General features: G+C 37.8%; 1 gene segment (V, D, J or C); it reads left to right on the top strand.

Moving 5' to 3' along the window:
- Nucleotides 1–57,986: 57,986 nt before the first annotated feature.
- Nucleotides 57,987–58,694, top strand: LOC111756562 (immunoglobulin kappa variable 4-1-like). The segment is given in 2 exon segments: nt 57,987–58,118; nt 58,339–58,694. Coding segments are annotated over 2 exon segments (390 nt in total).
- Nucleotides 58,695–72,089: the final 13,395 nt, after the last annotated feature.

The following is a 72,089-nucleotide window of genomic DNA, read 5'->3' as shown; positions in this document are numbered from 1 at the left end:
TGTTAAAAGCCAGTTTTTCTGGCATTGCTTTTATTAGAGTCTATCTTCTTTCAGTTGAACATGTTTGGTGTCATTTACAAAGATAATGTGGCTGATAGTGTTTCTAGTTATTCCTGCATCTTTTGTTCTGATCCATTGATCATCAGATCTGTTTTTTTTTTTCCCAACACCATGCTGTTTTCATCATAGTAGCTTTGTAGCATTTCAATCAGGGATTGTGGTGACCCCTGGCTTGCCTTTTTGCCCAGATTTTTTTCTTTTTCATTTTCTTTCTTCTTTCCTTTCTTCCTTCTTGTTTCTTTTCTTTCTTTCTTTCTTTCTTTCTTTCTTTCTTTCTTTCTTTCTTCCTTCCTTTCTTTCTTTCTTTCTTTCTTTCTTTCTTTCTTTCTTTCTTTCTTTCTTTCTGGTACTGTGGATCAAACTCATGATCTATTGTTGGTCAAGTAGGCACTTATACCATGGAGCTAAATCCCCAGCCCTTTGCTCAGAATTTTTTTTTTTTGCTACTTTAGATCTGTTCTGATTCCAGATGAATTTTAGGGTTGTTTTCTCTAATCCTGTGAGATATATTATTGGAATTTTGATTGTTATTACACTGATCTATGTAATAAATATGAAAGTATCACTGTTTTCACTATATTGGTTCTTTCACCCAAGATGATATCTCTCCATATTCTGATATCTTTTTCAGTCTTCTTTCTCAGAGTTTTGTGTTTTCCTTCCTTCTTTAGAGGGACCGCTAGGAATTTCCTTTTTGTGGATGATATTGTGAAAGGTGTTGTTTCTTTGATTTCTTTCTCAGTGAGTGGGTTATTCTTGTATAGGAAGGCCATTGATGTTTGAGTGTTGACTTTGCATTCAGCCAGGCTACTGTGGTTGGTTATTGAACCGAGAAGACTCTGGGCAGTGCTTCAGTACTCTTCCAGGTAGACTATTGTATCATCTTTGAGTAATTACAATTTATCTTCTTTCTTTACTATTGTTAATTACAGTTTATCTTCTTTCTTTTGTATTGTTATTCCTTTTATTTCATTATCTCATCTAATTGTTCTGGCTAAAGTTTCCAGAACTATACAGATTAGGAATTGTGACAGTGGACATCTGTGACTTGTTCTTGATTTCAGAGTGAAAACATTCAATTTTTATCTATTCTGTGTGGTGCTGGCTGCTGGTTTGTCACAGGTGATTTTTATCAGATTGAGACAAAGACTGTCTATTCCAATTTTATACAGTGGATTTTTTATGAATAGTCATTAGACTTCGTCAAATGCTTTTGCTACATCTGTTGAGATACTCATATGGGTTTTGCCCTTGGCTCTATTAATATGGTTTATTACATTTATGGATTTGCGTATGTTGAACCACCCCTGCTTCCCTGGGATGAATCCCACTTGCTCATGTTATATAGTTTTCCTGCTGATTTGCTACAATTCTGTTTGCTACTATCTTACTGAAGATGTTCACATGTGCATTCATTAGGTACATTGAATGTAGCTCATTTTCCTGTTGGGTCTTCTTATGTTTTGGAATCAGGGTAATGCTTGCATCCTGGAATGAATTTGGAATTTTTGTTTCCCTTTCAATTACATGAAAGAATATATAAAGTAGCCATATTAAGTCTTCTCTAAATTTTGTATAGAATTCAGCAGCAAATTAAGAGGGCCTCAGCTTTTCTTTGATGTTAGGTTTCTAATGTCTTGAATTTCATTGATTGATATTGGTTTATTTGGAATTTTTATCTTGCTTCATCTTTAGAATTTAATATGTATCAAGAAATTTTTCCATGTCTTCTATAGTATCCATTCTATTGACAGTTTTTCTTGAAACAGAAAAAAAAAATCTAGTTTTCTGTGGGATCTGTTGTGATTTCACCCTTTTCATTCCTGATTGTCTGGATTTGTCTTTGTTTCCTTTTTGTGCTAAGTTTTATCTTTTCAAGAACCAATTCTTCTGTTCATTGATTCTTTGCATCACTTTGTTAGTCTCTGTTGGGTTAGTTTCTGATCTGAGGTATAACTTACTGCTTCATGTCAGCTTTGGTGTAACCCACTCTTCTTTTTCCAGTACCTTGAGGTTCAACATGGAGTTGTTTATTGATCTTGCTCTGTTTTCCTAACAAAAGTACTTGGTGCTATAAATTTCTCTCATAAAACTGCTTTCATGGTGTCTCATAAATTTTGGCATGTTGTATTGGCATTATCACTGAATTGTAGAAGTGTCTAATTTTTCATTAATCTTATCTGTTACTCATTGTTTTTCAAGAGGATACTATTTAATTTTGATATGTTATGAATTCTTTGGTTTTTTTAGTCATTGATTTCCAATTTCATTGCACTATTTTCTGACAATATGCATGGGGTGATTTCAGTTCCTTTGCATTTACTTAAGCATTTACTTTTATGAATGAGTCTGTTTTGTATTTTAGGGAACATCCTGGATGCAATTGAGAAGAATATGTATTTTGATGTTGTGGGGTGGAACTTTCTGTAGACATCTAGTATGTCTGACTGTTGAGAAATTTGTTTCAGTTGTAATATTTCACTGTTGATTTTTTGTCTAGTTGTTCTGTCTCTTTGTAACAGTGGAGGGTGCGATTCCCCAAGAAATAGTGATCATGCATGTTAGATTTTTCGTGTTTCTTAATGTTTGTTTTATACAATTAGAGGCACTAATATTTATGGAATCCATATATATGATTGCTATTTCTTCCTCTTGGATTATTCCATTTACGAGTATGTAGTGATCTTTTTTGTCTCTCCTAATAGGTCTGACTTAGAATACACTTTGTGAATAGAGTAGCTATCCCCGATTTTTTCTCCCTGGTTCATGTTGTATGGAGTATAGTTTCCTGTCCTTTGTCTCTCAGTTCATGAATTTCTTTGGAGTTACATATGTTTCTTATATGCAACATATTGATGGATTTTGCTTCTTGGTTCATTTTGCCAGTGTGTTTCTTTTGATTGTGGAATGAGAACATTGTCATTGAAGGTTATAACTAGTATGTATAAATTTATCATTCTCATGTTATTTTCCAGATTTATCTCTCTTTTTCTCCCCTATGTTTTATTTTGTGCTGTTCCCAGTAGATTCATTCTGTTGTGGTTCAAGGAATTGTAGTTCTTGTTACCTGTTTCTAGAATGTCTTTCAGAACATTTTGTAGTGCTAGTTAGATGCTCATGAATTTCCTTTACTGTTCTTTTTCAAGGAAGTATCTTATTTCTCCATCAAAATTGAAAGATATTTTTCCAAGGGATATCAGTATGGGCTGATGTGTTTATTTTTAATTTATTTTTTTAGTTTTTTGAGGAAGTTTGAAATACTTCACTCAAAACTGTTCTTGACTCAAGGGCTTGTGTTGAGAAGTCAGGTGTGATTCTGATAGGCTTTCATCTATATAATATTTTATTCTTTTGTCTAGCAGCTCTTAATATTCTGTTTTGAAAGAATTTCTGTAATCTTGATGCTTATATGACTTGTTATATGCTTTTTTTATGCATGGTAATTGGAACTCTATTTTCAGGACTGTGAAAATCTTTCTACTTGGCATGGAATTGTTCTGCCATGATATCTATCATCAGTTTGTTTCACATGTATGCTAGTTCCTGAGGGGTTTTTTTTTAACTGACTCTAATAATTCTTATGTAAGTCTTCTCTGTTTCATGTAGTGGCTGCTAGGTTGAGTTCTTATGATCTGCAACATTTTTAAAGAAATATTTATTTTTATCCTCACTAACTAATCTTGTTTTTATATCTGAGATTTTGGCCTCACATTGGTTTATTCTGCTCTGAATACTTAATTGGAAGTTTTAATGTCCTGGATATCTCCTTGAATCTGTTTTTGAATTTCTGTTCTTTCCAATATTGAGCACTCATGACTTCAGTTAATTTCCTTGCTCCTCTATTTTTTAATCTGTATCTGCTCTAGAGTAACTAAGGATGTTTTTACATTATGGTCACTAGCAGTTATTTAAGAAATTATATCTGAATTGATTTTTGTCTAAATCTTTGTTGATTTGCTTTATTGCTTGGACATCAGGGGTTCTAGGTAGGTGGCTTTTTGTTTGCCCCACATCACTGTCCCATGTTTGTCATTGTGGAAATGGATGAGTGGAGTTGCATCTTGCTGAAGTGTCTTTTCATTTTCTCTGTGTTTTAGTTTAATTCCTAGATTGATGCTTGTAACTGCTTGTGGTGGGTAACTTGACTGCTATTATTTAGAACTGCTAGGAAATGACTACCTGAGAGGTGTATTCCATGTTTAGTCAGCTTTGGGTTTTGAGTGTGTTGCAAGATTATACCTCTTCAATTTATTGGGGTTGAGAAGTTGCTGCCTACTTAGTAGAGGCCCTGGATCTTTGAGAGTGGCCCAGTGTATTATATGACCCTTAGGCCATGTCAATCTTGGTATAGCAGGAAGAACAGCTGGCTAACAGAACTATGTCACCTTGGCTAAGGCGCTGTTTTTATCAATAACTATTACATCAAAAACAGCCTAGAAAATGACAAACTGTGGTATGCACTAATTTGCCACCTTTAATTGTATGAACTAGATTTTTGGTTATATAATAAAATCTAAAATGAACCAGAAATTTACATGAAGAAATAAGTCCTCAGTATACCAACTTTACCTTCAGTAGAGAAAATATAGTAGGAATCAGTGTAGGAAGAATAGATAAACAGAAGAAAAGAAAGGGATTAGATGCAAAGCTGCAGGACAAAGAAGGATCACCCAATGTTTAGGAGGGTGGTGCAAACAATAGGAGGTTGCAAAGCTGCTGTAATGTACAGGATGGCGTGGTTGCTCTAACTGTCTGGGAATCTGGTGGGTCAGAGGTGCCCTTCAATGATGGGAAAAGCACTGGCTATCAAGCTCCATGAAGAAAGCAAATGGTCTTGCAGCACCATGTTCCTTATCAGCCAATTTCTAGCAGGGACAAAGGAATAAGGATACATGTCAAGCATCAAACTGTCAGACATTCAATCTTGTGAGGTGCTGAATGTGATTTAATAGTAATTAAACTATATCATAGGCTGGTAGATAAAATATTTCAGTGTGTTTGATAGAAGCAATCTCAGAAATACTATTCCCATGGACTTGAAGTGCATGAGAAAGAGCTGTAGAGGCAGCACTTGTACACTTCTTTGTAAAAGTTCCTTAAAGTCTCCCACCTACCTGAGGAAAACTCCCAATCAGTATGAAGAAAAAGTAAGAGTCCAGCAGGGCTTGGGCCTGTCTCACCAATTTCCTGGTTATCCTGCCATTCTTGGCCAGCTCTGGGGATTTGGGCCTGCCTGCACCCTACCCTCAATTCTGGAGCCTGGGTGGCCCTGGGTGATTGTCCTGGCACCATCCTGAGCCCCAGGAGGGAGGTCAAGATCATTGCTTCCCCTGGCAAGGGAATGTTAAGGTTTCCTGCTGCATTAAACCAGCTCAGCAGGGCTTGGACCTGCCTGCACCAACTTCCTGGCTTCCTGCAAAGCTTGACCAGCCCTGGGGATTTGGGCCTGCCTGTGCCCACAATTGTGGAGACTGGGCAGCCTGGGGGGAGTGTCCCCCCACTATCCCAAGTCCCAGGAGGGAGTTTAAGATCATTGCTCTTGCCAGCGAGGGAGCTTCACAGCTTTCTGCCACACAGAACAAGCTCAGCAGTGCTTGGGCCTGCTTGGCCCAATCCCAGTGACTCTATCTCAATCCAGAGAACTGGGTGGGTAGAGTCCCAGGAGATTAGAGCATAGAAGAGGATGTCCTTCTCCCCTTGCCCAGGAGAAGCCTTGGAATAACACTTGAAGCATAGATATAGGAAAATGACCAAATGAAGGACTAAAATATAATCTCAAGCCTCCAGCCCATCCCAAGAAACCTTAGGAACTATGTACATAGAAGAAAACATATGCCATATACCTGAAATACTTGAAATAGAAGCAACTGAAATAAAGAAGCAACCCTGGGAAGCTTTAAAGGAATTCAAACTAGAAATAATCTCCCAGGTAAAAAAAGAAATGATAAAACAAATGAAAGAAATGCTGAACATATCTAAGTAAGACACAGTTAAAAAACTGGAGGAACTAAAAAATTGGAGGAATCCCTGCATGAACAATATAAAAACAAACAATACATGAATCAGATGCAAAGAGATATGCAGGAAATCAAAAATTCCATTGAAAGTTTTAAAAACTGCCTCAATGAAAGTGAAGATAGAAATTCTATCCTCAAAGACAAGATTGAAGCTAGTGAACAGGAAAGGAAAGATCTTTTTAGAATAAAACAAGTCAGGAAATAATTCAACAGCTGCAAGATGATGCAACGATAGACAACATAAGATGGATAGGGATAAATGAAAAAGAAGCAAACAACTTAAAGGATGTCAAGAGGATATTTAGAGAAGAAATAGTTGAAAATTTCCCAAACATGAGAATGGAAACTAACATCAGGATCAGTGAAGCATGTAGAACTCCAAATAGCCATAACCAAAATAAAACTACACAGAGACATATAATAATCACCATCCCAGAAATCTAACATAAGAATAGAATATTAAAAGCTGTGAGAGAAAAAAGACAAATCACCTATAAAGCGAAACCTATCAGAATCACAAAAGACGTATCAGCACAATCAATACAGTCAAGAACAGCATAGAGTGAAGTATTTCAGATCCTAAAGGAAAATGATTTCCAACCTAGGCTGATAAAGACTGTCCTTCAAAATTGATGGAGAAAAAAGATACTTCCATGACAAAGAACAGCTGAACAATTTCATGAACAGCAAGCCAACCCTAAAAAGAATACTGAAAGACGATCTAGATACACATAGGAAAAAACCACTAAGCAAGGTAGACAACTAAACAGAATAGAAAGATGAAGATACTAGCAGAAAGATAATTTATCAACAACAAGCCAATATATAAGAGTTATAACCATTAATGTAAATGGTCTCAATTCACCAAATAAAAGAAACAGATAGGCAGAATGGATCAAGAAACAACATCCAATCATATGCTGTCTGTTTCCAAAAGGGAACTCACAGATTGAAAGTCAAAAGATGGAAAACAATATGTCATGCAACAGGAACAAAAAAAAAAAAGTGTGGGTAGCTATTTTGTTTGCAGATAATGTGAACTTCAAACCAACAATGATCCTAAGAGATAAAGAAGATTGCTACATACTGGTTGGGGGAAAACTTAAAGAGGAAGAGATAACTATCTTATAAACATATGCACCAAATTCCAGAGCACCCAGCTATACAAAGCAAGTATTAATAGAAATGAAAAACCAAATTATCAAAAACACAATTATAACAGGGGACCTTAACACACCATTGACACCAAGGGACAGATCAACCAGACAGAAAATCAAAAAGAAAAAAACAGAACTGAATCACAACTATAAACAAATGGACTTGATAGACATATACAGAGTGTTCCATACAACAACATCAGAATATACATTCTCAGCAGCAGATACGACATTCTCTAAAACACACCATTTACTAGCTCACAGAAGATATTTAAATCAAGGCAAAAGAATTGAAATTATCCCATGCATGTTTTCAGATCATAGTGCCATGAAACTAGAAATTAATGATAAAAAAACTGCAAAAATTCCATAAACACATGGAAATAATAATACACGCTTGAGCAATCACTGGGTGAAGAGGAAATTAAAGAAGAAAATAACAATACCTACAAGCAAACAAAAAATACAAACACAACTTACCAGAATCTGTGGGATGCAATGAAAGCAGTCCTCAGAGGAAAATTTATTGCACTGAGAACCCACATCAAGAAAACAGAACAAATACAAATAAACAACCTGTTGCTACATCTCAAACATCTAGATAAAGAAGAATAAGTCAATCCCAAATCCATAAGAAGGGAGGAAATTATAAAACTTGGACCAGAAATTAATATAATAGAGACTAAGTAAACAATCCAAAAAATCAGTGAATCAGAGTTGGTTGTTTGAGAGAGTATATAATATTGATAAGCCCCTAGCCAACCTTATTAAAAAGAGGAAATAAACAGCTCAGATTCATGCAATAAGGAATGAAAAAGGCAAAATCACTACAGACTTTCTGGAAATACAGAAGATCATCAACACCTATTTCAAAAACCTCTACTCTCATAGATTTGATAACGGAAGAAATGGACAGATTCTTAGAAATATATGAAGTACCAAAGCTGGGTCAAGAAGATGTTAAAATGGCTGAATAACCCAATTTCTATTAATGAAACAAAATGTAATTAAGTCCTTATCTACAAAGAAGAGTCTAGGTCCAAAAAATACAAGAAATACAAACAAGACTTAATGCTGACATTCCTCAAACTCTTCAATGAAATGGAAAGGGAAGCCTTTGTTCCTAAGTCATTCTTGGAAGCAAATATTACTCTAGTACCAAAACCCGAGAAAGACCCAACTAAAAAAGTGAACTACAGGCCAATCTCCCTAATGAACACAGATGCAAAAATCCTCAATAAAATATTGGCAAATAGGATGCAGCAAATCATCAAGAAGATTATACAATACGACCAAGTGGGATTCATCCTAGGCAAGCAGTGATGGTTCAACATATGTAATTCAATAAATGTAATCCACCATATCAATTAAGTTAAAAGTAAAAAAAATCACATGATCATCTCTATTGATGCAGAAAAAGCTTTTGACGAGGTCGAACACTCATTCATGATAAGAATGTTAGTGAAAATTAGAATAGATGGTCTTTACCTCAATAAGATAAAGGCCATCTATGACAAACCTATAGCCAACATCATACTAAATGGCCAAAAACTGAAGGCCTTTACCTTAAATCAGGCACAAGACAAGGATGTCCCTTATCACTGCTCCTATTTTATATAGTACTGGAAATACTAGCTAGAGAAATTAGACAAGGACAGAAATAAAAGATATAAAGACAGGAAAAGAGGAAGTTAAATTATCATTATTTGCAGATTACATGATACTCTACATAGAAGATCCCCTAAACTCCATTGAAAGACTCCTAGATATAATAAACAAATTCGGTATTGTAGCTGGATACAAAATCAATACTCAAAAAGTCAGTACTTTTTCTATACACTAACAAAAATGTAAGAGAAAGAAATAAAATAAGCCACATCCTTTACACTAACATCCAAAAAAATGAAACCCTTAGGAATTAGTCTCACAAAAATTAGTAAAAGATCTAAACAAGGAAAATTATAATACCCTGAAAAAAGAAATTGAAGAAGATCTCAGAAAATGGAAAGATATCCCTTGCTTATGGATAGGAAGAATAAATATCATAAAAATGGACATTTTCCTAAAACTGTTATACAGATTCATTGCAATCCAAATAAAAATACCATCAACATACCTCATAGATCTAGAGAAATCAATCCTAAAATTCATCTGGAAGCAGAAAAGACCTAGAATAGCAAAACGAATTCTAAGCAGCAAAGGCAAGTGAGGAGGCATCACAATCCCTGACTTGAAGTCATACTACAAAGCAACTGTAATACAGTCAACATGGTACTGGAATAAAAACAGACCTGAAGATTAATGGAATAGATTAGAAGATACAAGCACAACTACAAACACACTTAACCACCTTATCTTTGATACAGAGGCCAAACATTTTCACTGGAAGAACGACAGTCTCTTTTATAAATGGTACTGGAAAATTTGGCTCTCCATATTCCAAAAACTAAATCTAGACCCATGCCTATCAGCATGTACTTAATTAAAAACTAAATGGATCAAAGATTTGAATATTAAAACAGAAACATTAAATATATTGGAAGATGAATTGGGTAAAAATCTTGGAGACATAGGGGTAGATAGAGAATTCATGAACAGGAATCAAACCACACAGGAAATACTTCCCAAAATCAACAGCTGGGATCACATCTTATTAAAAAGTTTCTGCGTCTCAAAAGAAATAACACCATAGTGAAAAGAAAACCCACAAACTGGGAAAAGATCTTAGTGAACTGTCCCTCAGACAAAGGACTTCTGGCTAAAACATATAAAGAATTAAAAAAAAATATGACGCCAAAAAATCAAATATCCAATTCAACAATGGGCATCTGAGATGAATACACACTTCTCAGATGAAGAAATACAAATGGCAAATAAATATATGAAAAAATGTTCATCATTATTACTCATTATAGAAATGCAAATTAAAACCACAGTGAGATTCCATCTCACTCCAGAAAGAATGACCAGAAGCAAGAAAACTATCAACAACAAATGATGGAGAGCTGTGGGGAAAAAGGAACTCTCCTTCACTGTTGGTGGGAGTGTATACTGGTGCAACCATTGTGGAAGTCAGTCTGGAGATTTCTCACAACGCTGGGATTGGAAGTCCCAATTGTTCCAGATATTCCACTTCTTGGCATATCCCCAGAAAAACTAAAAACATCATACCACATTGAAGTCTGTGCACCCATGTTTATAGCAGCACAATTTGTAAAAGCCTGATCTTGGAAACAACCTAAGTGTCCATTACCCGAGGAATGGGTAAAAAAGTTGTGGTCTTTTTATACAAAGAAGAACTATTCAGTTATAAAGAATGATCACATTAAGATATTTATAAATAAATGATGCAACTTGAGACCATACTCATAAGCGAAATAAATCAAACTCACATGCATAAATACCAAATATTTCCCTAGTGTAAGAAATGGTAAGAATACATAAAAGTATGTGGTAATCATGATTTCCCATTATATTGCTTTGACGCTGTATAGTGTTTTAATTCATTAATTGGAATGGTTTTATTCTGTGTTGTTTGATTTTATTGTCTGTGATAGTATGAACAGCTATTTTGAAGAAAACAAGACATTATATTAGCTAGTGCTGACTTAATATCATCTTGTATTTTTTAAATTTTATTTAAAAGGAAAAAGAGAAAAAAAAAGAACAAAAAACAAAAAACAAAGCGGCTTAAAGTACAAGTAACACGGAACTACAAAAAAAGCCAGTGAGAAACCATCAGTTAATAGATTACACATTATCATCTTAGAGGTAGTTGCTCAAGTCACAGTATCAAAGCATACAAAGTGGACATTCAAACAGTGAGACTGCAAAGAGTTGTGTCTAATGATCCAACCAAAAACATTAATATGGTCAGCTATTTAACACCCCTAAACACACTTACAGTTGTATCTTTAGAACACTTTTTTCCATCTCATTTTTACAACAAAATTTACACATTTTGGGTTTTATTACTCAGTTCTTATTACTTTTTTTGGATGAGAATAAAGTCAAATATGGCAAAACAAAGCTGTCAGTCAAAACCAAGGATAGAAATAGTACATGATGTAAAAACAGAGTACAAGGTTGTCAACAATGGTTACCATAATGCCTCTTGCTTCTTTAAAAAGAATTGTCTATCTCATTAGGTATTATAAAGTTGAACAAAACAGTAGAGAACACGACCAATAAAACTTAAACATTGTAAACATTACAGGACTTCCAAAGGAGATAATAGTCAAACCAGAATGGGCATCTTAGTGAATCTTAGTGCATTCAAAGTAGTTGCCTATACCCTCAAACTTGATACTATCATACCAAATGGAGCAGAGTCTAATCAGTCAAAAAAAGATAGTGGGAGTATCACCCAACTTCAAATCAAGTTAATAGGAAATGAAAAAAAAATATTACTATAATATACCCTGCTATTTTAAAAATTTTCCCCTTAATTAAAAAATCATAAAAAATAACTAAATATTTTTTTTAACAAATAAGGGAGAAATTGAGATAAAAGAGGACATAACAACATGATACAGGTCAAAGCATGACTGTTTCAGCAACCTAGTGCTTCACCACCAAATAATCCGACTTAATTGTAGTTACCATAGTGTCTGTCTTTTTCCTTGAAATATTTGAACATAACTTCATATACTATAGCTTCCAATATTTCCATATCAAGCAGCCCAGAATAAAGCCATTCCAATTAATAAGTGAATATTTTATAAGGCTTCAAGGCCACATAATGGGGAATCATGATTACCACATACTTTTAAATATTTGAATCATTACTTACATTAGGGAAACTATTCGGTATTCACACATGCGAGATTGATTTATTTCACTTATGTGTATGGTCTCAAGCTGTGCCCATTTATTGATAAATATCTCAATGTGATCCTTCTTTATAGCTGAGTAATACTCCATTGTATAGAAATACCACAACTTTTTTATCCATTCATCAGTTGATGGACACCTGGGTTGTTTCCAAGATCTGGTGATTACAAATTGTGCTGCTATAAACATAGGTGCACATATATCACTGTGGTATGATACTTTCAATTCTTCTAGGAATATGCCTAGAAGTGGAATAGCTGGAACAAATGGGACTTCCAGTCCCAGCTTTTTGAGAAATCTCCAGCCTGACCTCCACAAAGGTTGTACCAGTCTACACTCCCACCAACACTGTAGGAGAGTTCCTTTTTCCCCATAGCCCCTCCAGCATTTGTTGTTGTTGGTTTTCTTGATCCTGGCCATTCTTTCAAGAGTGAGATGGAATCTCAGTGTGGTTTAAATTTGTATTTCTCTAATGACCAATGATGATGAACATTTTTTCATATCTTGTTTTTTTTTTATTTAAGAGGAAAAAGAGAAAAACACAAAACAAAACAAAGCAGTGTAAGGTTACACATAATACAGAACTACAAAAAAAAACCACATAACAGTAAGAAATCACCTGTTAATAGATTACATATTATCATCTTGGAAATAGTTGCTCAAATCACAGTATCAAAGAATACAAAGTAGACATTCAAACAGAGAGACTGCAAACAGCTCTGTTCAATGATCCAAAAACATTAATATAGTCAGCTATCTAACAGCCCTATACACACTGGCTGTTATATCCATTAGAGCTCTTTTTTTTTCCCCTTCTCTTTTTTACAACAAAATTTACACATTTTGGATTTTATTACTCCTTAGTTCTTATTACTTTTTTGGGGGGGGGAGAGAATAAAGTCAAATATGGCAAAACAAAGCTGTCAGTCAAAACCAAGGCTAGACATAGCACATGATGTAGAACAGAGTACAAGGTTATCAACAATAGTTATCAACGTTGTCTCTTGTTTCCTTAAAAAGATTTGTCTATCTCCTTAGATATTATAAAGTTGGACAAAACAGTAGAGAACAAGACCAATAAAACTTAGGCATTGTAAACATTACAGGACTTCCAAAGGAGACAATAGTAAAACCAGAATGGGCATCTTTGTGAATCTTATTGCCTTCAAAGTAGTTGCCTATACCCTCAGACTTGATACTATCGCACAGAATGGAACAGAGTCTAATCAGTCAAAACAAGATCGTGGGAGTATTACAGGACTTCAAAACAAGTTAATAGGAAATCGAAAAGAGTTACTATTATATATCCTAATTTTTAAATTTTTTCCCTTAATTAAAATAAACATAAGAAATAACTAAATAATTTTTTTAAAGAATAGTAGTTACCATAGTGTCTGTCTTTTTCCTTGAAATATTTGGATAAAACTTCATATACTATAGCTTCAAATATTTCCATATCAAGAAGCCCAGAATAAAGCCTTTCTAATTAATAGGTGAAAATTTTATAAGGCTTCAAGGCCACATAATGGGGAATCATGATAGCCACATATTTTTATATATTTGAATCATTACTTACATTAGGGAAACTATTCGGTATTCATACATGCGAGATTGATTTATTTCACTTATGAGTATGGTCTCAAGCTGCGGCATTTATTGATAAATATCTCAATGTGATCCTTCTTTATAGCTGAATAATACTCCATTGTATAAAAATACCACAACTTTTTTATCCATTCCTCAGTTGATGGACACTTGGGTTGTTTCCAAGATCTGGCGATCACAAATTGTGCTGCTATAAACATAGGTGCACATAAATCACTGTGGTATGATGCTTTCAGTTCTTCTGGGAATATGCCTAGAAGTGGAATAGCTGGAATAAATGGGATTTCCAATCCCAACTTTTTGAGAAACCTCCAGACAGACCTCCACAAAGGCTGTACCACTCTACACTTCCACCAACAGTGCAGGAGAGTTCCTTTTTCCCCACAGCCCCTCCAGCATTTGTTGTTGTTGGTTTTCTTGATCCTGGCCATTCTTTCAGGAGTGAGATGGTATCTCAGTGTGGATTTAATTTGCATTTCTCTAATGACCAATGATGATGAGCGTTTTTTCATGTATTTATTTTCCATTTGCATTTCTTCATCTGAGAATTGCGTATTCATCTCAGATACCCATTTTTGGATTGGATCTTTGAATTTTGGAGGTCTGAGTTTTTTTTTAATTCTTTATATGTTTTAGACAAGAGTCCCTTGTCTGAGAGAGAGTTCACTAAAATCTTTTCCCAGTTTGTGGGTTTTCTTTTCACTATGCTGGAGATTTCTTTTGACATGCAGAAACTTTTTAATTCCTAAATATTTCATTTTTTGCTTGCTAATGTGAATAGTCCAGTTTCTCTTATTTCCCTCTCTGTGATTTTGTTGTTTGAGTATAGGAATGCTATTCATTTCTGAGTATTGATTTTGTATCCAGCCACATTACTGAATTTATTTATTGTATCTAAGAGTCTTTCAATGGAGCTTAGGGGGTCTTCTATGTAGAGTATCATGTCATCTGCAAACAATGACAACTTAACTTCTTCTTTTCCTATCTTTACCCCTTTTATTTCTCTTTCTTGCCTAATTACTCTGGCTAGTACTTCCAGTATTTTATTAAATAGGAGTGGTGATAAAGGACATCCTTGTCTTGTGCCTGATTTTAAAGTAAAGGCTTTCAATTTTTGGCCATTTAGTATGATGCTGGCTGTTGGTTTGTCATATATGGCCTTTATTATATTGAGGTAAAGACCATCTATTCCAATTTTCTGTAGAGTTTTTATCATGAATGAATGTTGAACCTTATCGAAGGCTTTTTCTGCATCTATAGAAATGATCATGTGATCCTTATTTTTGGCTTTATTGATATGGTGGATTACATTTATTGATTTGTGTATGTTGAACCATCCTTGCATTCCTGGGATGAATCCCACTTGGTCATGGTGTATAATCTTCTTGATGATTTGCTGGATCCTATTTGCCAATATTTTATTGAGGATTTTGCATCTGTGTTCATTAGGGAGATCGGTCTATAGTTCTCTTTTTTAGTTGGGTCTTTATCAGGTTTTGGTACTAGAGTAATATTTGCTTCCAGGAATGACTTAGGAAGGATTGCTTCCCTTTCAATTTCATTGAATATTTTGAGGAGTGTCGGCATTAGGTCTTCTTTGTATTTCTTGTAGAATTCTGCAGTGAATCCATCTGGGCCTGCGCTCTTCTTGGTGGGTAAGGACTTAATTTCATTTTCAATTTCAGTAACAGAGATTGGGTTATTCAACAGTTTTACATCCTCTTGATCTAGCTTTGGCACTTCATATGCTTCTAAGAATCTGTCTATTTCTTCTGTGTTATCAAACTTTTGAGAGTAGAGGTTTTAGAAATAGGTGTTGATGATCTTCTGTATTTCTATTTGGTCTGTAGTGATTTCTCCTTTTTCATTTCTTATTGCATGAATTTGAGCTTTTTCTTCCCTTTTTTAAATAAGGTTGGCTAGGGGCTTATCGATTTTATTTATTCTTTTAAAGAACCAACTGTTTGATTTGTTGATTCTTACGATTGTTTTCTTAGTCTCTATTGCATTGATTTCTGCTCTGAGTTTTATGATTTCCTCTCTTCTTTTGGCTTTGGGCTTGACTTGCTCTTCTTTTTCTAGCTGTTTGAGGTGTAGCATCAAGTTATTTATTTGTATTCGTTCTGTTTTCCTGATGTGGGAACTCAGTGCAATAAATTTTCCTCTCAGGACGGCTTTCATTGCATCCCACAGATTCCGGTAAGTTGTATCTGTATTTTCATTTTCTTTTAGGTATTGTTTGATTTCTTCTTTAATTTCTTCTGTGACCCACTGATTACTCAAGAGTGTGTTATTCAGTTTCCATGTGTTTGTGGGATTTTTGCTGTATCTTTTATCATTAATTTCTAATTTCAGAGCGCTATGATCCGATAACATGCAAGGGATGATTTCAGCTCTTTTGCACTTGTTTAAATATGCTCTGTGAGCTAATATATGGTCTATTTTAGAAAATGATCCATGTACTGCTGAGAAGAATGTGCATTCTGATGTTGTTGGGTGGAACATTCTGTATATGTCTATCAAACCCATTTGTTCACAGGTGTGATTCAGTTCAGTTATTTCTTTGCTCATTTTCTGTCTGGTTGATCTGTCCCTTGGTGTCAGTGGTGTATTAAGGTCTCCTGTTACAATTGTGTTACTGATAATTTGAGTTTTCATTTCTGTTAATAATTGTTTTATATAACTGGGTGCTCTGGAGTTTGGTGCGTATATATTTAAGATAGTTATCTCTTCCTCTTGGAGTTTTCCCCTTACGAGTATGTAGTGACCTTCTTTGTCCTTTATGGTCATTGTTGGTTTAAAATTCACGTTGTCTGCAAACAGAATGGCTACTCCTGCCTTTTTTTGGATTCCTGCTGCATGAAGAATTGTTTTCCATCCTTTGACTTTCAGTCTGTGAGTATCCTTCTGGGTTAGATGGGTTTCCTGTAAACAGCATATGGTTGGATTTTGTTTCTTGATCCATTCTGCTAGTCTGTTTCTTTTGATTGGTGCATTGAGACCATTTACATTAATGGTTATTACTGTTAAATGCTGGTTAATTGTAGGAATGTTATCTCTCTGCTGTTGCATCTTTATCTTTCTGTTCTGTTTAAATTATCGGCTTTGCTTAGTGTTTTTTTCCTTTGTGTATCTAACTGTCTTTCAATATTTTTTGCAGGGTCAGTTTGGTGTTCATGAAGTTCTTCAGCTGTTCTTTGTCATGGAAGTATCGTATTGCACCATCTATTTTGAATGATAGTTTTGTAGGATATATCAGTCTTGGTTGGAAATCATTTTGCTTTAGGATCTGGAATACTTCACTCCATGCTCTTCTTGACTTTATCGTTTGTGCTGAGAAGTCTGCTGTGATTCTGATAGGTTTTCCTTTATAAATGATCTGTCTTTTCTCTCTGACAGCTTTTAATAATCTATTCTTATGTTGGATTTCTTGGATGATGATTATTATATGTCTGGTGTAGTTTTATTTTGGTTATGACTGTTTGGAGTTCTATATGCTTCACTGATCCTGATGTCAGTTTCTGATCTCTTGCTTGGGAAATTTTCAGCTATTACTTCTCTAAATATCCTCTTGACATCCTTTATGTTGTCTCCCTCTCTTTCATTAATCCCTATCATTCTTAGGTTATTCTTCTTTGCATCGTCTTGCAGTTGTTGAATTGTTGTTTCCTGATTCCTTGTTATTTTCAAAAGATCTTTCCTTTCCTGTTCACTAGCTGCAATCATGTCTTCAAGGTCTGAAATTCTATCTTCACTTTCATTAAGGCGGTTTTTACAACTTTCAGTGGAGTTTTTTTATTTCCTGTATATCTCTGTGCATCTGCATTATGTATTCTGTTTGTTTCTTATATTGTTCGTCTAGGGATTCTATCTTTTTGTTTAGTTCCTCCAATTTTTTAATCTGTGTTTTCTTTAGATATATTTAGAATCTCTTTCATTTCTTTTATCATTTCTTCTTTTATCTGGGAGATTATTGCGAGTTTGAATTTCTTTAAAGCTTCCTGGAGTTGCTTGTCAACTTCAGTAGCTATTATGTCCGATATATCAGGTGGATGGGATATATTTTCTTCTATATACATCGCTCCTAGGGTTTCCTGAGATGGGCTGGAGGTTTGAGGTTGTAATTTGGTCTTTCGTTTTGTCATTTTCTATATTTCTGTGTTTCAAGTGTTATTTGAAAGCTTCCTCTGGATCTGTTGAAAATCCCCTTCTATGTTTGGAGCTACTGAGACTCTGGCACCACGCTACCCCAAGCCATTGGGCCTACAGAACCAGTGGCCCTCCTCTGCCTGCTCAGAACTCCGCAGTTCCAGACAAGCTGGGCCTCAGGGACACTGTGCGCCCACCTGCCCCTTGGAAGATCCACAGCTCTTCAATCGCAGCCGGGTTAGGGTGCTCACCACAGGCCGCAGTGCCTCAGGAGCCTGTGATACCTCTCTGCTTGCAGAGATATCCACAGTCCTCCAGACAAAGGAAGGGACTTCTGCAGGCACTCCAGATCCGCCCAGCTCCTCTTCTGCATGCAGATGGCTAGGCGCGGCTGGGCTCGGGGGATAGTGTAGGCCCGCCCATCCATCAGGAGCTCAGCAGACTTCCAAGTGTAGCCGGGAGGGATGGGGAGGCGGCTGTAGTGGCCTCTAACCCACTGCTCCACTTCACTGCACCCAGAAGCCTGGGGGGTCCGGAACAGTCTGAGATTTGGGCCGACTGTGCTGGGCACTCACCACAGGCTGAGGTGCCTCAGGAACCTGCGATCCCTCCCTGCTTGCAGTAATATTCAGTCCTTCTCATTTCTTGTTTTGAAGTTCCCCCCAAGTTTTGTACTTCTGTCTCCATTGGTTTTACCTTGTTGTATCTTATTGGATTTTATTATATGTGATAATATAAACAAATTTTTTATAGAGAAGGAGATAATATAGAAACCATTGTTCATGTCTGTTAGTTGATTCTGAATACCCTCTAATACTTTCATTCTCTTGACTGGTTTTACACTGTCTTTTTTGGGGTGATACTATAGTATATGAAGGTATCTGCAAATATTTCAAGGAATGAGACACTACGGTAGCTACTGTTATGTCAGTTGTCTTGTGGTGAAACTCTATGTTACTTAAATTGTCCTGTTCTGACCTTTGTTATATCCTCTTTTACCTTAATGTTTTATATTTTAAAGAAGAAACATTGACAGTCGGGGCCCTGTAGTATTTTACATTGATGCTCTACAGTAGTTGAAATAACCATTGGATTTTGTGTATTTGGAGGGGCTGAATGGTTTTGGAAACTGAACTCCTAGCCTCATGCCTGCCAGGTAAGCCTCTGAGCTGTAACTCCAGCCTTTGCCCATTTTCTCATTTCAGTTTATATATCTATTTATTTTTACGGGATGTGGTCACTGGGCAGATTGAGAAAAGAATAATCAGCTTGTGATATCAGAGTACAAGACAGGTGATGAACACAATCACCTTGGTGCTGTAATTGCCTGAGGATGTGGGAAGGTGAGAGGATGAGTTCAGATTACAGGACCAACACTGGGAACTGAGCTTGGTGAACTAAGAAAATGACCGTGTACAACCTGTGCTGAAAAACTAATGGTACAGAAGGCACCAGGCTCTTCACAGTGGTGGCACTCTGAGGTACTGCAAAGGAATCTGCACTTGCTAAACCAGATGATGGCATGGTAGAAAAAATATTTCAAGGTAATTGAAAGGGGAAGGTTAAGAGCAATTTTCCTTCAATGGTGACTTGCGTATGACTGACCAACAGCAAGTGGTCATCTCTTTAGAAAAGTGATCCTAGAATTCTTGCCCCTGCCCAGGATGAGCTGTGGGCTTGAAAAGATGCAAAGTTTAGGCCTTTATAACAGCCTGCCCTAAAGTATACTTTTATGTCTGCTCAGCACTTTATTTTTGTGAAAGAAAAACAGATTCTAAAAACATTGTCTTGACACTAGGACCTGCTTTTCTCTCCCTTTCTCTGTGTATTTCTCTCTTTTTTATTTTATTTTTTTTTTTTGATTTTTTAAAAATTTTATTTAAAGAGAGAATAAACAAAACAGCAAAAGGGTAGAAATAATACATAATTTCAAAGAAAATAAACAGTAAGAAATTGCTAGTTGATAATTATATATTGTCCTCTTACAAGTAGCTGTTCAAGTTACAAAAGTGGGACATACAAATTGGACATTCAAACAGCAAGACTGCAAACATTTCTGTTCTATCTTCGAGAACAGTATTGATCTTGGAGGATTTTCTCAAGCAGGAAGAACCTGAGCCAATTGAGATTTATCAATGATTACAAGTATGGATGGAAGTGTGTACCTTAATTCTGAAAGTAGTAGGTGTAGATGTTCTATTTGCCTCTAAAAGGTTTTGAAAGAAAGATGCTTGTGGAGACTAAAATCTCCTATGCCTTTGTGACAGTGAAGAACAGAGGTCATAGTTGCCCATAAAATCGTTTTCAAATTGTTGCTCATTGTTGTGATAAATATCTAGGTATTTGCTTGCTCTGTTTGTATGGTAGCTATATTCCTGCAAATCATCAAATGAGGTTCCCTCAACTTGTCTTAGATCATCCTCAGTATAAGATGAGGCAAAGTCACAATTTTTGTGCTCATCTTTGCCTTGTTACATTGATTAGAAGGATGAGACATGAATGCAGTTTCTTTACGCCAGGATCTTTATTCATCATGGAGTCAGTAAGATCAAGAGCCCTGCATGATGCACCGACTCCCGATGATCATGGAGTGGCACAAACTCCAACATTGCAAGCCCAGAATGGATCTCCTCACCTTTGGCCTTCTGAGATTGGGGTGGTTGTCCAGAATTAACAAACAGGTTGAAAGGACAATGCATGGTCACTATATGGATTATGAAATGATAAAAGGAAATGCAAGATAAAGTACACATCTTATATGCCATTTCTATTTTACTAATCATTTTAGTCTACATTAATTGTGCTTTTGATTTGGCTTTATTCAGTTTCACAAAAGAACATAGGATTCAAGTCTCAAAGGGACATCCTTCCCTCTCTGAGTCAGAGTTCTCCCTACAGCACAGGTCCCTCTTGCTCTGTTGTCTTCCTCATTCTCTGTTTTGGGCAGAGCTCTTAGCAGCAACTTGTTCTTCTGAGTCTTCAAACTCTTCCTCTCACACAGTGCAGTCTGTGCTGTGCTGCTCTCCAGACAGCATTGCAGGAGGGTGGCTGGGTCTCCCAAGGCAGAGAGGTTTGTGTTCTGGGCTGTAGTACTGTGGAAGGAACATGTGTATCTTGCACACAGTAATAAATTTCAGGGTCCTCAGCCTCCACCCTGCTGATTCTGAATGTGAAATGTGTCCCTGACTCACTGCCACTGAACCTGTCTGAGATGCTAGAATATCAGTTGGAAACCTGATAAATCATGCCTTATTGCCTGGCCTGTTTTGTGCACAACCCAATTCAAAGAGGTTTTTCCATCACTATGCAGGAGGCTCTGACTGGACCTGCAGGAGATGGAGAGTGGCTCTCCAGGAGAGAGGGACAGAGACAGTGGGGTCTGGGACATCACAGTGTCTCCCAAGGATTCTAAAATGATGAAGAAGAAGTACAAAGTCACATACAAATATCTTGCTAATTTTTATACTTTTCTCTTGTTGTAATTATCAAGCTAATTTGCTGTTATAATTACCAAGCTAAATTGCTGTTGTAATTTTAAATTACAATGAAAAATTGTCAATTTTGACATAGTTCCCAAGATTTCTTATCACAAGGATCCCTCTAAAATTTATCTAAGCAATCCTCTCTTTCTTTGTGGCAATCATCATGAAAGGCAAGGTCTTGAGTCCTAAAGGAAATTTCTTCACCCACAGATCTAACCTCACACACCCATACTTCAAGCCAGGGCTGCACATCCCACAGATATACACAAGTGGTAATGGGACCCCAAAACTCACCCTCTCATCCCATGTTCCTCCTCATTTCCCTGTGTCCATACCAGTGATGCAGTGTCAGGAGCCGAAGAGGAAGCCTCATTTTGAGAAACTGAACTGAAGCGTCTTGATCGGTCAAGGCCAAGTTAGAGCCAGGTTTTTTCTGAGACTTGTTTGGGAAGGTCCTCCTTGTGGGACAAAATGCAAGTAGCCTTTTGGGTGTAGTGGTGCAGAAAGAGTAAAGAGCATGGTGGGAGGCTTCTCATGTGAGCCCAGTGGTATAAAATGTTCTCTGAAGGTGCAGGAAACAATAGAGCTATAGTCCATGCTGTGTGCAATAATGGATACAAGGATCCCTCAGAAAATCTGCACCTCCTGCAGGGCCCAGTGTTCTGGGCTCTGCCCATCCTAGACAGGACTGCAGTCCCTGGATATTGGATGTGTGCAGAACACTCTCTGGGAGGGGAAGGCTCATGCTTCTTATCCTCCTGGAAGAGAACAAAATGCAGAAAACACATTTTGAGCATTTTCTGTCATTAACATCATGCAGTGGAGTTGAAAGTCCCTTTTCTTGTAACCAAGTTATCTTTTATCATCTTAGATACAAGTATTAGATATAGTCTTTAAGTTCACCTAGAAATTAAATGAGATAAGAGCACTAAAATCAAAAGTTCAGAGTACAGATAAAAATAACTGTCTCAAGTTTGAGATCAGTAACTCTGTTGAAGTCAAGAGGAAAAGGAAAATAGTATGACTTATATAGTGGATTTTAAATTCTTTGTGTATAGAATTTGAAATTGGTAAATATCTGGTAAAAGCCTGATATATATATATATATATATATATATATATATATATATATAGTGATAAACACACACACACACACACACGACTTGTCAAAACCTTCGTTAAAGAACTAATTCTCTTGATTTTATACAAAATGAATGAGGAATAATTTTTGCTACTCTTTTCTGAGTGATCATAAAACATCCTTCCCATATCTACCCTTTATTTTAATAGATACTGGCTGGCACCTATGGCCTATAGTTTAAAGTGTAATTCTCAATATCAGAATTGAATACAAGGTTGTCATATCTGATGGTAAGTTGAAACAAAGGCTGACATGGTCCTGTTGTTTATCAAGCTATCACTACGGAAAGGAGCTCAATTTGAAACTCACTCCAAAGCTGTGATTGTGTAAAGCCATGCTGTACTTCATCTATAAGTCCGTGTTACTGTTAATGACAGCCCAAAGCTGTGGTGTGCTTCTCACACATTTGGGAAAAAGTGTTTGTGGAAAATTAGTAAGGGTTCTATAATGTGTGCTTTTATTGTAAATAAGGACTCTTTGGATGTGTTTATCACCGTGTGTGGGTGTGTGTGTGTGTGTGTGTGTGTGTGTGTGTGTGTGTGTGTGTTTTACACATGCAGGAGGTGTTAAAAATAGGGTATTCACATTGAGCTACATCTCCAGGCCTTTGTACTTCTCAGCTTTTGAGACTGGGTCTCATAACAGTGTTCAGCTGCCCAGTTTCTGCTCCGCCAGTGCATCTTCCTGCCTCAGCCCCAGTGTGCTGGACTGAGAGTCATTCACTATCTGTCTTGGGTGAGTTTTTTTTTTTTTTCCTGAACGTGTGACTATTTCCAAATAGTCTGGGAAGTTGAAAATTTCACTTGTTGGACCTGTCTGGACTCATAAGGCCCTATTCTTCATCTGTCTCACAAGAATCAGTAGTAAATGAAATGAAAGAAAATAAATTTCAGCTCATTGGAACAGTCACAATGCGAAGTTCTAAAGTTAACACAGATGAGGAGGAGACCACAAGTGGTTAGCATCCGACTTGGACACATTGAGTCGGCTTTTGTATTCTTGTCCCTGGAAATTAGCTAGTTTTAAAAACTACATATTGCATGAAGTTTAGCTGCATGATGTTGAACTGTTCCAACATATTAGATGAAACTTACAGCAGGGTATAAGATTTTATTTTAACATTTCATACATAAGAAAATAATTGTAGCAATAGTGTTTTGAGAGCAAAATAAAAGATATTACATTGATTCACAAAAAATAAAACACAAATTGATTGTGAATAATATTTGTGGCAGGATTATAATAATGATTTGAATGATTTATGGTATGTATTAAATAAATTGAGCTGATAAATGTTTTCCTGTAGTTTCCTCCATTTTTAAATAAAATCAGTTTTATAATTTATTTCCTCAATATCCTCTCATAAGCACCCAATCAGAAGTATGGGAAGAGCTCTTTGCTCTCTGATACGTTCTTTGATATTTATTTTATCTGTTTGATTTTTTTATACCAAGCATGTCTGACTTTGTAGTCAATGGCCCTTAAAAAGAATTCCTCTGCATTCTTGAGTACTTTTTTGGCTATGTCTTCCTCTAGATAGGTTATAATTTGGTCACCTATGCCCCAAGCCTATCTGCAAGCAACTTCAAGGTTTGTAGTTGAGTGGCACCAGGTAAAGCATCTCTGATGATGTGGGCGGTGTAATGTAAAGATATAATGGGATGCACCAAGATGAGAGCCTCATCTATGGTTGAGATACCCACAGAATTATGACAATAGGAATAAATTATGTACATTCTGCAAAGTTAAAAAAGACATTTTCCTTAGAGCAAGACACCAATTCATGTAGCATACAGTGTCCACATTGAAGGAAATTGGAGTATGAGCATCTGAGACATCCAGAGCATTTATGCAGGGTGCAGGCAGCAGTGAGTCTCAGCTGAGTTTGTGGTGAGTGAATACAGTGCAGCTGGGAATACCATTGGGGGCTGGACTTGTTTAGAGCCTAAATACATTTTTGAAAACATAATTATACATGTGTCAAGATCAATAGAAATGTATATTGAAAGTGTGACTTTTCAAAAATATACAATTTATGACTCCAAAAGTAATAAGAAAAGCCCTGTGATTGTGGATATACTCTAGCACTGAGTTTCTTGGATGCCAATAGAGAGAAAAGAATGTATTACATTACACATTTCTCACATGGGGAAAATTCCTGTTCTTTTTTCAGGCTAACTTTTTCTAGTACAAATTTTGAAGATCATTTCACTCTTGGGGAACTGTATGGGAGCAGTTAAGTACTGAGTATTATTCTCAATTACAACTGCATAGAAAACTGAAGTAGAGGATCCATATGATGTTTTCATGTACAAATGGTGACAGTGCATGCACAGTACTAAACGGTGAGGCTGGAGTATGGGCTGGGGCTTAGGTGCAAAATCTATTCTGTGGCATCTGCCCGTGGCCTCTGAGCAGTTAGCCTTGGCAATGTCACTGAAGCTGCTGACTCACCTTAGCTTGGGATGGTCCTGATGCTGTCTAAGAGCTGAGTATAGTCTTTCAAGAGTTGAGGTCTTCATTTGCAACCAAGAATCTTAACCATCCTGAGGAGTGAAGGCTGGATAGAGTCATTCTCTGGCCAGAAGTTTTCTTCCCTGTGGAGGAGGCATGGAGATCACTTCAGACCAAAGCTGAGAAGAAGATCAAATAGCACTTTCCAACATCTGAGAATAAAAATGTTATTTTACGTTCCTGGAGAGTCAAAATCAATACTGTGAAAATTCCTGTACTTAAAGTAGATATACAGATGTAATGCAATACCAGTCAAAATAATAAGACTAGGAAAACAACATTAAGTTTATATGGAACCAGATCTAAACCACAATAGCGATTTCAATCCTAGACAATAAGACTAAAACAGAAAAATCTCAATCCCAGACTTCAAGATATATTAAAAAGTTAATGCTATGGAAATGGTCATGGTTTCGGCTACAAAAACAGACACATAAATCAATGCAACAAAATAGAAGATGCAAAAATAATTCTCGCCACATCCAGTCATCTGATCTTTTAGAAAGAGGTAACATTGGCTGAAGGAGAGACAGCCACGGTAAAAATGGCATTAGGAAAACTAGTTACACCCACATGAAGTTTGAACTTAAACCACATTCATCACCATGTTTTAAAATAATTTTCAAAAAGCATGAAAAGCCTGAGCTTGAAAACGTGAAGCACATAATCTGCTGGAAGACAGTATAGGAAGCGATTTGATGACATAGGCCTAGAGAAAGCCTTTTTAAAGGGAACCCCAGTTGTTCCAGAAATAACATCAAGAAACAACCGATAAATTATAGTAAATTGAAATGCTTCTGTGCATTTAAACAAGCAGCCAAAAGGGAAAAGTCAGCATGTAGAATGGGAAGATTTTTTTTTGTTGTTGTTGTTTTGTTTGTTTGTTTGTTTTTGCACTACCGGGGATTGAACTCACAACCTCGTGCTTATGAGGCAGGCGCTTCTGCCGCTGAGCTAAATCCTCGGCCATGGGAAGAAATTTTTGCCCCATGCTCATCAGGATGACTACTAAGCCTGACACTATGTGAAGCAGTTTAAGAAACAAACCTCCTAAATAAAAGAGTCAGTCAAACAAGGGGAAGAGTATGGAGCACTGTGCGGAGATGCTGCAAAAAGAAAAAGAGAAATTCTGCTTGAGTCTCCTGTCCTGTTCAAGATATACTCCAAAAAGTGTTCAGGCCATCCATCATATTACAGTGATTCGGGCATACACATGTTAATAGAAACATAATTACTATGCATTAAATTTTGAAATCAGCTCATATGTCCGTCAACAGATGATTGGAATAAAAATGTATTTATGCACGATGGAACACTATTGAACCAGAAAATGCACTAAGTCCTTTGTAAGAAAGTGAATGCACCTTCAGACAATTTGCTGGGTAAAACAAATGAAACACATAATCATAAATATCATATAGCTTGTCTGATATAGGAATTCCAAAATATAAAATGTTAAACAGCAAATAAGACAGATGATACAAAATAAGATGATAAATTATTTACAAATTTGTAAGGGAACTAGATGTAAAGAGGAGAAAAGGAAGGCAAGGCACTCAAAATAATTCAGATGTGTTAAGTACATGTGCCTACTGCTCACCGCACATATAATTGAATACAGTAATTATACATTAATAAATCAACAGATAAAAATATTAGCTTAGAAATAAACAATTCAATAAATGCTTAATAGTCTTGTTTATGAAGTCACACATGATTTTCTTAATTCTGGGCTGATGACCCTGGGGGATCGGAGAATGCTTGTGAAACCTAGGTGCAGGTGATACCAGGAAGCAGGAAAGGATGGCGACCTTCTCAGTGGCAGCTGTGGCTCTGTCTAAGGTCCCATCTGCCTTCTCTTATGTAAAGTACGCCCATTAGCATTCTTTTTAGCATGATGCTACAGGTAATAGGCTTTATAGTTTGCTGTCTTTAAATATGTCTTTATGTATTTTCTTTGTACATGTTAAAACTCCATAATATATTGTTATAATTCTTGATGACCTATTCACTCAGCCATGAAAAGATTTCAATAAGATTTTTCCTTGATTAACATTCTTGGTGTTTTCAAATCTCCACCTGCTGTCACTTTTCTTCTCTCTGGAGAACTTATGATCATCTCTGGTTGTGTGAAAGTATTGATTGATGATATGTGCTTTCTGATCTTCTATGTCATTACCTTTGAAGTCTCATTTTTCTGTGTACAGAGTCTTGTTTTGAAAGTTACTTTATGTTATATTCAAGATCATTCTCTTTTTTGTTCTCAGGTGTCAGCCCCTCCCTCTCTAGTTTTTTTGCTTCCTTTCTCTCTTACCTTCATTCCTTCTCATTCTTCTTTCCTGTTCTCCTTTGGTTGTTCTTCCTGTGTCTCTTTGTCTTTCTCTTTCTTAGTCTGTTTTGTGTTTCTTCCTTTTTCCCTCCTTCCTTCCTTCCATTTGCCCTTTTTTTTATCTCTTTTTCCTTTCTTGTCTTTCTTTCCTCTTTTGTTCCCTACTTTTTTTTTCTCTGAGTCTTTTCTCTTCATGTTATATTATTTCTACACAATTCTTAATCTGAGTATACTTGGCTTTCCTTTTTTGGGTACTACATCCATTTCTAATTATTTGTTAACTTTTTATAGACACTCTTCTTTAATACATCTACTGGCTTTAGTAATAGATTTTCTAAATGGGCCATAAGTCTAGTAAGTTAGGTGCAGTACATGTTCTAGTCACACAACTGCACTTCAAGGGATAATATATTTTTTTGTCTCCTAATACATGTCAGATACTTTAACAGTCTACACAACTTGCTTTGCTTTTGCTCATTCTGCATGAGCCCCTGCAAGGCCACTCCGCCTGCTCAGATTTTATAAACAAGAGCTTTGCAGTGACCTATAAACTGTATTAGGCAGCATGGTCCACAAATTGGTGTCCAAGACCAGGTCCTCCTAGCCTTCATCCTGTGGGTCTCTGGTGAGAAATTAATCATTAAAATCACTTCAGAATAAGATCTGTATATTTGAAAAAAAAATTTTACTATTTCATAAAATAAAAACTATTCCTAGTTACAACCTAATTATATACCAAATTTAATGATTTTAAATGAATTTTACAAGACAGATTGTAATGTACATGTAAAAATTTGCTTGCATTTGCTTTTGAGTGTGTGTGTGTGTGTGTATGTGTGTGTGTGTGTGTGTGTGTGTGTGTGTGACTTTTATCTATTTCTGATTGCAGGGATTTATGGAGATATTACAGTGATACAGACTCCAGGCTGTCTGATGGAGGCTATAGGAGAGACCTTTACCATCAATTGTGGACCCAGCAAGAGTCATTTTTGGCATCAATGACAACAGGAAATATTTTGCTTAGTATCAGCAGAAACCAGAACAGTTTCTGAGGCTGCTGGGCATCCAACTGGGCATCTCAGATCTCTGATGGATTCTGTGGCAGTAGGTGTATCTGACTTCATTGAAAATATAAACCATCCCCAATTTGAAGATGTGGATATTTATAATCAACAATGTTATAACTTCCCTGTCATGGGGCTTTGACCTCATACAAAAATCTTCCCAGGCCACGGGTCAGTGCATCATGCTGCACCAGCTAATTCTTCCTGAGTTCAGATTGTAAATTGTAGGGAATGAGTTTTCTTAGGATCACACTATAGAATGTCTCTGACTGAGTGACATGGGAGGAGTCAAGCCAGGATTACAGGCCTCCTATGTGAGCTATGTAATATAACATATATTCTATATTAGAAGGAAAACAAAAGACATGGAATCCATGCTATCTGGACCTGAATCTGAAAGTCTGGACCTGTGTAGGGGCCATAATGCATATGACCCTTTTGCCTGAGAGATCCTAGGATAAACATGCATTCATCCAGATCAGTGTCAGGGTGGACAAAAGACACCCTACTCAGCTTGCTCCCTCCTAATGAGAAAAGAAACCAGGCCTACGTCACAGGTGCTGATCATCAGAGTTTTCTGTCATTGACATGACGGAGTGGAATTGGTCAAGTGTACTTTGCTGTTACCAAAGGAACTATCATAATGTTAGAAAATAGTGTGATACAGAATATTTTCTCCAGACCTAGGGTTTAGACTTTGTAATTACACTCAATCAATAGAACTGAGAGATGAAAAAAAAATTAATTTAGAGAGAACTAAGATTTATCTGGTGAATATAAACTTCCTGGTAATTTCCTGGTGTTTAAAGTAGTGCATTGTTATACTTATTTCTGTCTCTACATGTCAGATTAATCAAAAAAAATTCTGAAGACAAGAACTCCTTTGTCTTGTGGTTTTTGTACTTGGTTTCCAACTCGCAAACTAAAATTTACCAGGCAAATTCTTTGAGCTCATGAGGTAAATTCTTGGCCCTAGAATTCCTTTATTATTTTACAGAGTGAGCCAGGGATAATTTTACGTTCATGTTTTTCTGAATTAACAGAGAAAACTCCTTGTGAAAGACCCTCTTTCTTGCCCTAGAAACTGTGCCACCACCATCGCCTGTCCACAGAGTAAAAGGCAGTAAAAATACATAAGGTAGAGCCAGAAAGACCCAGTCTTTGAATGTCTCAGTGTAATCTGGACCTCTGCCTGACTTCCTCCTAGGCTTCTTCCAAGATGCTCACTGTGGGAAAATGTGCTGGATCAGAGCTGCTGAGCAACTCTCATTCCAGATTTGTAGCTTCCCATGATGTGAGAGGTTAATCCAGTGCTGTTTTAAGTATACAAGTTTGTAACTATTTTATTATAGCACAAGGAATCGAATATACCTACTGTGTATAGCGGTTACAGCATATTGTGGTTTTCAGGAAAATGAGGACCATGTATTCTGTTTTATTTCATTAGAAATTAAAGATGATGGCTGTTTTTATTTTATGTAGGTGTATGTTCTCTAAAGACTGAGAATGTTGGGAATAAGTGTTAGGTAAAGCCTGCTCCTGGGTCTAGTGAGTTACCTGCATAAAAACTCTTGAGTCGAAAAGACTTGGAAGCTGGAAAAGTCTGCTTTGGAGAAAGGCTGATATGTTTACATGTCTGATTTTCCTGGATATCCAAGACCCTCTTCTCCATCTGCTTACCTTCAACAAGCACTAGAAAGAGAAAACAAAGAAAATAAATTTGAGCTCCTTGAAGCATAAACAGAGCTAAATTATGATTTGAGACAAACATCTAGAGGACTTGCTACCTTGCTAGGGTAAATGTAGACAGTTTCAATCATTCTTCATTTTTTTTTTACGTTGGAAATAAGGAAGTTCCTTATCCCATACTGTAGTTCTGTGTCATATCATGGTATTCTAGTAGAGTTATGTAACTTTTGTTTTGAGTTAAAAGACTTTATTATGATAGTATTTTATGCACAAAAATGTAAAATATATTTTTTAAAAATAAAAGGTGAGATCAAATTGATTCAATGAAAAATTTAAAAATTTAATGCTCAGAAGTATTTCTAGGTTGCTGATAAAATGTCAAGAACAGTTAAATAATTTTATTGGGCATCATTTACACCGAAAGTTCAGTTGAATTCTATTGGTTAAACTTTTTCTTAATTTTCCAGCTTTCTATGCTCCATTGTTTTCTAATATTTTCTAAATTCCAATCATTTATAAATTATAGTTGTAAAAATATTGCTATGATTGATAATCTCATATATGGAGTGAACTCTTTGTTGAATAATTTCTATTATTTTTCAGTCATATTCAAATTATATTTTTATTCTGAGATGGCACAAATCTCAATTTTTGGTCTATTTACTGTTGAAAAATTATTTGAAAGATCTTAGGAAATTCACCTGTTAGTGTCTTCCTTCAGGGCAACTCTAAATTTGTACCTAACCTTTGGAATTTCTATATTAAACCAATATGATTGTTGATTTCTGTGTTCTCTCACCCAAAAGTTTTTGGAAAAAAAATTGGCAGTGTAGCCTTGCAGGCATTATTTCTCAATGAAATTTTTATCTTTTTTCTCTCTCTCTATTTTCCAATTTACCTGGATCCCTCTCCTCAGTTCTCAATACCTATGGAAAGCAGAGTCATCTGTGTGTACTTGATTCACACTTCCACAGAACCCTCCTGGCCCTCAGCTTAAATCTGAAGGCTCTGTGGCTCACGAATGAGTAAACAGTGGAGCTCAGCCATGTCCTGTGTTCTTTAGTGCCAGGATAAATGTGATGTTGCTTTGGTTATAAAAAATACGAATTTGTATAGGAGCAGAGCATTTCTTTTTTTTTTTCTTTTTTGTATCCTCTTTCATCCTCTATCCTTAGTTATATTTTTATATTATTGTTTATGCTAGCATATTTTATTGTGTACTTTTCTGTACACAATAAGTAGCCAGCCAATTATTCCTGTAATACGCATACTCTTTTTGAAACTGCTTTTTTAAAATTTGAGAATAAAGTCCTTCTAGGGCCATCTAGTGGATTGTAATTTTAGAACTTCTAAAATGATCTGAGTTTCTCAATTAACTACTGTGTTTTTGTTGTCACCCAAGTACAATTTCCAAGTAGGTATTTTTGTCTCTTGAATTAGGCAGTTACTTTCATATGTCATTGTTCATGCAATTTGATTCTCTAGAGATGAATTTTAATAAGCTCCTCCCGAGCCAGCCGAACTTGTCACACTTCTTTGCAATGAGATCTGAGATACATCTGGGAGTCAGGGGCAGCGAAATGAGGTCAAAGATCTAGGTTTTTATTTGCCTGAGGCTCTGGCTCTCTGGTAAGAAACTGGACAGTTCCAAAATCTCTTAGAGTAGTATTGGTATAGAGTTAAATTTTAATTTCAAAATGAAATGAGATGTTACGTGATCTAAGTATATAATAATTTCCAATAGCATTAGTGTCCACATTTTAAAGGACATATTTCAATATTTATAGGATAACGACTGTGTGTGTGTGTGTGTGTGTGTGTGTGTGTGTGTGTGTGTGTCTGTACAATCCCTCTGCACTCCGAATTGCAGGTGTCTGCGGTGACACTGTGATGACCCAGTCTCCAGTCTCCCTGGCAGTGACTCCTGGGGAGAGCGCCACCATCCACTGCAAGCCCAGCCAGAGTCTTTTACAAAGTGAGATTAATAGGAATTACTTGACCTGGTAGTAGCAGAAACCAGGGCAATCCCCCAGCCTGCTCATCTACTGGGCATCCACCTGGGAATCTGGGGTCCCAGACTGGTTGAGTGGCAGTGGGTCTGGCACTGATTTCACTCTCACCATCAGTGGCATGCAGGCTGAAGATGTGGTGAATTATTATTGTCTGCAGGGTTATAGTACTCCTCCCACAGTGATTCAGCCTCAAACATAAACTTCCTCTCAGGGTATCCCTAGCTGCTTGCTCCTCATGCAGCCGAGGGCTTAAAAACGTCCTTCCACTGTCTGAGAGACTGTGTCTCCTCTGAACCATGAGGAAGTCTGCAGGCCTGAGCAGAAGATAGTCTCATATTCTCCTAAATACTTTTTTATAGAGAAATATGGCCAAAAGATTTATATGAGTTTTGCATTATTTTATTATAATTTACAAGTGGAAGGCACTGAAATGAGAAATTCATTACTTCACAGCTGCATAGCACACCTAAGTGAAGTGTTGAAATCAGCATATTATCAGGTGCTTTCCATTTGTATGCTATATGACTAAATGTACCTCATGCCTTTCCTGTTTTCTGAGTGTCTTTCATTCTGCCACTAATTTCCTCCATCTCCAGAGCAAGCAGCATTGCTTTTCTCTGGTGCTTGTTCCACAGTGAATAACACTGCTGGCTTTTCAGATATAAACACTAACAAAACACACTGGTTTGGAATGATGAATGTAGTTTTGAATTTAATATTACATATCCTTCACGCTTCACATGAATTATCCATTTTGGGCATTTGTTGAGTTATGTTTTATCTCCGCAGTTCAAACTGGATTTGAACTCACTTTGTAGGCCAGGTTGGCTCAGACATTGCAGGGATCCTCCTGCTTCAGTCTTTTGAGGGCTTGGATAAAGTGTGAGGCACAAAGCCTGACTCAACTTGGTTCAAGCACCTAAAGTTTCTGACCTTCTGTTCTGTGATGCCTAAAATATTTTTGAAGAATATTTCAATGTGCATTATTGATGTGCACATTGTGATGTTATTCTGGTGATGCATCTTTACAAGTTATTTGATATGTCTCTGATGCCTTTTAGTATTCAGTATTTGTTCTGAATATTTTGGATTTTTCTGTAATGTTTTTGCAGAGGTTCTTTTAAGTTCCAATCTGCTTGGACTTCTAAACACCTTAATATCTGGATTTCCATTTCAATGTCTAGATTAGAAAGCTTTCTGTAATAATTATGGACAATGAATTTTTGAGAATTTTACTTTTTTAAACAACCCTTCGTTTTTCGCCTGCAATGTATAGCTTATGGATTTTAGTCTCCTATGAACTGTCAAATTGACCTTTCATATTTTTTTGAATCATGGTGTATCACCAAGTAAAGTATTGTATCAATCTTCTCTTCACATTTTAATATTTCATGTCATGATTGGCCCGGCCTGCTGGCAGAAATTTCTATTGTACTTTTCATTTCTATGAGTTGTGCTTTATTCTTTGGAATAACCAGAAATTCTTTGCCAGGAATTTCATTACCATCTTGCATGGACTTAATTAAATTCACCCAGCTGTTACTGCCTTCTTTAAGTGTTTCAACATCTTTTCAGTTAAAAGTGTTCCCGTGTTTATGAAAACCCTCTTTAAGTTCATCGAACTTTCTAAGCATTTTCTTTCTTGAGCTCTTCAAACATTTGCCCATTTCGATTCTGAATTCCTTCCTAGACACACTTACTCCAGTTGTTGGGTTGTCAGCTTTTGGGAAGTTACACATTTTTAGGTATGTTATTGATGTATTTTATGTAATTCCTTTGTTTTTTTTTTTATTTAAAGAAAAGGAAACAAAAAATACATGGAGATTTTTAAAAAGGCTAGAAATAATACAAACTTACAGAAAAACAAACGGTAAGAAATTGCTCGTTGATAAGTTACACATTGTCATCTTAGAAATAGCTGTTCATGTTATAGAATTAAAGTATTTAGAATGACATTCAAAAACTGACACTACAAACAGTTCTGCTCCATGATCGAACAAGCTCAGTAATATGGTTTTCAGTCCTACACACTTGTTTTACATCTTAAAGAGGGTAAGATTAAACATATCAAAACAGAACAAAGCAGTTAAAAAAAACAATTTAAAGAAATACAGATTTCGAAGCAAGTCCACTGGAGATCTTCATTGTCTATCTAACTGTCTCTAGTTTCTTACAAATAGTTGTCCCCATCTTTACCCACTTTATATACTTATTGCATATTATAGAACTAATCAAATCATTGGAGGCTTTTTAGGTCCTCAAGTTCCAAATTAGGGAAGACAATAGTAACTATCATTGCATCTCTCATTCTCCTTTTGATAGCTGTCTCCATCTCTACATATGCTGAAATTGAACTCAAGAAATCAGTCCAATGTCATACTAATCAGCGAACACTAGTATTGCTAGAATTTCTATCATAATGCTACAAAATTAGCCTCAGGTTTCTTAGCATCTCTTCCTCTGAGTATCTGTTCATTACATCTTGCATTATATAATCTGTTCCTGTAAATAATTTAAAAAAAAAACATGTGTGAATTTCTACAAATATATCTATCCTCTCTGTATTATACAGAATACCAAGTCATAGGAAGAGAGAAAAACAATTTCCTAGAAAAAACATGTAATGGATAAGACATATAAGACCACAATATAGATGATCTTCCATAGTTACTATGTTTTCTCTTGTTATTGTCAATAGATTTGACCACAACACTGGCTTATTATAGTTAAATATAGTATCACCTATTTTTATAAAAACTTAACTTTGACAGCATTGTAGGATTTGAGAGCTGTTACTAATTAATACCAGTATGGATATCCTTTACATCTTATTATCTTCAGAGTAGTTGCCTCTACTTTTAGGGTTGATACTAACAAGCATACCAATTTCAAATAAAATCAGCCAAGGCCAACCCATAGTCTTATGATTCAGATTCAATTAAGATCAGTCATAGTAAGACAATGTAAGTATTTCAGGATTTCAGTTTAAGTTAATAGGAAAGTAAGGATAGTTACCATGGTATAACCTGCTATTTTTGGGTCAAGATGTCTGTGCCCTCAAATCTGACATGAGTGGACAGACCAGTACAAATTAAATTCAAACTAAATATGGCAATACTACTACTGTGTGTTTTAAATCCTTATACAAAATTAACAATGACCTCTGCCTTTTTAAATAGAGTTTCAGAGCTGTCTATACTAAAGATTATAGCTTACCGTCTCTGCCTCATGTCTGCTACTCCACTTTTCTGCTATAATTTGTCCACCTTATTCCCTCATTCCACTGTCTGTCCCGTTCACTGAGGCCTCTCTGCCACTGTTGCTGGAATCCTGGTATCTCTTCCTCTCTTTCTCTGTAATGTCCTTCAGCACTCTCTGTAGAGTTGGATTGGTGGCTACGAACTCCCACAGTTCCTCCTTGTTGTGAAAGTATCTTATTTCTCCATTAATTTTGAGAGAGAGTTTTAATGGGTATATGAGCTTTGTTTGCATATTATTTTCTTTCAGAACTTGGAATATTTCTTCCCACACCCTTCTTGACTTAAGAGTTTGTGTTGATAAGTCTGCTGTTATTTTGATAGTTTTCCCATTGTAGGTCATCTGCATCTTTTCTCTGGCTGCTTTTAATATTCTGTTCTTTTGGTGGATTTCTGGAATCTTGATTATTATATGTCTAGGCATAGATCTGTTTTGGTTGTAGGTAGCTGGTGTTTTGTATGCCTCTTTTATGTGGATATCATTTTTTTGCTATACATGGGAAATTTTGCTTTAATATATTTGTGAATATTCTTTGTATTTCATTTTTGGTTGCTCCTGCTTCCTCACTCACATTCTTTATTCTTAAGTTATGTATCTTTTTGTCATCTTCTAGTTTTTTGAATTGCTTCTTACTGATTCCTTGCTATTTTTAAGAGGCTTTTTCTTTCATGATCATATGCCATAAATCTCTCTTCAAGTTTCAGAAGGCTCTCTTTAGTTTCTGTCAAGGCATTTTGCCAGTGTTCAATGGAGTTTTTAGTTTCTTGGTATTCTCTTTGGATCTGTTTCATGTATTCTAAGTTATGTTTACATTCTTCTTCAGAAGTTTCTCTTTCTTTTCTGATTTCCTCAGTTCTTCCATCTGTGTTCTCTTGGGCGGGGCTTGTCATTTCTTTAATTAATCTATATATCTTGCCTCACTTGGATCAGGAGTACTGCTTTAAATTCTTCTATGAGATCATGAAGTTACTTTTTAATTTCGGCTGATGCTGTGTCGAGCAATGGATGGTTACTGTGCTTGTTCTCTTCAGTGTTTACTTCTCCTGGGCTTATTTTCTCATGTTGGGCAGCTGAAGGTTTTTTTTTTTTTTTAATTTTTATCTCTTGTCATGTTTCTGGTTTCTTTCAGACTGTCCTGGGGTTCTCTGGCCCTCTCTGAATTGCTTAGGGCCTTTCAGAAGCGTGCTGACTTGAGTTTTTGTTGTCCTCCCCAATTTGCTGTTATGTGGGGTAGGCTGGGATACAGGGGTGGTAAAGGCTAGTCTCCAGCCTCTGCGCCAGTCAATCCATAAATTAGGCTGTACTTTCTGGATGTCACTGAGTTGTGACTATTTTGTATCTGCTTATTGGGCCCCAAGCAGAGGCTTGGTTTAGCCCCAGTAGCACCTGCTGGTTCTCTTTGTACCAGAAGCAGTTGACTAATGTCACTATGGCACAAGGTTCTGCCCAAATCCCAGCTGTTCTCTTCCAGACCTCTCTGTGACAGGAGCACCAGAACAGCAGGTCTGCCCAAATCCAAGATGTCTCCCACTAGTTCTCTGTGTGATGCTGAAGCCAGCACGTACTCAGGCTCTGCCCAATTTCAAGATGTCTTCCACCACCTCTCCTTATAGGGGGACTCAGTGATGCCACCAAGCTGTAGGTTCTGCCCAACTCTAAGATGGCTGCCACCAGACTCTGTGTTATTGATGTCCCCATGGTGGCGGGCACTGCCCAGTTCCAAGATGTTCTCCGGCCAACCCCAGCAGCCACGGGGTCCCCAGTACTCACCAGGGTCCAGCACAGATCCTCTTCCCCGGTCCACTGCACACCATGCCGCCCACCTTTCCCACGCTCTGGCACAGAGCAGAATGGTCAGAAATCTGCGCAGCATGCACTCCCGGCACAGCGCAGAATGGTCAGAAATCTGCTCAGCGTTCAGCTTTGGAGCTCCAGAGCCTTTCACAATTTCCTCTGGTGCAGCAGGGCTCTATTTTTCTATTTTCTCTCTTTTTCTGTCCTGCGCTCAAAGGACCAAATAAAGGTCACTGCTGTGAAGCAGTAGGTGGTACTTTCCGCCCAGTCACTTTGATTGCAGCCAGTTCTGACGCAGGCTGCACCATCTGTAAAGTGGAGCGTTTCTCACAAAATCCAGGAACATCCAGAAAGGAGGCTGATGGTGGTCTCCCAGCTTGGTGAGGCAGACATGGCAGGTGCAGCGGGGGTCCCGGGAGCCATCTCCCCAGAGCTGTCTCCCCTTCTGCTTGGCACAGTCTGAAGTCAGGGTGCGGTAGGCCCAGAGGACGACAGGGCAGAGGCCTGGGAGCTCAGAGTCCCCCGAACTCCTCAGGGGGCCACCTCCGCCAAGGTCTCCCACAGACTAAGGTTTCCCGGCAGAGGCCTGAGACTCGCGTGTGGACGCCGCGCAGGGTCTGGAAGGCTTTGCAGAAAACTTCGTGTTTGTCTTTCCTTTCAGTGACCTTCTGCAGCCGTCTTCTCACCCAATTCCTTTGTTTTTATATTGAGTGTTGTAGCTTAATCAGGCTAGAAAAAGATGCTGCTAGGAATACCATGCATGCAAAAGAAATCCCAGGACAGTTGCTGGTAAATTTTAACTGAAAAGAACCAATCATGTGTTGGCATATAATTTACTACTGGTTTAGCACTTTTTCTAGTCTTACAGTAACTCAATGTCTTGGTTATTTTTCTCTCTTCATTGAGACAAAGTAACTGATACTCAAAATTAAGCAGGTAAATTTTATTGACCTCAGAGTTGTGGAGTTTTCAGTCTATAAATAGTGGCTCCAAGGCAAAGGGACACATAATAGATGGAAATGCTAATGTCTGCATAAAACTACAGAAGCAACAACAGCAAAAGAGGAGGAGCATGGAGGTAAGACTCTTTCCCTTATATTGTGTGTAGGTCACACCCACTTGTGTTTACTACTGATACCCAAAATCCCAACACTGGACCATGAGTGTTTCACAAACTATAGAAGCTCATCCCCATTCCCACTTGAGGATATCAAGCCTCAAAATCTAACATTATACTACCATATCCCAAAGATTCATGCTCATACTTCGTGCAAAAACTGTTTTAGCTATGTCCAAAATTTGACAAAAGTTCTAACATTTTTAGCATTTCTTAAAGACCCAAGTCCAAAGACTCCTCTGAATTGTAAGGCCAACTTTTAGCTGTGAACCCTTTATCATTGAAAAGTTAAACACTTAGTTATTCAACAGTAGAAGGCAAAAATTTGCATTCCAAAAATTAGAAACAGAGTGATACAAAGGATTGGTATTGAAGGAAGTCCAAAATCCAGTAGGGCAAAATTAATTTCTGTAGTTCCATATGGAAAATCTATAGCTCATTGTGGTCAATTTTGAGTTCCAAAAGTCTTCTGTAAAAGTCTCCCACCCCGGGGCTGGGGATTTAGCTCAGCGGCATAAGTGCCTGCCTTGCAAGCAGGCAGTCGTGAGTTCGATCCCTGGTACCGATAAAAAGGAAAAAGACAAAAAAAAAAAAAAAAAAGTCTCCCACCCCCGCACAATTCTCAACATGGAAGCTCCCATGGCTGCTCTTTTTGGTCTGTTTTGCGCAATCCTTGCAAATTTTTGTAGAGGATCCACTGTCCAGGCTATTCCAAAACTCTGGGCCTTTCACTGCATGTTTTGCTTCACACACACTGTTTCACCTGATCCTCTCATGGGCTAACAATTTGGCTTTCTAGGGCTTGTGAAATTGGGGTGGAAACCTTTTCAGCCTCTGAACTCTTGTGTGCTCTATGTGCCTAAGAGCGGCAACATGTGGGTGATGCTGAGGTCTATTGCTAGTTGGAGTCATAACAAGTTTTTCTCTCTCTTGGCTGAGCACTCCAACTCTAATTCTGCAAAGTGAATTCTCTCTGCTGCTGGCATTCTGAAACCTGTTGCACCTGCCACCATTCTCAAACTCCATGTAGCCTCTGTTGCCATTCTGGAACATGGTGCTCTGCAGCTTTCTCCTCAAAGCAAAGTGTATCAGGTTTTCATTTTTGAGGCTGCGTGGCATGGAATCTCACTGCTACTTCGGTTACCCTAAGGGCATCTTTTATATTCTCCTGTTCCTTGTCACATTTAGCAATCTCAGATCTGTCTTTTTAGTCCATAGCTTTAGTGCAAGACTTTACCTGGACAATTTCACAATGTTTTAAGTCATTATTCTGGGTACTTTGATTTGATTCACAACATAAATCTTGCTAAAATCCACCAAAAATATCTGTTCCTCCTCATCTTTAGACTGCCTTGATATTTGTTCTGTCAAGTTAGTTATTTTACTACCTTTATTTTCAGTATCAGTCAAATTCTATGGACATGGGGAAAATGCAGGCAAACTCTCTACCAGCCATAACACACATTATCTCTAGTCTCCCAACCAGTGTAAGTCTCCTTCCTAGCACAAAACTACTGAGCCTGGCTTTTACTGGTTTTCTGATCTTCTGACCTCTGACCAGGGTCTACCATATGCAGCAGCCTAAGATATTCCAGCCCTATGCTTTCAGATGATATCTCAAAAGTTTCCAAACTCTTGTCACATGCCATTCCCAATGGGTCTTGAATGACATAAACAGATACAGACACAGAAATAATAATACTCCTCTGGCACCAAATTCTGTCTTGTTTCCTTTAATCTTCTTGCTGGGACAAAATACTTGACACCCAAAATTAAGGAAAGAATGGTTCAAATAGCTCACAATTTGTGGAGTTTTCATTCCAAAATCAACTGGCACCAAGGCATATTGTAGAGGGCAACACCACATGGTGGCAGAAAACAGCACAATTACAATAAAAAAAAATTGAAGAATGATGCTGGGACTTGTAGATCCAACTAAGAAAGCAATTATCAGGCTGGGGGATTTAGGTTAGCAGCATAAGGGCCTACCTTGCAAGCAGGCAGTCCTGAGTTCGATCCCCATTACCGACAAAAAGGAAAAAGACAAACAAACAAACAAAAAAGCAACTATCTAGCCTTCCTGGTTGGTTTCACAAGCTGTATGCACTCCTGCAAGAGAAAAGTCAGCACCTCTTGTGAGCCTACTAGCCTGCAGGCTGAGAATCAAACAAGTGCCCTCCCCTGCTTAGCAAAGAGATAGTACTGAAAACAGATTAAGGAACTGATAGCAATAAAGGTACCTAAAACAATTAAATACTTGTATTGTCTGGTTGACTATATAGGATTAGGGCCAGTGGTCTGAGCATCTCTCTGGAAGATGACAGTATGCAATATAGCAAATATGGTGGATTTCTGTTTCTCTTGTCTTTGAAATCCATTATTGTTTTCACTGTTTTGCTTTGCTTTGATTAACTGTCTTGTCTCATTCAATATTCTGTGTCAACTGGTTTTATTGAGTGTTGTTTTTGATTTGATTTTTCAATACCTGGTGGAATGGAAAATTATTGTGAAAGTAACAAGATATACTATGATACCTATTGTTGTTTTTCTGGTATTCAGCCCTGAAATGCTCTACCAATTGTGCTGCATTGTCTTGAGAGGTTTGTTATGTCTTACTTTGTTGAATTTTACTATCTTTAATTTTCTATTTAAATTGGAGGATCATAGAGAAAAGATTCTAAGTGTCCCGCATATTGTGAGTAGATCATACCCAGTTGGGTGTAGCAGTGACAACAATAAATCCAGCTTAGGGTCATGAGTCTTTCACAAATTTGGGAAGTCTGCCTCATGACCACAAAAGACTTTTTGGACAAATATAAACTCAAATCTAAACATCCAAAATTAGAAAAGATACAGAAAATTTTCTATGATGCAAAATTAAAAATGATTTAAAAAGACATCAGAGATGAAAAATTGAGAGAAAAAGTAGAGTAAAACGAAAGAAATAAATTTCAAAAGAAGAAAGAAATCAGATTTTTATGATATTATTGTCATAGTCCTAGAAAGAGACAGAATGAGGGGGTTTAACAGCATACATAAGACAGGAAAACTAGAAGAGGAAAAGGAGTGTTTTATAGGTAGAAAGTAGCGAAGTCACTGTGCAGATTCTATCTAATTGATAAACTAGAAGAGAACCTGTTATAACCTAAGCCCCCCTAAGTATCACGCCAAAGCCGGTGGCCCGTCACAAATTGTGTTAATTGCATTAGATTGTATTAGATTCTACATTCTTAACAAAAAAGGCTTCGTTTGTATCATAACAATACCTGTAACTTGGCCTTACTGTAAATGTGTGTTTTCCTTTTCCCTCTGAGTAAAGGATTGATATGTTAATCAATGCTCTCCTCTGTAAAGAATGGTAAAATCTTACCTAATTGATACGTTAACCATAGTTGCACTCTACAAATAACAGTTGTGTTGCTAAAGTAAGGTAACTAGACTGTTAGACTTCTCTATTCTTTGCTAAGAAAAACAAGATTTCTTCTTATCTAAACTTGCTAGTATGCAGGGAGACTTGCAATTGCTGTTTCTGCTTTGTAGTGCGTCACACCCCCAGCCCCTTCCTTACATTGTGTGACCAGCAGCTGTTTGTGGATTTACAAGATAAAAGCCCTGACTTTTAGCTGTGAAGGGTGCAGTCTCCAAATAGACTCCTGGAGGCTGTGTCACCAGGCCTGGAAATAAAGCCTTTGCTTCAAAAATTTAATTTCTTGCTTCCTTGGATTTTATACCGTGGCCCAAGTTATCACATTTGGGGGCTTGGTCTGGGATGGGAGCAAGACCCCAGATCCATTTCTGAACATCTGAAAGTAAACCCCCCTCTGGAGAGTTTGTTTGGGCCATGGTCAATTTGTAATTTGGATGGGATACCTCAATTTGGCAGTGGGCACCTCTCGAGGACAGAGTCAATTGGTTTTTCAGACAAACCATCCATCTGTGACTCTGCCCTGGATGGGGAACCACTCCATTGGTTAATTTTTAATTTATTAATTCCTCCAGATCCCAAAATTTGACTAATTTTTGAGCAAAGGCCATTTTGCTGCAGCTTGTCTTGTCTTGTATGTCTGTTTGTGTGTCCATTTGTTCTAATTGTTCTCCTTTTGGTTACCCTAAATCTAACAGAACATTCTCTCCTAGGAACCCCTTCTACAAGCCCAAAACAGACAAAGGGATTTAGATACTTATGTTCAGAGTTTTTGTACTTTAGAATTGTTAGCCTGTTTAAATTTGTTGCTAACTTAGGGGCTTGTTGCCCATTTCTGTTGCAGGATCCATATGGCTTAATAGATTCAAGGTTCATAATAAGAAAAATCGTTTCCTTTAGCTCACCAAACTGTGCATGAAGCACCCTTTGTTTGTGTCTTTAATGATGTGGCGCCTTGTTTAATACGTAAGTCTTCAATTGATTGCTTGCAAACTCGGCATGCCTTTTAAAAGGAGTATTTTTCTTTCTGCACTTAAAATGTAAACATATGTGCACATATATATGAATATTTATGGTTCATATCAAATTTACCAAGTAAAAACCAGGTCATACTATATTTGAGCCAGTTAAAAGGTTACAGTTTTGTTTTTAAAATACAGCATTTTTATGTGGTAAAAAGACATAAAATAATTAAGTATGTTTTAGACTACTAAAAGGTGACTTCAAGGGTTTTGTTAAGAGTTTTGATGTTGTCTGAAAAGCGAGAGGAAAGGTAATTGACTGGTAATACTAAAAAGAGGGACAAAAAAAGGTGTTTTGTCTTCAAGTAAAAATGTCTGGCTGTGCCAGAATGTGGAAAAATATAAAAGCTTAACTTGGGGGGTATATTGTAAGTTATAAAAGGCTCAAGAGAATGTAAATTTTATTTGTCTTGGTTTATAGTACTGCAAATAACAGGTTTGACAAGAAGTAAATGCATTCAGAATTTGACAGTATTAGATCAGTTTTGGTAGAAGTATTCATAAGATTGTACTTTGCTGCAAAATGTTTCCATTAAAATGAGATTATAGGTGATACTAGAGATAAGATACAAGTTCTTGCATGTGCTGTAAACATCTGGGAGATTATTCAGCACAATTTTGTTCCCTATGAAAAAGTCCTTCTTTGTTAAGAATATAATTTCAGTAAAATGAAGGGCTGCCACGTGACATTCTGGAAAAAAGCGGTGTGCCCTCCAAATGAAGCCAGCTCTCTGATCCAGAAAGCCAAAACCATGTCCTCCTTTTGTCGCACCCCCATTGGACATCCAGAGGTAAGGAGGTTTCCCAGTATTGCCAGTTGTTCTCTTTGCAACTCAGTTGGCCACACATGTTAGACAAAAATTGAAAAAGTTTGAGAGCTTTGAGGGAATGCTCCTCAGTCAATTAATAGAGATAGCACAAAAGGTCTTTGAGAATTAGAAAATTTACAAAAAGTTATCACCAAAAAGATAACCAAGGTGTTAGAATTGCTCTATGAGAGAAAAGTTTTAAAAAACAGATGAAGTTTCTGGGGGTGTTTGGATGCTGTAGGCTAAATGTTACTGAAAAGCTCGCCTCTATATGACTCCTGTAAGGGAAAAACTCAAAACACTGAACTGGACTGATAAATGTGAACAGGCCTTCCAGCAGCTCAAGTGGGCCTTGACAAAGGCCCCAGCTCTGGGACTCCCTGATGTTACTAAGCCATTCACCTTGTTCATAGATAAACTCAGGGGCACTGCCAAATGAGTCCTAACTCAGGACATTGGCCCTTGGAAGAGGCCTATAGCCTACCTCTCCAAACAACTTGATCCAGTGACAGGAGTATGGATAGCCCCCTTGCCTAAGAATACTAGGTGCTGTGACAATGTTACTTAAGGAGGGGAAGAAACTTACTTTGGGCAAGTGATTTCTGTGGTAACCTCTCACAGTTTAGAGACTCTTATCAAAACCCCTCTCGAAAAAAAAAAAAAAAAAAGGCTTTCGAATGCCAGAATTCTACACTGTCAAGCCCTGCTTCTAGACCCAGAGTCAGTGATATTCAAGACTTCTTCAGCTTTAAACCCAGCCACCCTTATGCCTGATGATGACCTGGAGGAGCAAAGGACACCTCTCCATGAGTGTGCTGACATCCTGGAACTGCAGCAGAACCTACAGGCTGATCTTACCGACCAGCTTTTGGGAAATGCTGACAACTATTTAATTGATAGAAGCAGCTTCATCCAGAAGGGCAAATGAGTGGCCGGGGCAGCAGTGACCACCGAAAAGGAGGTACTCTGGGTTAAGTGGGTAGAGCCTGGCACCTTTGCCCAAAAGGCAGAGCTTGTTGCTTTGACTGAGAGGCTAAAACTAGCCACAGGAAGGAGGGTAAACATTTTAACTGACAGTAGATATGCTTTTGCTACTGTACATGTACAAGTAGCCATCTATCAGAGCAAGGTCTCTTAATCTCAGCTGGGAATAAGATTAAAAATGCTCCACAGATTCTAGACTTGCTGGCAGATGTCTGGCTGCCTCAACAAGTTGCTATTATTCATTACAAGGCTCACCAGACAGGAGATGACACTGTCACCTTAGGAAACAGTTTGGAAGATCAAGCCGCTCAAAAAATAGCAACCACATCAGAGAAACCAACCAAAAAATAGCAACCACATCAGAGAAGCCAACCAAGAAAGTAACTGCTCTGATGCTAGTCCCTCCGACCTTGTCAGAACCAGTCTATACAAAGAAAGACCTACAGTTATCATCTCAACTTGGAGAAACGTCCCCCACCCCAGGGAGCTGGTACCAGTTACCTGATAAACAAGTACTGTTACTGGAGGCACTAGGGTGGGAGCTGTTACACTGGGCTCGCCAGACTACTTGTTTAGAAAAAACTAAACTTGTGGAATTGTTCAGAACTCGATTTTTTTATTCTACAACTCTGCAAACTGACCACCTCTTTGAGCTTCAGATGCCCACAGTGATTGTTAGTCAACTCAGCCAAGAGCTCTATGCTGGAGACCACCCGACATTGCAGAATTGTTCAAGGATAACATTGGAAAGTAGACTTCATGGCATGGTAAAGCCTGATTTACAGGGGTACCTCTGTCTCTTGGTATTAATAAATACTTTTACTGGCTGGGCAGAGGCTTTCCCTACTAAGTCTGAGTCAACCTTAGTGGTAGTTAAAAGGCTATTGCACGAGATCATACCTTGATTTGGCCTCCCACTATCATTGGGGTCAGATAATGGCCTGGCTTTCATAGCCCAAGTCACCCAAAAGGTAGACCAGGCATTAAAGATTAATTAAAACTCCATTGCGCCTATCAGCCACAAAGCTCAGGGCAAGTAGAACGTATGAACCAAAGTCTCAAGGACATTTTAGCTAAGCTGTCTTCAAAAACTGGCGATAATTGGGTGAGCCTTCTTCCCTTTGCACTGTTAAGAGGTAGATGTACCCCATATGTTTCTGGAATTTCCCCCATTGTAGCCATGTTGGGAGGCCCCTGCCATTGGTTCCAAGATTGTCAGAAAATAAATTAGTTAAAATAACTAATCAAGATCTCATTAAGTCTCTGGAGACTCTCCAACCTGTGTTGACTTCAATCCACCAGCTGTTTAGACTAGACAAAAACACCCAGATCTGCCTTCAGAGACACCTCTCAAGGTGCCTATCAAGCCAGGGACTCCAGTCTTGGTTCAGTGTCACCACCATGACTCCCTCAAACCCCGCTGGGAAGGACCTTTCACCATGGTGCTCAGTACCCCCACTGCCATCAAGGTAACAGGAAAAACTGCGTGGATTCACTACACTCATGTAAAGCCACTGGAAACAGTGGACAACGAGGGACATACTCAGTGGACTACACAGCAGACTGGTAACCCCTTAAAGTTAAAATTGACTAAGGCATAGTTAGATTATGCTGGTCATGAACTGTTTTAGCTTGCTTGCTTTGAGTTTAATAACATCGATGCAGACCTTGCACAGCAGCTTTGGTCCCCCTGTAAGCAAAGAACAATTGTTAAGGTCTTTATGTGGGAGCTCCTGTGATTGTAGAGGGGGCTAATTACTAAAGGTAAAGACACCAACTGGGGGGATTATACATACAATAGGAAACAAGGATCAAGATCCTTCCCACACAAATGATAAATTGTATACATACAGTCTTCGGACAGATTGTGGGGACAAGTTAACATTCCTTGTTGCTATACCCTCAGTTACAGGGGTTTGACTAAAATGCGGATATAAATGGTAAAACCCCACATGATACCTAACAAAGGCAGCCAGTGAGGGCCATGCCCTCAAAATCGTTCTTAGTATTCAGAAATGCATTCCTCCTGCTATGACTGTGTACAAGAATGTATAGGCATAGGTAGCAAAACTTACTTCACTGCTGAGCTTATGAGGACAAGGGCTGAAAGAGTTAAAGGTGATTGGTCGACAAATCCGACAGTGATAGGAAGGTCAAAGTATGCCCAAGCCTCATGTCTCAGCATGGTTGATAAATCAGTGTCCTGGAGCAGGGTGGCCCCTATACATGTGTCTGATTGGGGCGGGCCGCAAGATAAGATCAGAAAACTCTGGTGGTTGAGGAAAGAGTCAAGCTGCTAATAAAAATAAGCTGCCTAAATTGCAGGGAATTCATCTGGATGCTCAAATTTCTGATATTCTAGAAGCCACTCATAAAGCCTTAAATGCTTCCAAACCAACTTTGGCTGAAGAATTGCTGGTTATGCATGGCACAGGGTTCCCCCATCTCCCTTGGCATCCCCTGCAGTGTTTCTCTGGCTACACTGGAGAAACAAGATTACTTAAATTGTAGTGCTGGTCCCCCCTTTAGAGTACAACCAGTAGGCTTCAAGGACTCTCTGTCTTCAAGGAGGTTTTCATAATGATACCTCCAACATTGATGTGGGGTTCCTTGCATTTACTAATTGGAGTTCCATAGTTAACCAGACTACCTCCCTTTATCCCATCAAAGGACAAGTATTTATTTGTGGAGTAAATTTGGCCTATACTTTCCTCCCAACTAACTGGAAAGGGATACGTGTAACAGCTGTCCTGTTGCCTGATATAGAGATCCTACCCGGGGATGAGCCTGTCCCCATTCCTAGTTTAGATTACATCACAGGCCACTTAAAGAGGGTAATTCAATTTATTCCTTATTGGTAGGCCTAGAGATATCAGGAGCCTTAGGTATGGGGGCAACAGGAGTAGGGGTTTCTGTCCAACCTTCCAACCAGATTGTTAGTGATGTGCAGGCAATGTCTAGTACCATTCAGGTCATTCAAGACCAAATAGACTTGTTGGCTGAAGTAGTTCTCCAAAACAGAAGGGGACTAGATCTCCTAACAGCAGAACAAGTAGAGATCTATGTGGCATTGCAGGAACTATGCTGCTTTTAATTGACTCCTTAGCTGAAGTAGCTCTCCAAAAATCACAGAAGGTTAGACCTCCTGTTAGCTGAAAAAGGGCTATGCTTGGATTTAGGAGAGGAATGCTGCCTTTATGCTAATAAGTCTGAGGTGGTGAAACAAAATTTAGCTGAACTCCAAAATGGCATACATGAAAGAGAAAGACTAAGGCGAGAAACTCTGGGATGGGCAGAACAAATGTTCTCCTTCCCACCATGGATGAAAAACATAATAGCAACCTTAGCCAGTCCTCTTGTTATGATTCTAGTGTTAGCTACTGTAGGTCCCTGTATAGTAAATAGGCTAACTGCATATATCAGGCGTCAGATGCAGAGCATAAAATTAATGATGGTTAAACAACAAACATATGAACTTGTCCCTTGAGATCTTTAGGTCAAAAATTTGACCTCAGTCACATCATCAGAAGGGAATGTTATAACCTAAGCCCCCCTAACTATCGCGTCAAAGCCGGTGGCCCATCACAAATTGTGTTAATTGCATTAGATTGTATTATATTGTACATTCTTCACAAAAATAGCTTCATTTGAATCATAGCAATACCTATAACATGGCCTTACTGTAAATGTGTTTTCCTTTTCCCTCTGAGTAAAGGATTGATATGTTAATCAATGCTCTCCTCTGAAAAGAATGGTAAAATCTTACTAATTGATATGTTAACCATTGTTGCCCTCTACAAATAACAGTTGTGTTGCTAAAGTAAGGTAACTAAGGTTGTTAATTGCTGTTAGACTTCTCCATTCTTTGCTAAGAAAAACAAGATTTCTTCTTATCTAAACTTGCTAGTATGCAGGGAGACTTGCAATTGCCGTTTATGCTTTGTAGTGCATTCACACCCCCAGCCCCTTCCTTATATTGTGTGACCAGCAGCTGTTTGTGGATTTACAAGATAAAAGCCCTGACTTTTAGCTGTGAGGGGTGCAGTCTCCAAATTGGCTCCTGGAGGCTGTGTCACCAGGCCTGGAAAAAAGGGTTCCCCCATCCCCCTTGACATCCCCAGCAGTGTTTGCTTCACCAATTTTAATTTCTTGCTTCCTTGGATTTTATACCGGGGTCCAAGTTATCACAGAACCTAAATTAAAAGACCTAGGTAGAGGCCAGGGATTTAGGTCAGCAGCATAAGTGCCTGAATAACAAAGGCTAGGTCCTGAGTTTGATCCCTGAGGCACGCATGCACACACACACACACACACACACACACACACACACACACACAACACATGCACACGCACACAGACACAAAAGATCTATGTAAAAAATTTTGATGGAGACCTTGAAAGGTTAATGCAAAACGATGTAGAAAACTACATTAAAATCCAATTTACAGTGTTTGTAAATACAGAAGCCTCACCTGCACTCTAATAGCAAAACGTGGACAGTTAAGTTTCAATAATAGTTTCTAACTTCAAAAGGAATGCAGAGGCTGAGGGTACTGTGATAGTGTGTGAGTTATTTGCAGATTAGCTGAAAATAAGGGGTCTCAGTGTCACTTTACAGTTTTGTTATGGGAGGTTCATGTGGAAAATGTAGTAAATACCTCTGTATTAGTTTACTATTTCTTATGTATTAGTTTAGTACAAGCTCAATGACTTTAATATGAGATATTCACCAGTTTAACTCTTTTGTCCATTTTTCTAGAAAGGAAATGCTTGAGTCAAATGGAAGGTCTCGTTCTACTTTTTGAGGAGTCTACATACTGATTTTCATTGTGGTCATGCCAGTTTTTAGTCTCACCAGTATTTGTTATTGGTACATTTGTTGATAAATGCCATTCTTTCTGGAGTGAGATGAAATCTCCATGTTGTTTTAATTTACATCTCTTGAATGATGAGTAACACTGAACATTTTTTCATATATTTATTTTCTGTTTGTCTCCATTTAAGAAGTGTATTTATTTCAGATGCTCACTTTTCATTGGGTCACAATAACATATGCATCCCGCATAAGTGGTGCATGTTATGATAGCTAAAGCTTAGAAACTGCCCATATGCTCATTAGCAGATGGGTAAATAGAGAAAAGATGGTTTCTATACAGGTGGAGCACTACTGTGCCATAAAGGAGGATAAACTTGACACATTTTTAGGTAGATGAGTGCATCTTGGGAACATAATGTTAAGTGAAATAAAATGGACACAGATGTTTAAACATTGCATTGCTTCTCTTGTGTGAATAACCCAAAGGCTAAGTAAGGACCAACATGGAGGATAGCTTTTAGGAAATAGAAAGAAAATGTTCAAATTGAAATGTATAGAAGAGAGGGAGTATAGGGATGGGAAAGAAGGAAACAGGAATTAAAAGTATGAAAAGAATGGCAGGAAAGCAATAGAAACACAGCCCTGTAAATGGAGAGGGGAAGGACTGAAAGGAAGGAATGGGAAACAAGGAAGAACCTTTATTAGTATATACAGGTGCCATTTCCCTACAGTAAATTTGGTCATTATGCATGGGAAAAATTACTGATAAAAACATTAAAAAGTGCATTTCATCATTTTACTGTTCAGGCTCAATGGGGCTAAAAGCCCGATGGTCTCAGGCTGTGTTTCCATTTGGAGCCTCAAGCAGGGAATCATTCCCTTGCCTTTCTTACTGCTTGAGGTTTCCCACATGCCTTGGCCAGTAGCCCTTGTCCTCTAAACACAGAGCCAGCACTATTTCATCTCTCTGACACTTCTTCCAACATCACGCCTCTCTCGAAGTGTTTTCATTTGACTTCACACTGGTGATGAGTATAAGTCTGTGTTTATCTGTGTCTTCTCTTTTCCTTGTGTCCCAGCGATCCACCAAATTCAGTTCCTGCTCAGGGGAAATTTTGAATCTCTATGGAAACAGTGTACTGAATAACGGCACGTATACCACCACTTTTAATAGGAATTGAGGATCTATACTGGGCCATAGTAGGAAATAAGATTCTCATACTTTGCATATTATGGTCTGAGATCTCAGAAGTTCTGCTGTTCCATACTAAAGGAAATATACATAGTCGGCATCTGAAGCATTTACTAAGGAGCAGGAAGCAGTGTGACTCAAGTGAGTTTGGGGTCAGTGGAAGTTGACCACCTGGGTCCCTGCAGCTCTCCGGGGTGCTGCCTTTGTCTTACAACTTGACTATGGATGTGGGCACGTAGCTATGCCTTTACCAAATAATACATACAGAAAGAGGCATCTAGAAAGGTGGCTTGTACCACATGCAAATTTTGTCTTGTAAACCTTACTTAAATGGAAAAAAATTAATATAAAATGAAATTCTGACCTTCTTATATAAGCCATTATAAAGAGCATATTATAGGAATTGCAAACATACAGGACAAGATTCAATTTTTAAGTGTGACAAAAGATTTTCTGACTGAAACCTTTGAAGATAATGGACCAGGGATTTATTGCGGTGGCAAAAGCACCTGTCTGGCAAGCACAAAGTCATGAGGTCATACTCCAGTAGCAAAATAATAATAATAATAATAATAATTTAGGCACTTAACTGAAGCTGTTAAATTATGCGTTTTCCTGACATTTTAAAAAGCAATTTTATAGAAAATATAAAATCAATTTATCTGCCTCTTTCTTGATTTCACAAAAGCACTAGGTCCTTGCCCAAGTGAGATAAGTGCTCTACATTCACATTGGAGGATCTAGGAGGGAATCTGTCTCTTTGCAGGTCCTAGGGTCTCTGTCCTTCATCTTCCTATCTATAACATTTTATCTCTTGACCATTCTTACAGAATACATGCAGCCTCCCTTCTGCTTTCTAGGTGCCAACCTTGGCCAAGATTCGGTTTTTATATTCTACAGATTTTAATTTTGCATCTTCCATTCTCTGCTAATTAACCAAATTCTGTCTTTGAGGATGAGATCCCATGTCCTCAATGGAAAAAATGTGTCATCTAATTCTGTTCATACTTCGATTTTAAATCAGATATAGGCATCTTCTACATTCTTAAGGATAGAGACATAGCAAAGAAGATGAGTCTCACAAGCCACTTATAATTAAGTACACCAAAGCATTTTAAATTGTCTCCCTATGAAATGGTCTTTGGTTTTAGTTCTTGGTGTACTGCTATCTACCTGAAGAAAAGGCCTGTTGAGTGGTTCCAAGTAAAAGCATGTCGTGTAGGCAGTGCCCTGTAAAGATAAAGTGGGACACATCAAGATGATACTTTAACTACAATGGTGGAGGCTACAGAATTAGGCCAATAGAGATAACTAATGTAAGCCATTCATGGTGGCACCTGTAATCCCAGCACTAGGGAGGCAGTGACAACAGGATTGCTGCAAATGTGAGGCCAGCCTGGTCTACAAAGTGAGTTCAAGTGCAGTCTGGAATATAGAGTGAGATCCTGTCTCCAAAAGACAAAGACAAAATAAAATCTGATATACATTTAAAATACAGTACATCAATTTAAATGATTTGAGCTGTGCACATTAAAGGAATTACATGTGCATGCATCTGAAACATCTAGAGATTTTAAGCACATTGCAGGTAGCAGGGTGACTCGGTACTTTCTGTGGTGAGTGAATGTAAACTGCATAGAGAACCCTGGATAGTATATGGGTGTTGCGACTGTTTTAAAAGTTGTAAATGATTGTGTATACTTTATGCATGTGTGGAAATGCATAGTTATATATGTTGAGAATGCATTGTTCACAAGTGCAATGATTATCAATCTCTTTTGGAAAGAAAATAGAGGTTATGTAAGATGCATTACTCCTGAACTTCTCAGAATTCAATGAAAATGATGTATTAAATTACACATTATTTTACTGAGGAAATTTCTTGTTCTTATGTCTGGCTAATGTTTTCCTAGCACAAATGCTGAAGATAATTTGTATCTTTTAGGATTACATAGGAGCTGGTCAGTATTGAGTTGAGTGATACTCTCAGTTATCATTTTATAGAAAACTCAAAAAGAAGATTTATATAATTTTTTTCTTGAATAAATGGCAGCATTGTATAGACAACTTGAAGGGGAGATGCTGGAGTATGGCTTTGGCCAAGGTGCACAGTCTATCCAGTTGCACAGAGCATGGCCTCCTTGGAGTAAGCTCGGGAATGTCAGTGGAGTTTCTGATTCACCTTAGACATTTGTGAATATCATGGTGCTGTCTGAGAGCTGATTTGTCTTGTGAGCGCTGATATTTTCATTTGAAACCAGAAAACTTACCATCTTGTTAAGTGTAGATGGTGTCATTGTGTCATCAGAGGTTTTCTTCCCAGTGGAGGAGGCATGGAGGTCACTTCAGACCCAGGCTGAGACCCTCAGCTCTTGGTCTTAGCCATCCCATGTATATCAGGAAATCATCCCCAGTGCTGTGGTTTTTCATTTGAAGACAGAAATGAACCATTTTTCATGTGAAACAAAAAGTAATGATAAATAAACCTCCTCCCCCACCAGACCAACAAGAAACACATCAAATCAACTCTCTGTTTATACTATTTAGTGATTTCTTGTTGCCCTGAGTTATTGTCATGGTCACTAGGCCTCATGGTTGCTTGCCACTCTGGACTCCTGTGTTTGGAGTCTGTTGAAGAACTCTGAACTGTCCTCATACCCAGATCTGTTTCCACATATCCTGGTTATTGATGAAGATGGGAGTTTTCCTTTTTCTGTTTTTATTGTGTATGTTTAAGCCTGATCCCAAGACATCCGCATGCTGATGAAGCACTCTGCCACTGACCTGTACCTGCAGCCTTGGAAATGAGAATTTTGTGATCTGTGCAAGTAGATCTAGTGCGATCTGCCCTGCCTGCTCTCTACTGTCTAACTGTGTATCTTACCAGAATTCCTTTTCTCCCTGGAGTCTGTTCCCTGGGTTGCATTTTGAGCCATAAGTTGTTGAATTCTGCTGCTCCTCATGACCTCATCATGCCTGGATTCCCTGCCAGGCATCATTGCCCCTGCTTGAGTTCATTAAACATAATGACTCTGGCCCTGATGAGAGCCTGGAGGCTTTTTCACTGGTGTGCAGAAGTGGAGGACTTACTCATGGGGGTCAAGGTCAGTAGCTGGGTTGAGAGCAGGATTATAAGTGGGTATTACAAGATTATTAGAACACAAGACACTAGAGTTTCTGTAACATGGAGAACAGCTTGGATGCTATACTTGACTGCAAAGAAGGGTGGGTATGAGACTGGATTCCAGTGACTAAAAAAGCAGAGACCCACAATAGGTGGCCAATGGAAATGATGTTGCACAAAAATGTTCTATATGAGCCTGTTTTCAATATATAAAATGAAAATATAGAACAGATTAAATGTCTAGAGCTTCCTGAGATATCCAAGGAGTTTTGCAGTTGTTGAAATAGAATACAGTGTGGTACACAAAATATCGCAATAAATATGTACTTTTGTAGCGAATATGCAGTCTCTGGGAACTTGCAGTGCATGAAGCTGACCAGAAGAAGGAAGGTAATGCATGCTTCTTTAAAAGCAACTTTCCACACCTTCCACCTGCTTGGGGGCCTGGATCCCATAAGTGAAACTGTGTTTGCACCATTTCACAGCAATCATCGCTAATGGAAGATTTCTGTTTAGCTCAATATCATTTAATTTATTACTTGAAAACTGCAACATTGTTTATAAAGTTTTTGCTCTGTGATTGGAGTTGTGATTTTTGCTCTGTGTGTGTGGTGATAGATTTACTTTTAGGGTTTAAATGCAGGTCTGATGGCATCTCAAAGTTGTAACATGTCCCACTCCTCATGCTGACTGCCTCTCAGGGTTGCTTTCCTCTCCTTTCCCATATAAACACATGAATGCAAATTACCTGCTGGTTTAGGTGCAAATATATGGTTCTCATCCTTGATTTTACTTTTCTGTCACATCTCACGTTCAGTATGTCAGTAAAGCGTATTTGTCCTGATTTTCCTCTATAACAGGCACCTGACCACCTTTCATCACATCTACTGAGGACAATAGCTCTGAAAGGTGAGCATATACAGACATTAATAGCAGTACTGGAGGAGCCTCATGGGCTTTTTTAGTATATACTTTGTAAGCATGGTCCAAGTCCCAAGAATAGTATATCAAATATCAAGTGATCTTTTATCAAACTCTTCATTTTCCCTTGGCCTACATATAAATTTGGAGGCAACAGTTGTCTGGGATTATGGGTCACTGCACTTTATCCAGTGTACCCCAGAATATTGCAGGAGAATCATGAGTTGATTTTCATAATTATCTTTTTCATTGTGTATTTTGAACTAATTTATTATTTTGACTATGATGTATAACCGAAAATATTCAATGTTGAAATGGAGCCAGATTTAAAAACACTAAGGGTCTTCTAGAATCATTTGCAAATATCAGCCCCCAGTTTCAATGTGTCAGTCTTCCCCAGATTTCAGGTGCTTTCACTTTCTGGCATCTCCTTCTCTCATAGATTTAAACGTCATCCTTGAGTATATGACCTGCAACCCTTCCACATCGACAGATCAGATATGAGCATTGGTGGATCCCCAGAGCTCACCCTCTCACCCTGCTTTCCTTCTTCATCCCTCTCTGCCCTTACCAGTGGGCGACAGTGTTAGAAGCCCACGAGCTGAGCAGAGAGCCTGATTTTGAGAAGTTAAACTGAAGAATTCTGATCAGAGAAGCAAAGTTAGTGCAGCACATTTCTTTCAAACTGGCAAAGGAAGACACTCCCTGGGTGACCTTCTAATGAGTATAAACATGTGGAAAGAGGCAAAAGCACGGTGAGAGACCTCTTACCTGAAAACTGTGAGGTACAAGGTTTTCTGTATTAGGACGAAGCCCAATAGAATCCAATCCCACATATTCTGCAGCATTGAGCAGAGAACGCCATTGTGAAAGTAGGATCTGTTAGGGAGATGCAGTGCACCCTGCCCTGACCCTGAAGGCAATTGCAGAGTTCAGACATGTGATGTGTATGTGAGTCAGTCTGTGGGAGTGGAAAGTCCACACTGCTAGGACTCTTCCCTGCCTAGGAAGGGAATGGTAGGGCTCCTACCACCCCAGGATTGATCTCTAATTCTGGTACCTTTAATAGCCCAGTGTGGAGCTAGCAAGCAACTTCTGGGATCTGTTTTTACCAAGTTCAGTAGAGAGTGTTAGAAACACTTTAGCTGTAACATTTCCTGGACCTCGTGATTAACAGCAAAAGGGAACTCAAGTGAAAAGTGCTTGGCAGGGGTAAAGTTCTATCCGTTTCATGCAGAGAGAATTATTTCCTTGGAAAGAGAACATGAAATATCTAGCATTAGTTTGCATACTGGTGAGTATACTATCATATTCATTTCTTTCTCTCCATATCAGATTCATCAAAAGAGTTTGAATGCAGGAATTGCCTGGATTTGGTGCACAGATGAACTAGGGATAATTTTGCTTTCCTTTTATTTTTCTATACAATCTAAAAAAAAATCTTGCTCTACAATCTCATTCTTTTCATGGATTTTGGGCAAACACAGTCCTTACTCCACAGAGCAAGCAGAGATTCCACACATTACCAGAGCCAGAAGGAGTCCAGCGTGTCATGTCAGGACAACCTGTGTCCATTCAAGGTGTTAAGTATGGAAAAGGTGCTGAGGCAGAGCTGCTCAGGCACTTACACTGTGGATTTCCAGTCCCTGTGCCAAGAGATGATCAAACTGTGTTGCTTTTGCTTCAAAATTTTATTGGTGTTTTCTGTGTCAGCTGAAGCACACAACACAGCCAGTATGCACTGTGGAAATTCATTTTGTGGTAGAATAAATAATACATGTTTTTATGTTTCCTTTACATGAAAATAAAAATAATACAAAAGGTGCATTTCTAATTTTCTCAGTCTGCATGTGAGAAGTAATCATGTTTACTTGATTTTTGTGGAGTATTATGGTCTTCCTCTCTATTTGTTTAAATTCAATAATTTACAGTAAATGAAATGAAAGAACTTTGTGATCATAACGTAGTTACAAAGTCAAATTATAAATGTAAACAAAGATATATCAAAAATGATAACTTTTAAGACTGGATTAGGGCAGACTTACTCATCTTCCATATTCTTGCCCTTGGATCTGAAGACCTTTCCTAAACCCTGTGCTATTTTCCTCTTTTGTATTAATGTATCTGAGCAGTTCTAATTGAAACTTGAATGTTTTATGAATTCAATGTATTTATATACAAAAATATTGCAGAAATGAATCTATTCAAAACAAAACAAATGGTCAGCTCAAGCTTATTAAATAAAAAATTAAAATACATTTTTGATTGTTAATAGATCTGGACAAATGTAAAGTTTTGAGATCAGTTTAACAGTGTGCATTGGACACAATATTCCCTGATATGTCAGTGCTAAATACTGGCCCAATCTCTTATAAATATGTTTATTTTACAGCATTTTGCAAGCTGCATCTATTTTACAAATTTTTGTTCAATTTATTTTCAGCATTCCTGAATCTAATATCTAGGTAGAACATTTGTTGTCTGTCATTTCCATTACTTTGCATTCAAACTTAAATTACACTTTTCTTTTGTATATTAGAATCTCTGACTTTGTGATCTAGTGGCTCTTGAAAATTAAATCGTAGAGTTTGTTGCAAATTGAGGATGGTCTTGCACCTGAGGAGACAGGTTTTCATTTGGACACATCATCTGTAAGGCTATCTTCCACTGATTTCAAAGTGGATAAATCCTGCATCAGGCATTGTTTCTTCTGAGAAAATATTCTTCGTAGTTTTGGTCCATAGTCATGATTTTCCTGAGAGATCTTCTTTGTACTCTCTCCTTTTCTCAGCTTATTTAGTGTCTTGTTTTTAATTCCTAGTTGTAGGATGCACAGAATGCGTGTTACCCTTTGGCTTACAATTCAAATTCTCAGGTTCAGTGTGGGTACCACAGGATTCACAGAATGAATCCTCAGGCCATCTTTTGCTGTCCACCTATGCATGAGATGAAAATTGAGTATAAGGTTTTTCCTGTGTTATTCAGTAGCTTCAGGGGAAAAGTGGCTTTGGATTTCAGACAAAGTTTTTTTCAAAGAGAGTAATAAACTTGCCCTAGAAAATGACATCTTCTTGTGTTTCCCTTACTTTTCTTCATCACTTTTCTCTCTTACCTTGTTCTCCAATTGTTCCCATTTCTCCCTGATGTGTTTTTGGTTTTTTTTTTTTTTCCTAGTGTGGTGTAATATTTCACAAGACTTGTTAATATAGGGCAGGTAGCCTGTGATTTCTGCCAATTAAACCCATTTAAAATTCATTTTTTTTTTACTTGAAACTAAGTCATTTTTTCATGCCATCTAGTGGATGTACAATAATAGAGCCTTTAAATTGACTGCTTTTTTTTTTTTTTTTCTGGTCACACAAACACATTTTCTGTAATGGTATTTTTGGTTCTTTTTTTAATCAGTTCTTTCACAGCCCATCACCCTTGCAGTTTGCTTCCTTATTTGCTACTTCCTTTGCATAGGTCTCCCCCAGCTCATTGCAGCTGCAAAGATGCTATAAGAGAAGTCTTTTCAATAGGGTCTGAACTGCATTGCCACAGAAAGGACAGCAAGATGGTTTGTCAGACCCCAATGCTCGTGACTGTGTTGCTCTGGGTCTCTGGTGAGAAATTGGAAACCTCCATGATTTCCACAGAGTGATATCATTGTAGCATTAAAAAATTACTTTAAGAAGTTGAAAACAATGATTATTTCTATGAAAAACATACATCTGTGTTACCACAGAATAGCTTTGAATATACTAAATGTTTAATTGCATTATTTATATTTGAAAAGTCTTTTATGTTTATGCCTGTATGATCACCATTCATTCTTGAATACAGGTGTCTGCAGTGACATTGTGATGACCCAGTCTCCAGCCTCCCTGGCAGTGACTCCTGGAGAGAGAGCCACCATCCACTGCAAGTCCAGCCAGAGTCTTCTATACAGTGGAAACAACAAGAACTACTTAGACTGGTACCAGCAGAAACCAGGGCAATCTCCCAAACTACTCATCTACTTGGCATCCACCCGAGAAACTGGGGTCCCAGACCGGTTCAGTGGCAGTGGGTCAGGCACAGACTTTACTCTCACCATCAGCCCAGTGCAGGCTGAAGATGTGGCAGATTATTACTGTATGCAGACTTTCGGTACTCCTCCCACAGTGATTCAGCCTCGTACATAAACTTCCTCTCAGTATCTCCCCAGCTGCTTGCTCTCCAAGAAGCCCAGGACTTCAACACTTCCTCCTGCTGCCTGAGAGATCATGATCTGGAGTATGCATGAGATAATTTTCAGAGCTTAGTATGAATTAATGTCACTCCCTGGTTCTTGATTCTTTTAGTATAAGAAATTCGTATGTAGAAAAGAGCTCTGTATTAACTTCCTATTCTTTATGTTTTTATTTGCTACAAGCTCAAATTCTTTAACACAAGAAATTCATTAGTTTAACACTTTTGGTGATATCTAGAAGGGAGAGACTAAGGCCAAAGGGATCATCTAATTCTAATTCTTTGAAACAATCTCCATACTGATTTCCAGCATGGTGATGCCAACTTAAACTCCTGCCAATATTGGAAACGGGTTGTTTGCTCTGTAGCCTCCAGTTTTTGTCATTGTTTGCTTTCTTGGCAATAGCCACGTTCTTGTGGATTGAAATGAAACCTTATGTTGTTTGAGTTTGCATTTCTTGAATGACCCAGTGATGTTGGGCACTTTTTCATATATTTCTTTGCTGTTTGTATTTCAGATGCTTACTTTTGGATTCAGCCACAGCAATCTATGTACACCCGTGCATGTGGTGCACTTTTTGATAACTTAATCTTGGAAATCATCTATATTCTCTTTTGCAGATTAATGGATAAGGAAAATGTGGTTTATATGTTCAATGTAGTACTTCTTTGCCATATTGTAGAGTAAATTAGAGTCATTTTTAGGTAAATGAGTGCATCTAAATCATTTTGTATGAGAGCAACTGGACACACATGTTTAAATATTGCATTGTTTTTCTTAGATTACAAACTCAAATTCTAAATAAGGATCAAGATGTAGGACAGATTTTAGGAATTAGGAAGAAAATGTACAAAAGGCAAAGTAAACCAGGAACGGGGCATAGGGACGAGAAAGAAGGCAATAGACATTAAAACTATGCAAAGAATGGAAGGAAAGCAATAGTAACAAAGTTCTGTAAATGAAGAGGAGAAGATGGATTGAGTGGAAGAGAATGGGAAAAATAAGCATTATGATACACTGTGTACTGGTACAGATTGTCTAAGATGAATGTGATGATTATTCCTGGCAACAGATATTGATACAATTCATTAAAATAAGAAATGCCATCTTTCTATAGTTCAGATTTGGTGGATAAATATCCAGACATTCTCATGCCTCCAGGAGAGAGTCTTTCTCTTGCCTTTCATGCTGCCTGATGTCCTCCTCATGCCTTGGCCAGTAGCCCTTTTCTTCTAAACACAGAGCCAGCACCAGCTCATCTCTCTGACATTTCTTGCAGCATCACACATTCCTCTGTAGTTTTCACATCTGACTTCATGCTAATGATGAAAATAACTGTGTGTTTAGCTGAACCTGCCCTCCAGTCCCCTCATCTCACTAGAATTGTCCAAATTCAGTGTTTGGCATGGCAAAGTTTAAGTCTCCGTGGGAACAACAACTTAGTATTTCCATTATAGTCACTTTTGAAATGGAATTGAACCCTTACCCCGGGGCATAAAAGGAAACAATATTCTCATACTTTTCAAATAGTGATTTGTGATCTCACAAGCTTCTGCTATTCCATACTGAAGGAAAAATGCACAGTGGGCATCTGAAGAAGCAGAGCATTTATATAAGGAGCAGGCAGCAGTGTGATTCAGGCGAGTCTGAGATGAGTGAAAGTTGACCATATAGGGACTTGAGAGTTCTCAAGTGTGCTGGCTTGTCTTATAATTTCAATATAGTTGTGAACAAATAGCTTTGCCTTTGCCAAATATTATACAAACAGGCATGCAGAGAGAAGTTTGTATTGCCTGAAAATTTTGTCTTTTAAACATTACTTAATTGGAAAAAATTTATAACTGAGCATGAAATCCATCTCTGCGCTTACTGGAAGTCAATCAAATGGGCATAATCAAATATATGGGAAAAATCAGGTTTTATCTGTGACTAAAGATTATCTTAGTGCAAAAATTAAAGATAATTTATATCTTGGGGCACTGCATAGAAGTGTTACATTCTAGATTGTGTGATACCTTAAAGGATACTTTGTACAAAACAGAAACACAGAATTTACATGTCTCTTTCTGGTTCTTACATTCCTAGGTCCTTGCCTCTGCTAGGTAAGTGCTTTAACAGATCTACATCCCAGTAACCCATCTGCCTGTTTCTTATAAGAATGGTGAATGTGTGTGGAAGGTCTTGGGGGAGGCTGGTTGTGACCTGGGTTTCAGAGAAATTCTACATTGCCCACAGAGAGAGGCTGCCTAGGTGTGAGCCATAGTGATGCCATCAGGGCCTTGGACTCAGCTTAGGCTTGTGTGCTCAGAAAAACCTGGGTGCTATTTCTGAGCTGAGTGGAATGCTGCTCATGCCTGCCCACCTGCTTAGACCTTCACTTGCAGCCTTCTGGTAGCTGAGCAGTGGCATGCTTTCTCCCATCAGGAAGAGCCATACTAAGTGGCGTGAGAGTTTAACTCAGAGACAAGATTAAAATCTGCAAATGCATCCAGTGAATCTCCTGTGAGTTTCCATTTCTCACTTGAAAACTAGGAATGATGAAATTGCCTTGAAGGATGAATAGCATAGCATATGTGAGTTTCTTAGCATTGTTTACGTAGATCCAGTCACATGGGAAGCAAATTTATAAATAGGTGTAAATGAGAACTTTCTTTTGCTCAGTACTAGCACATTATTTTAAAAAATCAAAATAAAAGTGAAATTACTTTGTTTCCTTCACTTGTCAAATCTTTCTCATTTCACCAGGAACTCATTCACAATTTTAGGGCTCTGTCTATGACTTCGGTCTTTGACTTCTGTGTTTGGAATCTGTCGATAAATGTGAGATTTGTCAATGACTGTACCCATAGTTAGGCAGATGGAAGAGACAGGGCTGGGTGGAGATGGAATGGGTTTTTCTTCTCTCGCTTCTTTGTGGGATGGAACCAGTTTTGGACAGGACTTTCACAGCCTAAGAATGGGCTCTGTAACTGAGGTGCACCCATAGTCAGAATTGGCATATTCAGGAGTTCTTAAGTAGTAACAGAGCATCTGTCCTCCCCTGCTCGGATATCAGTGTTTCTTACCTTGTTTCCTCTCCTCTCCTCCACCTACTCCCTGGGCCTCTTTTCTAATCTCTGAATGTGCTGAATTCTTTTTGTTCATATGATCTTGTGCTTCCTTAATGTCAAGGCAGGTGACATTACTTCTTCCATGTACAGCTCAGATTAAATCCTCAGGATGACTGCAGCAGCAGCCAAAGCCTGTGATGCCTTTTCTAAGGGGTCATTTTTTTCATCCTCCTTGTGGCTGGGAAGATTTTACATTTGTAATCCCATGGAAAGGGTATTAGAATCCCAATGAGTTACTTCCAATCTGCTATCTCCAGTGTAACACAACCAGAATAAAGACACTACAGAATATTTACAGTGAAAGACAACCAAGGGGTCCTGATCCAATCTAGATGAGAGTGCACAGAACAAGGCCTCCACTGATCACTAAACCAGAATTAACTAATTTATGAAAATCGGACTGGCTTGAGAATGAGTGATGGAGAGAATGACAATAATTATGCGACTAACATGATCTGCACTAGATAGGTAACTAGAAAGCACCTGTGCAATATGTAAAGAAAATGGGGTGCAAAAAGACCAATCTGCATAACATGAATGAGGTACCAGTTAATATTTTGGAGTCAGGTACTTTAGATCTGTGGCACAAACGTTGTTTTTTTGTTTTGTTTTTTGTTTTTTGTTTTTTTTTGGGTATTTTTTGGTCTCCGGAAATCATAGCCCATTATCTTGAGGCTCAAGACAAGTGACTCTCTGGTAGCATTTGCTCTACCCTCCCTCTATGGTCAGCCTTTTAGACAGAGACACAGGCGAAGAAACAAAGCTGTCACTTGACTTCAGAGATTACACATCAGTACTTCAGCCAGCACTATTTACTTTGCTTAGAGCCAACTGAGGAGGAAAGGAGACATCTTAGTCAGTTCTGTACATTGACACAGGACTAGGATTATATTATAGTAATGATAAATTATTATACATAGGGGATGGGGATTTAGCTCAGCAGCATAAGCACCTGCCTTGCAAGCAGGCAATTGTGAGTTCATTCCCGGTACCGATAAAAAGGAAAACGACAAGAGAGAGAGAGAGAGAGAGAGAGAGAGAGAGAGAGAGAGAGAGAGAGAGAGAGAGAGAGAGAGAGAGAGAGAGAGAAGAGAGAGAAATTATTATACAATTCTCACCTGGGTGTTCTCTCATTCTCATTTTCAGTGATGGCTTCTCCTCATCTCCTGACACCTGTGTATTTGAGGTTAGATGCCAAAGCACAGCTCGGCTTCTGCTGTTTACACTCATTTAATACTTGATCTCCCCAAAATTGTGTCTCCTGCTTAGACTATTTGGCTAATCTTCAGAATCACACATATACCAGAATCATTGCCATTTAGATGGTCAGTGATATGCTATATTTCTAATATATTCCAATTCAGTCCTGATTCCCAGATCCCCAAACATGGTTTTGTCTGTTTTCCCATGTAACAAGCCATCTTCAAATTCTAGTGGCTGAGAATTATGTGTATAGCTAGCGTCTTCAGTTTTATTAGTCTCTCTTACCTTGTGTTCAGTATGGCAGGAAAGCTTATTTGTTCTGCAGTTACAGTATAACCACAGACTGCCCATCTTTCTCTACAGTGGCCAATGGGTTAAGGTGTTCAGCGTAGAAGGCAAAATGTGATTTCTTAGAAGTATCAGACTATGAACTATAAACTAGATTTCATAGTAATAAACTACTATAAACTATGTTTCACAGTAATTTGAAAATTTTCCAGAGCCTAAAACCATATAACAGAAATTAATGATTCCTGTAATGAAATTATTTGTGGCCTGTGCCACAAGACATGTTGGAGAAAATGGTAGTCTTGGTAGAGGATGTTCAAGGAAAACTAGAAACAGACTATTGAAATTTACTTGCTGTCTTGAATGTGAGATCAACGAGAGACATACACTGCCAAATTCTAGAATTACTAATTTTCAACCTCTAGTTATATGGAGAAAATTTAGAAGCAAGGCTTCTTTGGAGCAAAATCCTAGTAAGCTTTGTGATTAAAAATGGAGAGTAAGAACCTCACCTTGTGCATTGATACCTTGGCAAGTTGAAATCAATTGTTATGTGGCATATTCTTAGAAATGTTCACTGCCCCTTCATGGAAGTTGTCTAACTAGATTTCAGAGTAATTCACGCACTAAATAATGCAGCCTTCAAGTAGGATGTTGTATTAGCACTCTTTTTGGAAGCAACACATACGAGTCTCAACAGTCAGAAACAAAACTGACAATGGTGAACAATGTATTGAGGAAGAGTAGTTACACTAAAGATCTTGCTTTGAACCAGTCTTCCAGTCTGGTCTCTGACTCTGTCTCTGCCTCTGTCTCTGTCTGTGTCTATCTCTTGATTTACAGTTGTGGAGGTTTCAGTCCCTGACTGTTGGCTTCCTGGTTTTGTTTTGGAGATGCAGCACATCGTGGAAAGGATTGTGTGGCTGAGCAAGACTTGCTCAACTCATGACTGAGACATGAAAAAAGAACCATAGGTACCATATGGAACCAAAAGTTACCATAGCTCCACTGGAGGGCTTTCTCCTTTAAAATGTAAAATCTCTTACTCAAACAACCATAGCAAATATTTTACTACATAAATTAAGATGTGTTCCTGGGGAGGATTCCAGCCTATAATTTTACAAAGGTACCAGAAGAACTTAGTAAATCTCCGGGTTTAGCTGTAGGTAATTTTGCCTTTGGTCAGTGTCCTCTACTGGACAGGGGTTACACCTGGGACATGTGTGAGACCTGAGATTTATGCTGGGTACTAGTATGCATTGCTAGTGATAGCACTTGAGTTGGCCTGAGACTTTGTTTTTGCTGCAAACTGAAGACATTTTCTTTACTGCTTCTATCAAATTTGGAAGAGAAAATACACTGTCACTTCCATGTGGTGTAATAGGGGGCAATATGAAGCCAGGTAGCTTCACAGAAATCTTCCCAGAGTGTCCATTTTACATGAATGCATTCTGAAGAAATATTATGTTTAAGTTTCGTCTGAATTTGTCATGCACAAAAATGTTACAATTTACACACACAGAATAAAAGGTACAAGTCTCTCTATGAGAAATAGATAAAGTTTTTAAGAGAAGCATTAAGCATCACAGCAACATTGGGAGAGAGGAAACTTAATTCCTAGTGGAAGTTATTGGAGCAAATGATTTGCACTTATGTGAGTTTACAAATAGGTTTACATTTATATTGGTTTTTTGGCATAGACTTTAAACCAAATAAGTCTTGAGGGAAGTGGGAAAGACACAAAATTAACAGTTTAAAAATTTGAGGAAAACCTCAGCTCTGGAAAGAACTAAGTGACCTAATGAAGTCATTTGTGTTCTGGCTTCCATTTTCTCATCTCAAGGGTGTGATGAATGATGTATGTTTTAACATTTAGTTTGTACCTTACTGAGATGAGAAAGTTAGATGAGAGGTCTTGCTTGGAACATCATGAGGATACTATGATCACCAAAAATCATATGAACACATGGATACAAACAGGGAGAGTTTTCAGTTTCCCAGTGATGTACTTTCTGCTCTATTTTCTTACACAAGGCCTGGAAGATGATTTGGTGCACCTGCAAACAAATTCGAATATAAAAGTCACCTTTTGGAAATATCTTATTTTTAAGTATATATTTATTGAATTTTACATTTAACTGGTAAAAAAAAAGCACAGACATTAATCACCACCCTCAATTTTTTTTCTTTAATATGTTTATATCTTACAGGACAGGATGCAATACAGAATGAGCTCATATCTCATGCCCATGATTGAGAAATATTTTGGAAGCAGTGTTCTCTACACCCATATTCTCCACCAGAGCTAGGTCTGAGCTGGGCTGTATACAGTCACTCTACCACCCGAAGTGATGTATCTTCCACCATTTTGTGCGTGAACCAATGGTGTTGCAAAATCCCTACAAATGCTGCAGAGAAGATTGGGACCAGAAAACTGTGGATGATTGTGCTTTAATTTTTCCTCAGTAATAGTATTCTTTAAAATCTGTGTTTAACCAACTGGAAATCAAAAGAAACAAAGTAAAATAATTCTCATTATTTTGATTAAAAAGACTTAGATTTTAATATTTTATGTCATTATGCTAATTCAAGGAGGTTTCAATGCTTTCACAGCTTTCTTCCTGACTTACATGATTTTACTGTCATATATTTCAGGTCAAACTATATTTGTAAATTATTGTAGTAGTTTTATAGAAGCCAAAGACATCCACATGTTTGCCCACATTTTACTTTCACTTATTTCATGCGAATGCATTCGCTCCCTTTTTATTTTTGTCAAAATTATTACTGCAAATGCAGCAGCTTAAAGCACCATTTTATTCTCTCAGGATTTCCATGAGTGAAGAATACAAAATGCTTAAAGTCAGTCCAAAAAGGCTGGAGCTGGCTCAAGATTTTCTTTGGATTGTAGCCACAGTGAGTCACATAGACTTCCCTGATGGCCTTCAAGATGAGCCACTCATTGACTGGGAGTTAATTTTGCTGGTGATTGGCAGAGAACATCACCATTCCTCTGTGAAACTCTTCCTTGTACTACCCGCGTGTTGTCACTAGGTGGCGCACTTACACAATGCCTGGACCTGCTTACACTAAACAGCGCTCAGAAGTCATAAATACCTGTACCCTAATTATGAGCCCCTGAGAAACAAATTAGGAAAATAATAAGATTTGTATGCTTTCAAGGAAAATTAAATGCTTAGGAAATAACGTAATCGAGGAAGTGAAATGTCTGCGTAATGAAAACCATTGTAGTCTGGAAAAGGAGATCCAAGAGAAGTTTGCAACATCTGAAAAAAAAAAAAAAAAAGTATTATTTCCTGTTCCTGGAGAGTCAAAATCAATACTGTGAAAATTCCTATGCTACTAAAGTAGATATATAGATTTAATGCAATACCAATCCAAGTAACTACAGCATTCCTCACAAGACAGGGAAAACAACGTTAAGTTTATATGGAACCAGAGCACATCCAGAATAGCGATTTCAATCCTAGGCAACAAGAGTAAAACAGGAAACATCACAATTCTAGATTTCAAGAGATATTACAGATTCACAGTGTTAGAAATCGTCATGGTACTGGCTACAGAAACAGACACACAAATCAGTGCAACAAAATAGAAGATGCATTCTGATCTTTTAGAAAGAGGTGAATAACATTGGCTGATGGAAAGATGGCCACGTCAATAAATGGCAATGGGAAAACCGGTTACACACTCAAGAAGTTTGAACTTACACTACATTAATCACCATGTGGTAAAATAATTTTAAAATGCATGAATAGTCTGGGCTTTAAAACACGAAGCACATAATGTGTTGGAAGATAATGTAGGTAATGATTTCAGGACATAGGCAAAGACAAAGAGTTTTTGAACAGAACACCAGTTTTTCCGGAAATAACATCAAGAAACAACAAATAAATTACATTAAATTGAAATGCTTCTGTGCAGTTAAAGAAGCATCTAAATGGGGAAAGTCATCATTTAGAATCAGAAGAAAGCTTTGCCCCATGCTCATAACAAACAAACTGACAATATGTGAAAAAAATTGAGAAACAGACTTCCTAACTAAAAGAGTCAATCAAAAATGAGTGACTAGGGGCTGGGGATTTAGCTCAGCAGCATAAGTGCCTGCCTTGAAAGCAGGCAGTCGTGAGTTCGATCCCTGGTACTGATAAAAAAGAAAAAGACAATAAATAAATAAATAAATAATAAAAATAAAACACGAGTGACTGAAAGGGATAAAGAGCTTTTAGAAAAACAAAGGATAGTAAATATATATTACTGGCCATGAGAAAAATGCAAATTAAAACAACACTGAGAGCTCGTCTTCTTCTGGATATACAAATCAAATAATACCAAATATTGCTATATACAAATCAAATAATACCAAATATTGGTGAGGCTGTGAGGAAAATGGACCACTCTATCTCCCTGGTGGAAATGCAAACGAGTACAACCAGTATGGAACTCTGTGTGGAGATGCTGCAAAAGGCTAAAAACATAGATTCTGCTTGCCTCTGCTCTTCCTGTTCAAGATATTCTCCACAAAGTGTTCAGGACATCATATTACAGTGATTCGGGCATATATATGTTTATAGCAACACAATTGCTAAGCACAAAATTTTGAAATCAGCTCATATGTCCATCAACAGATGAATGGAATAAAAAATACATTTATGCATGATGGAGCACTACTGAACCAGAAAATGCACTGAGTGCTTTGTAAGAAACTGAATGCACCTGCAGATAATCTGCTGGGTAAAAGGAATGAGACACATAATCATAAACATCACATTGCTTGTCTGATATAGGAAATCCAAAATATAAAATGATTAAAGAGTAAAATAAGACAGACAATAGAAAATAAGAAGGTAAATCATCTGCAAATTGTTAAGAGAAATAGACGTGGAGGGAAGAGGAGACAAAGGAAGGCAAGGTACTCAAAAATAATTCAGCTGTTTTAAGTACATGTGCCCACTCCTCACTGCACATATAACTGAGTACAGTAATTATACACTAATAAACACAACAGATTAAAAAATGAGCTTAAAAGTAAAAAATTCAATAAATGCTTTATATTCTAGTCTATGAAATCTCACACTGATTTTCTTAACCTGTACTTGAGGACACCAGTGGATAGGACAGTGTTAGGGCACCTCGGCACAGGGGATACCAGGGAGCCGAAGAGGATGGAGATCTTCTCAGTGGAAGCTTAGGTGCTGTCTAAGGACCGCATGACTTCTCTTACCTAACATATCCACATTAGCATTATTTTAGCATGATGTTACACATGACAGACTTTAAATTTTGCTGTCTTTATATATGTCTTTATATATTTTATTTCTACATGTTATAAACTCCATAATACATTGTTATAATTTTTGATGGCCTACTCAGTCAGCCATGGAAAGATTTCAATAATATTTTTCCTTAGTTACCATCCTTGGTGTTTTCAAATCTTCACCTGCTGTCACTTTTCCTCTCTCTGGAGAGCTTAGGATCATCTCTGATTGTGTGAATATATTCATGATATGTGCTTTCTGCTCTTCTATGTATTACCTTTGAAGTGTCATTTTTCTGTACACAGCATCTTGGTTTGAAAGTTACTTTACATTATATTCAAGATGATTCTCTTTTTTGTTCTCAAGTATCAGCCCCTCACTCTCTCCTTTTTTTCTTTATTCCTCTCTTATTCATTCCTTTTCTTTCTTCTTTCCTGTTCTCTCTCCTTTTGCCTTCCTGTCTCTCTTTGTCTTTCTTTTCCTCTGTCTGTTTTTGTCTTTCTTCATTTTCTCCATCCTTCCTTCCATCTGTCCATCATTTCTTCCATCCCTTCTTCTGTCTCTTTTTTCTTTCTTTCATTCTCTTTCCTTCCTCTTTTGTTGCATCCTTTCTTTTTTTCTCTCTGAGTCCTTTCTCTTTTCTCTTCCTGTTGTATTATTTCTCCAGAATTGTTAATCTGAACATATTTGGCCATCTTTATTTGGGTTCTGCATCCATTTCAAATAATTTTTTGACTGAGTATAGAGACTCTTCTTTAATGCATCTACTGGCTTTAGTAATAGATTTTCTAAGATCACCATAAGGCTAGTTAGTTGGCTGCAGTATGTGTTTTAGTTGCACTGCTACATTTCAGGTGACAGGACACTTTTTTTTTCACCTCATACATGTCAGATGCTTTAAGAATCTACTTTCTATAAAATTTGATTCTCTTTTGCTCATTTTGCATGAACCTTTGCAGGCCCAGTCCACCTGCCTACATTTTATAAACAAGATCTTTGCAGTGACATATAAACTGCATGAGGTGGCAGGGTCAGCATGTTGATGTCCCAGGCTGTTCCTCCTAGCCTTGATCCTGTGGTACTCTAGTGAGACATTAATCACTAAAATCTGTTTAGAATATGATCTGTATAGTTGAAAAGCTATTTTTAATGTTACATGAGAAAAAAAAAACTATTCCCTGTTAGGACTTAATTATATATCCAATTTAATAATTGTTAAAATAAATTTTACAAACAGATTTCAATGTGCATGTTATAATTTGCTTCTGAGTCTGTGTGTGTGTGTGTGTGTGTGATTGTGTGTGTGTGCAATTGTGTGTGTGTGTGTGCGCGTATTTCTGGTTGCAGAATCTATGGAGACATCATGGTGACCCAGAATCCAGGCTCCCTGATGGAGGCTATAGGAGAGACCTATACCATCAACTGTAGATTCACCAAGAGTGGTTTTTGGAGCAAGACAGTAGGAGCTACTTGGCTTGGGATCAGCAGAAACCAGAGCAGTTTCTGAGGCTGCTCATCCCCTGGGCATTAACCAGGGTATCTGAAATCTATGATCAATTCTATGGCAGTGGTTGTGCCTCAGACTTCACTAAAACCATAAACAACCTCCAAGTTAAATACGTGGATGATATTTATGGTCAACAATATTACAGCTTCTCTCTCACGGGGCTTCAGCCTCATAAAAAAAACTGCTCATGCCATGGGTCAGTGCGCCTTCCTACACTAGCTACTTTCTCCTGAGTTCAGATTGGGATTTGCAGGGAATGAGTTTCCTTAGGTCCCACTACAGAATGTCTCTGACAGTGAATGGAAGGAGTCAAGCCAGGATTATAGGCCTTTTTTCTGAGCTAAGTAATATAAAATATATTTTATATTAGAAGGAAAACCAAAAGACATGGAATCCATGCTATCTGGACCTCAATCTGAAAGTCTGGACCTGTGTATGTGCCACAGTGCATGTGACCATCCTGCCTGAGAGATCCTAGGATACACATGCTTTCATCAAGATCAGTGTCAGGAAGGACAAAAGACACCCTACTCAGCTGCCTTTCTGCTAATGAGGGAAAGAAACCGGGTCTACTTCATAGGTGCTGATCATAAGAGTTTTCTCTCATTGACATGATGGAGTGGAATTCGTCAAGAACTTCTAATATTCGCGCTTACGTTAGAGACTAGTGTGAGATAGAATATTTTCTCCAGAGCTAGTGTTTAGTCTTTGTAATAACAATCAATAGAAATGAGAGGTTAATTTTTTTTTAATTTAGAGAAAACTGAAATTTACCTAGTGAATATAAACTTCCTGGTCCTGTCCCTGGACATGGATAAAATGCAGACAAACATTCTGCATAACACATATCAGCTGCAGTCCCCAAACCAGTGTAATTCTCCTTCCTAGCACAAAACTCCCGAGCCTGGTCTTTACTGCTTTTCTGATCTTCTGACCTCTGACCATTTTCTGATCTTCTGACCTCTGCTCCTATATGGAGCAGCCTAAGACATTCCAGCCTCATGCTTTCAGGTGATATCTCAAAAGTTTCCAAGCTCTTCTCACATGCCATTCCCAACATGTCTTGTATCACATGACCAGATACAGACAACAGAAATAATAATACTCCTCTGGCACCAAATTCTGTCTTGTTTCCTTCTGTCTCCTTGCTTGGACAAAATACCTGACACCCAAAATTAAGGAAGGAAAGGTTCAATTAGCTCACACTTTGTGGAGGTTTTAGTCCAAAATCAACTGTCTCCAAGGCATATGGCAGAGGGCAACACCTCATGGTGGCAGTAAACTGTACAATTAAAATAGTAAAATGGGAAGAATGATGCGGGGACTTGTGGGATCAACAAAGAAAGCAGCTATCTAGTCTTCCTGGTGGGCTGAACAAGCGGTATGCATACAAGCAAGAGAAATGCCAGCATTTCCTATGAGCCTACTAACCTGCAGGCTGAGAATCAAACAAGTGCCCTCCTCTGCTTAGCAAAGGGATGGTTCTGAAGACAGATTGAGTTGATAGCAATTAACGTGTATAAAGTAACTAAATGTTTGTACTGTCTGGTTTATTATATAGGCTTGGGGCCAGTGGTCTGAGCATCTCCCTGGAATTTGACAGTATGTGGTAGAATGAATAAAAATGTTCTCTTATTTTCCATTTAATGATAAACAACAATAAACTGAAATTTATATTTTAAATTTCTGAGTCTGCAGTGAGAAGCAGTCACAGTGAGATGATTTTTCTAGATATTGATGAAATTATTCTCTATCCACTTAAATAATTAATAATATGTGACAGAAAAGAAATTTGTGCTCATTATAGCAGTAGTAAATCCAAAGTACAAATTTAAAGAAAAACGTAGAGAAAAGAATAACTCGAGAAGACTAATATTGTACAGATTTACTCATGCTTTATATTTTTGCAGCTCTATGTAAGGGTGGGCTTTCCTTAAACCACATTATTTTTCCCCTTTACATTATAGTATGTGAAT

The sequence above is a fragment of the Cavia porcellus genome, unplaced genomic scaffold (assembly GCF_034190915.1).
Source record: "Cavia porcellus strain 051 isolate PalLab524CR breed Dunkin Hartley unplaced genomic scaffold, mCavPor4.1 scaffold_18, whole genome shotgun sequence".
Lineage (NCBI taxonomy): Eukaryota > Metazoa > Chordata > Mammalia > Rodentia > Caviidae > Cavia > Cavia porcellus.
Note: the sequence above shows the minus strand (reverse complement) of the source record. Positions and strands in the feature narration are given on the sequence as shown.